Source organism: Crocodylus siamensis, chromosome 7 (assembly GCF_052110815.1).
Source record: "Crocodylus siamensis isolate JL-2025a chromosome 7, ASM5211081v1, whole genome shotgun sequence".
Taxonomy (NCBI): Eukaryota; Metazoa; Chordata; order Crocodylia; family Crocodylidae; genus Crocodylus; species Crocodylus siamensis.
In genome coordinates this window covers 66,600,913-66,673,001 of record NC_143401.1, presented here as the reverse complement: position 1 = coordinate 66,673,001, position 72,089 = coordinate 66,600,913, and the positions used below count along the sequence as shown (strand labels likewise).

At 41.1% G+C, this 72,089-nt stretch overlaps 1 protein-coding gene across 2 annotated transcripts; it reads right to left on the bottom strand.

The window, feature by feature from the left end:
* Positions 1–12,196: 12,196 nt before the first annotated feature.
* TNKS2 (tankyrase 2) lies at positions 12,197–68,562 on the bottom strand. 2 transcript variants are annotated; one of them, XM_090056636.1, is made up of 27 exons: positions 68,246–68,562; positions 61,967–62,191; positions 61,045–61,140; positions 60,595–60,631; positions 58,100–58,175; positions 56,682–56,776; positions 52,507–52,573; positions 50,288–50,474; positions 48,498–48,619; positions 45,862–45,953; positions 45,701–45,779; positions 42,690–42,861; positions 41,849–41,928; positions 41,162–41,307; positions 38,923–39,088; positions 38,316–38,535; positions 35,724–35,833; positions 34,790–34,978; positions 33,839–34,091; positions 33,028–33,110; positions 29,617–29,737; positions 26,062–26,159; positions 22,501–22,575; positions 20,699–20,804; positions 17,823–18,009; positions 14,691–14,847; positions 12,197–14,375 (listed from the first exon to the last, which is right to left on the bottom strand). In XM_090056636.1, the coding sequence occupies exons 1-27, from the start codon at positions 68,439–68,441 to the stop codon at positions 14,313–14,315; spliced, it is 3,498 nt and encodes a 1,165-aa protein (XP_089912762.1). In that variant the 5' UTR covers positions 68,442–68,562; the 3' UTR covers positions 12,197–14,312. The 2 variants fall into 2 exon arrangements, with proteins under 2 accessions (XP_089912762.1, XP_089912764.1); XM_090056638.1 differs by lacking the exon at positions 34,790–34,978.
* Positions 68,563–72,089: the final 3,527 nt, after the last annotated feature.

Here is a 72,089-nt window from a genome sequence, read left to right as displayed (position 1 = left end):
GGAAGAGTTCAGCTCTATCACCTGTCTGAGCAGCTTGCAGTTATCTGGCTGAGCTGGTGGCCTGTGTCCTCTTGGTGCGTGCAGAAATTGACCATCACACTACAGTTTGGAAAGTGTGACCGCATGCAAGATAGTGAGAGTCAAAGGGAAACTTGATGAACTGAAGTTAAATGGCAAGATTCTGAAACACAGACACAAGCTGTGATCTGAATGGTTTTTCTGTAGCCCTGGGAGAAGATGAGAGCAGGCTGTGAATGTCTGTCTTATTACCTTTACAAATTCCTTTGCACACATAATACCTTTGACATGTGAAAGCCAAAGTCTTATTACATTGTCTCTATTCAGATACCTCCTTGCTGTACAGTAGCACATGTGCAAGTATTTCAAATTAACATTATCTACATGGGTTCCAAAGCCAGCTGTTTTAGTAAATATCTTTATATAGAAAGTCAAAATTCTGGAAAACTGTGTTGTGGATGAGAAAGTAGAATTTGGCTATTGATAAAGATAAGCCAAGGGCACAGGACAACAAAATTCAAACAGAAGCCAGTTGGATAAGGGAACTTTAAGCCCTTAAAAATTCCTCACTAAGCCTCCAGGGATATATTATTGCTTTATCATGTACTGTGAGGCCTATACTGAAACGCCCTAAAAAGTACAAAGGACATTTCAGTGGCATGCTTTTCAATTTCTCATAAAATCTCAACCAAGTTACTTCTAATAATTTGGATATTTAAAGTTTTTTGCTTATAATTACATTCAAGAGGCTTTTAAACAGAAAGTATTAAAGACTTCTGGTTAATTCCTACAGTGTTTCATTAATGGAGGGGATCTATCAAGTACAATCTTGTATAAAATATTATACAGCTTTAGAAATAATTCAGAGTCTTATGGCTTAACATTGCTTGGTATGTGCCTTGCTTTGTTAGGTGGGTACAGTCTACGTAACCCACAGGGCAAGGAAAATATGCTGTTTTATTTATTTCAAGCATTCAGAAGGTTAATGATGCATGTGTCTTTGAGAGGGAGAAAGGGCATGAGAGGGGAGGCTGCACCATCCTTAACTCAGCCCACATTTTGGCTTTCTGAATAGAGGAAATGGCCTGACTGCTGTGGTGTGATTTTACTCATCAAAATCCAGCCTTCCCACACAACAAGTCCCTCCTCCTTCTCCTGGAGCACACCATGTGCGTCCCCGTCACATTACATTCCACTCCACTCACACAGACTTGAATGATTACAAAGAGCAATGCAAGCATTCTCATGGCCCTGGTGTATTAAGGAAATGCACAAATCCTCGGTCAACAGCAAAAATAACCTCAGCTTCATAAACACATCCTTGTTGTTATCTCTGATAAACTGGGAGCTTTCCTTATTCATGCTCCAATCTGAACAGTGTGTGTCATTCTGATACTAGCCTGTGTAGTATGAAGGGGACTCTAAAAACTGTTGTTTGCTGTGTTGATCTTACATCCATAGAAACACAGTTACTAGCTTAATATTAGCATATGTATATTTCAGTTGACTTGTGAAATATGTGATATGTAACACTGTAAAACTATTACATTTATATAACTGGACTTGTTTTTGGCATGTACATTATTCACATATGAACCATGATGAGTATTTATTTAAAATTTACTTCCAGTCACAGAATTCTGTTGGTTCACTTAGATAAATTCCTTGATCAAATCTCTTTTATAAAACTATTCAGGAGTAAAACTGATCTGAATATCAGATTCCTATATGGCTATATTTTCTATTTGAACTTTCACAAATAAGAAAACACTTAATGAAAGAATCATTACAAACACAAAATTAAATGACTTATTCAAAGTCAGTGCATACATAAAATATGCATTTAAGAAACAAAGTAAAACACAAATTAGGTCCATAAAAGAGATTAAAATCTTAAACTGCAAAGAAATACTTAACATCGACTCAGAAACTTTTCATAGTCTGATTCTGCAAATTGTATCTGTAATCCATATTCTACATAAGGAGTCCTACTGAACTTAATGGATTTACTTACATGAGTCAAGATTTCAGGATCTGGCCCCCCCATCTGCAGAATCAGTTCTGAATCTGAACTATTCTTTCATAGCCCTGCAAACCTGAGCTTAAGAGTACCACTTATTACTGCATGCAGACACCAGCCTTGGAACTATCAACATACCCAATTCACTAAAAAATAAAACAAATCTTCAGCTAATCTAGAGAAATTGGACTTTTCCAAAGATTAAAAAATATATGAATGCTAATAACATTTGCACAGGTTTCACTCAGTGTATGCACATGTTTTGTTTGCTCTTTTAAGAGAAAAATTTAAAAAATATGAATACATTTATCATTAGTATTCTGTTGACAGGAAACGCCAAAAAGAAGGCCACACAGTAGAATATCAATTCACATTAGCAGAGACAAGACACTAAGGATTTAGAAGTAATCTTTTGTTTCTTTTATGGGACAAACAGTATAAAATTTATATGCATGCTTTTCTCTTGACAGCAAAGGACTTCCACACAACTTTTATTGAGGGTTAATAGCTCTTTGAGATTCCACTCTCTAATGTACCTTGGCATGAAATGGTCTCTTGAGATTCATCTCCCCTTTTAATAGTAGCTCCAAGACTGCAAGTACTTTTTTTTAAGTTCTTTTATCCCCAGCTGCAGCAGTCTGCATTTTCATTGGATCTGAGACCACATAGTGTGAACATTTTTTTTCTTTTTGGTTCTATTCTCTCGCAGCCCTCAGCAGACATTTAGACAAACTGAAGAACCTATTGAACATAGGGCATGATGTCATGCCACCCAGAGAGGGACCAATGAGGACTCTCCTTTGGACCACCACAAGGAGAAATGTACATATTGACTCTATTTTCACAGCTTCTAGGAGTGTGGTAAACTTCTGCTACTTCACTCTAAATAGCTGAAGAAACTTAGGGGCTTATTCTATTTGGCTGTTTTCCTTATTTACCTTTTCAAAGGCAGGTTCAGGATGCAGTAGTCCTACCATAAAGTTAAATATTAGGAAACAAACCACTTTTGCTTTAAAAAAATAAGTACACTCCTAGAAATATAACGACAATAAAGGTACCAATTCTAGCCTCAGACTAAGGAATGGTCAGTACAACTCAGAAAGGGCCAGATGTGAAAATAGCTCTAAAGGCCAGGTCATCTGTGTGGCAAGATGAGAACAGACCAACGTACACCTGACTTATACTGGCCACCAAAAACTATCGGGGCACAAAGAAACTCTGGTTATACCTGAATGTAGGGAGGTAGAGACTGCTAACTGAGGCTATGACAAGAAGTTAGCTGTAGCTGGTGGATTGGTCTGGTAGTTACAGCATTATCACAGTTTTGTTGCATATAGTGCCATCACTTATGAAGGTCTGAATCTAGAAGCCAAATTCTGAAGTCCTTGTCCTTCTATCTGACTTGAATGGAAGCACTGTTGCCAAACTCTTAGGCTTTGATTCCAAGTCTCACTATATTAAGTGTTTTTATTAAAGCTCTAAATCTGGGAATGAGTGATTTTGGGGGAAAAATATAAATTTTAATTAAAAAAAAGTATCTAGCCCTCATGACTGGAGAAAAGTTGCAAACATGAACCCCAAAGGAAGCAAATAAGAAAGCAGTGTAGTTTCTTTCTAAATGTTTTATATTTTAAAGCTAGTTCAGTGCAGCGGTGACATGTAGGGGTGCACAGGGGTGGATGTACACCCCCTGAGAGCGCTAGTGCACCCTCTGAGAGGTTGCGCTCCCCATTTAGGTGACAGACAGGTGGGGCAGGTTGGTGCCCCCTCTGAGAGTGCTGGCTGGGGAATGGGAACTCTGGATGAAGTGCCACAGCCACTTCTGGGAGTGCTGCGGCCACTTCCCAATCAGCTGCAGAGGGACCCCTGCCCGCCTGGTCAGCAAGATTGGCTGTGGGGGGGACTCCCCCAGTTGCTGACTCGTCATGGTGGGGGCATGTGCCCTCCCAACTAAGGTGGCACCAATTGCCCATGATTCAGAGCTTCTGGGGGGGCGCAAATCAGGACTTCTGAAAGCTGGGCACATAATGATAATTCTGCTTGAGCAAAAACTTCAGTTTTTAGTTGTACAAGCAAAATCATGCAGAAATGTAGCCATGTAGCTACAGAATAACATACAGCTTCTGTGCAACACTTAGAAGTCACATTTATTTGGAGGCAAGTCTACTGTAGACAAGAAATGAACCAACTTTTGAGGCAGATCTCAATTCCCCACTCATTATCCTTTCCTTTAAAACCTTGTGTTGTAGGTAATTGTAGGAGAGGAGGACTAGATAGAGTTCTCCACAGAATCCGTCACCACCAACATGGGCAGATGGATTCTGTTCTTCCTTGCACATCAGTACCGTAGAGCCATCAACCATCTATTGATCAGTTACATTCATCTAACACAGGAGAGCTGAACCTTTTAGAACAATGGGTTTGGTACCTGTCACCCATGTATCACCATGGGCCACGACTTCCCTCCAATAAGCGGGGAGGGGGCTGCCAATGTCAAAGGGAGGGGAGGAAAAGAAGACGGGAGGGCAAGAGGAAGACATCTTACCTTGGTAAACAGTGCCTGCCATAAAGAAGAAAGGAAGAAGAAAAGGAGGGAGAGTGCTTGCTGTAGGGGAAAAGAAAGGGAGATAGCAGGAAGGACTGCAGAGAGCATCAGTGGCACAGCACATGGCAGGGAAGGGGATACACTGGGTTGAGCTGTTTGCTGCTGATTCCCCCAATCACTGGGCAGATCCAGTTACTTTGGTGGCCAGATCCAACCTGTGGGCCACAGGTTGAACACCACTGGTATTACACATTCCTTCTCTGATTGTGACTTTTCCCTACAAGCCAAAGAACAAGTGGAGATCATAGCACTCCTGAATTGTAAGGAGATTAAAAACCTCTCCTTTCAGTCTCAGTAGGGTTGGAGTGTTGTGGCTGTGATGGTACAAGACGTGTATGGGGGGGTGGGGATAGATCTTTTCTTGGACCATCTGTAAAGTTGAGAGAGAAGTTTGACATAAATGATCTGGATTCAAGTGTCAGAAGCAGACTAAGTTCACAGATGACACTAAATTATGGGAAAGTGCAGTCACTCTAGAGGATAGGCTGGCAATTCAGGCTGACCTGGACAGGCTCGCAAGGTGGGCAGATCAAAACCTGATGACATTCAACACAGAGAAGTGCAAGGTGCTCCACTGCAGGAGAAAAACCACACATCATACTTAGAGGCAGTGCTGCACTCACTAGCACTACAACCAAAAGAGACTTGCAGGTCACGATTCACCAAAAGATGAACATGAGTTATCAATTCAATGCCGCAGCTGGCAAAGCAAATAAAACTCTGGCTTGCATCTGCTGACGCATCTCAAACAAGACTGTAGAAGTCATCCTCCCACTTTACTCGGTCTCGATGAGGCAACGGCTGGAGTACTGCATGCCTGAACTTTAGAAAGGGAGAAGCTTGAGACAGTCCAGAGGAGAGCCATGCACATGAGTAGAGGTCAAGAGAAGAGGCCTTATGAGGAGAGGCTGAGGGACATGGGACTCTTCAGCTTGAAGACGCAAAGGCTCAGAGGTGACTTGGTGGCAGCCTGTAAGTATATAAGGGGTTTGCATCAGGATCTGGCGGAACGTCTGTTCACCAGGGTTCCCCTAGGGAAGACAAAGTCTAATGGTCTCAAACTGCTGGAAGACTGTTTTAGACTGGACATAAGGAAAAACTTCTTTACCATCCGAGTCTCCAGAGCCTGGAATAGACTCCCCCCAGAAGTGGTGCAAGCACCTACTCTGGATACGTTCAAGTTGCATTTGGATGCCTATCTTGCTGGAGTGATCTGACCCCCGCTGACTTCCTGCCCCTTGGGCAGGGGGCTGGACCCAATGATCTCACAAGGTATCTTCCAGCCCTAATGTCTGTAAGTTTTTTGATCCATACTGTCCGTGGTGTCTTCAGGAAGGACAGTGCGTGCTCAAAAGCTTGTCAAACTTCTTTCCCAACTATATAGTTGGTCCAAGAAAGAGATCACAACTCGCCATAAAAACAAAACCTTGCCTTTAGTTTTAGATATCTCTATCCTCAGCCATAGCAGTTAATTTCTGAAAGCAGAGTCCAAACTTAGACATGAATTACTAGGTACAGCTTCTCTGTATAATGACCATCTCAAATACATATAAAAACTTCAAAGCTATAAAGTCCCAAAGGGTGGTGCAACTATTTTAAAGCATTCACAAACAATAACTTAAAAAATGCATGTGTACTGTTGCTCTTCCTACTAAAGTAACAAGCTGTACTTTCTCCCTTGAATTTCATCAGCAGATGCATAAATTGAACCCCCACTCCCCCCTGCAACTGTACACCGCTGGTGATACTTCCTTTTCACCTTACAAATTTGTGGTTGCTCATAAATGATTTGGAGGAATGTGAAGTCTGACAGCACCTGCCATGTGACCAACAGTTTCTTGGCACAACTCTGTCACCTGCTTATTAGGAGAGAAGCCTCCTACTGGCAGTGCATAGACTTTGCACAGCAGGCCTGGCTGGAACACACGGTCACGCAACACACCTAATTTATTCTGGGCTGTTTGGGAAACTGCTGCTACCTTTTCAGCTGCATAAAACGTGTGTAGCTCACAGCTCTCTAGAAGTCACCTGCCGTAAAACATTTCTCGATCAGCTGCTCTTAAACTTCACTGCAGTGTCCTACTTGCCTTAGGACATCACCAGAGCCTTCTTGTATTCCCTAATGAGCGTCACAGAATACTAGTTAAGAGTAAGCCACTTAATCTCCCTCTTCTCACTTCAACCACAGATAGGAGTCAAAAGTATTCCCTCAAGTCTCAATTCAACAAGCAACAGTGGTGCTGGGCTGGAATTTCTGCCCACAATAATGGAATAGGTGTGCTGCTTCCCTAAGGAATCAACCACTTGACTCAGCAGTGAGTGGTACAGCAAAGGAAGAGCAGCACTGTTAGGCTTTGAAGAGACAGCCGATTCTTTTCCAAAGTAAGGTCTGCAAAATGCCAGTCCTGGAAGGAGGGCACGCTTGAGTTCAGAATCAGGAGCATGTAATGCAGTTTAGAACAATGATGATCAACCTTTTGGCCCCATTGGCCAGGTGAGTGGTGCAGGCTCAGCCCATGGGCCAGACTGGATCCTGTGCACCAGGATCAATGCCACACGTCCTGGGCTAGCTTGTGCCACCTCCACCTGGCTCCACATGCCAGGATCAGGACCCTGTGCCAACCTGTGTGTCCCTGAAGCAGGCCCAGAGCCAGAGAGAGGGTAAGCAGCAAGGGCATGGGGAAGAGAGGGGCAAATGGTGGAGGTGGCAGAGGCAGCAGAGGGGTGGAAGGAGTGGGTGCAGGGCAGAGGTAGTGGCTGCCTGACCCCCTCACCTCATACTCAGATCCAAGATGAGGGTTCCCCCCATGTTAAATGGGGGTGTGTAGGTAGACAGACCTTGTATATGCCATCACCTTAGACCTCTCTTGGATTTTCCCACCTGTGGTCTCAGAACAGTCCTAAACCGCTTACAGTGAGAATTGGCACCAACCTAGACCAGGGATCAGGAAACTTCTTAAGAATGCCAGACTGACACTTGTAGCTTGGCCACTCTTGCAGGCTGCCGCTCTCTGGTGCTCCACAGCCCTCCGTGCTCTGTGCCAACACCTGATCTCACATCCCCCTACTGCAGCCTCTGCTTACCCTCGCTACCTAGAGCTGCTGACTCCCATTAGCAATAGCAATGGAGAACACCAAGTCTGGCAGTGACGGTAAACAGAAAATGGTGGCAGGGTGAGAGCAGGCCTCAACATGAAGGAGGAAGGACTAGGGTAGTACTAGGCGGCTTGGGTGCTGCAGCAGAGGAATGCACAGCTCAGGCGAAGAGAAGGTGCACCCACCACTGTGTGGTACTGCTTCTTCCTGCTGCAGGCCAGATCCAGTCTTTTCTGCCAGTGGGAAATGGGTTGCCAACACCTGCTCCAGGATATTTGTTCTTTAGTATCTAAGTGGGAGCACCATTCTCCTCCTGGTATGCCCAGTCTCCACTCTCCTAAGGGCCCTGACAAACTCTCTTTTCTTATTTTTGATGCATACTACTGTGTTGCATCTCTCGCTAAAGGGTTGAAACGCAATTTTGAAAGCTGAATTTAAGGGGAAGTTCTGCTCTGGATGTAAGATTTCTATAATAATCCCCTTCTACTTTTGAAATGAACATAACCAGAACTTCTGTTGTACAATTACCAACCATTTTAAAAGGTGTACGCAAAAACCACTTAAAGAAATGCTACTAAGGTTGTAATGTCAAATACTCAAAAGGTAGGAAATGCTGCATAAGGGTGCCTGTGCAGCCTTCGTTCTCTTCTCTGTATATACACCATGGTAAAGTCATATACTATTTCTTCCATAGGATGGATTGCACTAATTAATGAACAGCTATTGAGTATTTTGTTTTCTCTGTTCAACCAGTGATTCTTAACCAGAGTGCTGCAGTACCCTGGGGTGCCATGAGCTCCTTTCAAGGGTGCCCCAGGGTCCTGCACAATGTGACTGCTCACAGCATATACTAACTTCAGCACTGCCTGACATGCCTTAGATTTAGCACATGCTAAAGGGGGTGTAACTACACCCTCAGTCTTCTGGTCTTTTTTGACTTCCACCCTTCGCTCCAAATGAGGGAAAGATGGGAGTTGCAGGACAGAAATGTAATGCCAGAGAATAAAATCACAAGAACTCATTTAACCAAGCTGTGAATACAATGATTTTCACAGCACTATATGACCACTTGTGCATCTTTTTGCATTGTTGTAATTGGGAGAGGGATATTTCTAAGATGTGTTTATTATTACTTAAAACATCTTTTAATCAGAGTTAGATCTTTTGCATTTTATCTTATTCCCTCTACCGTCCTTGGGAGAAAAAATATAGCCAATTGTAACTGCTAGCCACTATCTGTTGCAACTCTAATAAAAACTGCATTATCCATGCTTATACTAAACCTTTCTGGAGCTTGGAGCTATTGAAGTGCATCCATCCCTGAATGACCAGATAGTTCACATCTAATACTTTCAGTTAACATTAATAGTCTAACTAGAAAATGTCAGGACCAAAAGCCTTATTTCTTCTTAGAATATTAAGTGTATATTTCTGCATCACTGCTGGCAGTGACTGAAAATAGTAGGAGGAAGACAGGGAAAGACTAACAGAAATTATGTATTAAAATGAGCCATGAAGACACAATACTGATGTAGTGAGTCAGGGCAATATGCAAATATCTGCATGTCCTAGAAAGTCTAATCCTATCAAGAATGTGTTAGATGTTAATTTGACCATCTTTCACAGCTCATAAATCTATCTGCTGCAAAGCCAGGCTGCCAGATGCCGTCAAGTAGCACTTCTTTCAGGTTGGCAGCTTCAGCATAGATGCCTAGATCATGCCTCAGTAAAGACTAATGAAGAGCTTTGTATGCGTGGACTTGAGAGCAGCTTCTCACATTTTGTTACAATAGAGCAAAACAGTGGGAAATGTGAATGACTGATTGTCAGAACTGGTGGTCTCTCGTGCTGCTTTTGACACTGCGCTATAGATTTCACATTCATTTTAAATTGTTAGTATGCAGATAAAGCTATCTGGTTTCTTAACAGTTAAGAGCAGACTACTACAAGATTAGTGTATTTAATCCTCAACTATAAATACAAGTTGATCATAGGTCTTCTCATGTGTGAAACAGATACTTCTTTTAAAATGCTCAACTGTTCTTTACTCTTGTTGTAGTTTTACTCTTCCCCTCCCCCATTCCCGGATTACACAGGAAGTAACCTCTTTTAGGGCAAAGAAGAACATATGCTGTTCTCTACCATATGTAAACATTTCTACCATTTTTCAGATGTTTAAAAGTGCCATTAGTATTTTAGGCATTGGTAGTCTCACCTTTCTTCACATGACCCTGCGTTGCTTTACCCTTACCATGTTGGACATTAGTCCAACCTCCAGGAGAAAGGACAATCCTCCAGAAGGGGGAGATAGGCCATCCATTTCTTGTAAGATTCCCCAGCAGAAGACAAAAGTTGGTGTCTTGCCCACACATTAACAGTATTTTTGAGATATAAAAACTGGCCACCTGGCCTGTAGCTCCACTGCTCTTTAAAAATCACCCAGTGGGAAGATGAGCCATATGACCTTCGCTTAGCTTTTTGGTGAGAGAACGTGTTTTTTGTTCCTCAAATATCCGTGAGTTTAGGAAGGGAAGGTGGCAGGAATACTTGAAACCACTGTTCTTAGCTGTGCATCAAGTGTTGAGGCAGAAGGACCTCTCTCATTTACCTCTGACACCACCAAAGGTGTGTGTATGGCCCTCCATCTTCTGTTATCTTTTATCATATTCTTCCATGTCCTGTTTTTCTGTGCTCCTCTAATTCTTAAACTGCATACCTAAGTGTAACTTAAGGATTTGCTATGACTGTTGCTGGTAATCAGGGAAGTCAGGAGTTGGGTCTGCTTCCTACTCCAGCCATAGGACCACACCAGGCTGCACCACTGACTGCACAATACCCTGCTTCGGTGACAAGCAAACTAGAGGAACTGCATTAGTAACTGTCAAGTCCTCTCTTTGGACATGAGCACAGGCGGCTACAGGTGCTAAATTAGAGACCTGTTTACCCTCCCTCTCACTCCCTGCCATTGTGTAAGTCAGGATACTGGGCTAGATGGACCTATGGCCTGACCCAGCAAATGGCATTTGTTATGTCTTTATGACATCACATCAGTGGCTCTGTATCTCTAGAAGTCTATTCCTTGACAACTTCCATTCGCATTAGACCCAATGGTCTCAGTAAAACCTTACCCTAGAACAGAGATGCTGAACCAGTATGCTCCCACAGATATAATTTGAATCTTTCGCTATAAATTTATATACATTTGTGCCTTGAAATAAAACATGACATACTATGTTAGCTGAGCTGGTAATCTCAGGGACACTTGATACCTTGACAACCCTGGGCAGCAACTTGAGGTGACGAACTAGAAACAGCAAAGTGGCCTCAGTCTCAAAGTGACCACAAAAGGTACTGAACCAGTCATATCAGGAAGAACTTGGCCTTTTATTAAATCAGCCAGCAACATGAAGCTGTTGAGGCAGTAACTACGGAGGCCTGTGACGCAACATCAGTACAACAACTTTTAGTTGCTGAGCTAGGATTTAACCAGGGGGAATTACATGGGAGTTCCCTCTACTTAGTTAAACCACTTTTCTCCTCTTTTTGCTTCTCCTCACTACTGGGAGAGGCAGAATATGGTAATTCCAGGCTCCAGTCCTTCCTGATAGAAATTACAGGAGCCTCCTTCCTGTACAGGTTACTTTTAACCTCCTTTTTCATATTCATAAACAGATAACACTACTACACTCATCAGAAATTATAGCCAATGCATCACTATTTCCTCAAAGCTCTGCAGAGGTGCTTGCAAAAGGAACTGCACATTTTAATTAAGAATTAAACCTCAGGGTACTTGTAATATTTTCAGAAGAAAGCTGATAGTTATGGTTTTACTCCATTAGTACTGGGTAGGTTGCTATATAAGTGGTTGTGTGTATTTTTAAAATTCCAAATGTAAAAAGTGTGGCAAAGTACAGAGGTTTGAAAAGTTTTGCTATGCTATACAGGATTTTCAAAAGAAAAAAATTCCTTGGGAACAAAAATCCCATTGATCTTAATTGGAACTTGGACCCCTGAATCACTTACCCTTTTGAGATGCCACCTGCTTCAGCCATTGTAAATACTTACTCTTCTGCCCTCTAGTGGCCATATTTATGATAAAACACCTCATAAGAATAAGCATGTGTATTGCATAACAGGTGCTACTGGAATGCATCATGTACATTATTGCTGCAATTAACTGTCACTTTTCCCACCTTGCCTACTTTTTGGAGTTTTGCAATGGGGTCTTAATTTTAGAGATCTAAGAGTAAAGCCTCATAATTTAATAGAAAGCTTTAAGATTAACCTCTGGCAGCAAAATCTATTGATTGAAATTAATCCATGTTAAAAAGTGTTCCCCACATTCAAAACCATATTAAATTCCCTTATAATTAAATAAATTTGCTGCAGTAGTCATATGTCTTCCTTGAAAATGTTGGTCCATATACAAGAAGCTATTAATCCCATGCTACCAGAAAACCAGTGAATTTAAATTTATTGTTAATTGGGTATGGAATGTTGTACAGTACACATAAGATACTTCAAGATGGAGTTAAAAGTTTCACCTGAAAAAGTCAAAACCATCAAACCATTACAGTTTCCACCTTCAGAATGTAAGGTATGTCATGCAAAAACTAAAACAGACAAAACGAACATTGTGGTACCACTTAATGCTATCATACCACAATATTTTACAAGACATTACGTAATCATTCATACAGAATGAAATATTTTAGCAACGTAACTAAAATATCAATGTTTAAACATTTAACAGATTTCGCATGAACACCAATTCCTGCATTACAATGTTCTAAGGAATGGGCAACATGCTAGGAGAAAAGTACCTCAAAGTTCCTTTATTCACTGTCAGTATTGCTTTCTGCAACTGTTAAATTGTATGATCTTGTTCAGCACTCAGATTTCCTGCATGACTTCATATGGTTTAGTACACTTCTCAAACAGAGCACAATTACATAATTACCAAACCAGAAAAAGAGTCATTTTGACCAATTATTACATTAAAACCCTAGCATGATCTCATGTCCCATAGACATATTATCCAATGCGACAGAGTCCTAGGTGTAGAAATATAACCAATTAAAATATGCTCTTATTCCATGTAAAATTAAGCCCAACTGTATTATGCCCAATACCAACTGTAATTTGTTTGCATTTTATTTATACATTTCAAAAAAGTGATGGAATTAAAAACTGCAGATAAACAGATATACAGTATGCAGATGAATTAAGATGGAGTGTAAGAACTGGCAGTGCCTTCAGTTATCTGATGTGCCTTGGAAGAGGTGGTCTACCTCCATTTCATTCCTTTCCCCAAAAAAGATTTTCAAGGGACAAGTGTAGCCAGTAAGTTGGGAGAGTTGCTTTCTCTGCTTATGAGAAAATGCTTAAGACAGCTAGCTCCATGCAAAAACATTAGGATCCTGCCCTCAGTTTCACTCAGGAAAAAGTATTGCAGAAAACATACTTCTACACTGACAGAAACTCCTACCTTTATTGTAGCTACAGCATGAACATAAACAGAGAAAGAGACAGGGCTGGTTTGAATATTTCTACCCCATGTAGAACCACAAGTTAATGGGCTTACTTCAATGCATCATACAAACATTAAATTTATTCACCCTCATCTGGTATTATGTATTCCGCTTTCTTGGCTTAAATGTAAATAAGGAACTATCTCCTTGAAGTTAGCTTTCTAGCTACATTCAGAGAAAATAATTTACTAGCTATCAATGGCAGGATCTACCAGCCTTGAACCATGGCCACTCATTTACTACACCTATACTTAAAATACAAACTCCAGGAGACAATTTAATGAAGTGTGAAACTCTGCCACGTAGGTGGGAAATCATCTTAGTAGCCCCACTGGAGTGTCTTAGTTTCATAGATCATCATCTCTCAGGAATGCATATTCCATAAATAAAGTTAAAGAACAAGCATTTGAGTAATTGTTTCAATATTGGATAATTCTTGACTTTAATTAAAATCAAACATATTCTTCTCTCTCTCAGATGACAAACCCTGGGATCAAACAGGCTTTGCCAATCTACTATGCATGAAAAAACAAGCAATGCAATGTTTGGGAAAACACTTTGTACAAGACTGCAGTTCTAAAACACTTATATTACAAAGCAATGTAAATAAATACCAGGCTAGTACAAAAGCTCTTATTTACAGTTTTACAAATGAATTGTATTCAGTGTAAATGTAGTGTTTTAAAGAACACAGTATTAGTAAAACAAGTTTGTGTATAAAGCATAACAATTTCTGTTTGATATCAATGTAGTATTGTATAAAAATGATAGTTCAAGTTATCCTTTGTGTATAATTTAGTACAGGCAAACCCAGATTACCTGGAATGGCATCTGTTAAAGTGCTGAAAAAGAGGAAGTTTTTGAAATTTTAGAAAACGTACTGTACATTATTAAAGCTTTATCAAGTCAAAATGCTATCTTTTGTTCACATTTTCACCGCATCACTTGTGGGTAAAAGATTTTCAACAATTCAGTATCATTTAGAAAGTGTAGGTTGTTGGTATCTTCATCCTCAGGTCTGACGATTTCCAAAAGCAATTTCTCAAGCTTCTAAAGTGACTTCTGGTTTCATAATTTGGTAAGTAATCAAATATTCTGGATAAGCCTGAAAAGAGAAATTAGTTAGGCAAATGATTCAGTAAGACCAATGTTTTCAGCAAATTCATAGCACTTCTTACGGGATTATTTTCAACCTGATTTAAAATGAAATACTTATGTCAGATGAGAATTGGCAATCATCTCAGAAGTTCTGTGTAAACAAGGACCTCTGGTTCTCTTTAAAACGTTGGGCTCTATCTATATAAATTGAAAAGCAAGCCCTGAAATCCTAAAATAGCGTCCTATATGTTACTGAGGGAAAATAATGGGTGCTTATTAAAATTTTTTTTTTTTTTAAAAAGTAAACCAAAAAACCCACTACCTGTTCTCCTCTGTAAATGACATACTCTGCTAAAGCTAGTCCATTTACACTTGGTCGACCAGTAACTGAATGATGTCCTGGAGGAGAATGAGCCATTTTCATTGCACTGAACTGCAGGAAAGATTTGCCCAACGTTACGCGGCAAAACAGCAACTGCCTGTATTAAAGAAAAAAGCCTTTACAAATAAAAATGTTTGGAAAAGAAGAAAAACATTTTTTAGTAATTCAAACGTTTTATTCAGTGGGAGAACCATGTAACTCAACTATAACAGCAATTTTTCATATTCAACAAATTCTGAAGTCTTATTCACAGTGTTAGGAATGTAAAGTGTTCTTTACTCCCTGGCTCCTTTTCCTAACCTAAAGAGATTTTTCTATCCAAGCATATGCATATTATAGTAACAGCTACTGGAAACAGAATGATAATCTTTTGAGCTAATCGTTAACATCTCAAGTCCTTACTTTTTTTGGAAAAAACATTAAATCACTGATACTACATAAAACTATGCATTACTGTATTTCCTCAAATTTAAGATGACCTCTCCCCTTAACAATTAGATTCTCGAAATGGAAAATATGTAAATTTGTTATAAATTTTCAGGCTTAGAATCTAATTTTTGGAGGATCATCTTAAATTCATCACCCCCCGCTACCGCTGCAGTGGGGAAACCAGTGGCAGGGGGCAAAGTGGGTGGTTGGTGGGGTAGGTGGCAGGGAAGTCAAGTGGCCTGACACCTGCTGCATATTTCCCACCCACACTTGCCCTCCTGGCTGCCTGCCCCCTGTCCCCCCCCATCCCTGTACCCTCCCTGCTCCCTAACCTGCACTCTGCTCACCTCCCCCTCTACCACCGCTTACCTTCTCCTTGCACCTCTGGCTCCTGCCAGGGCCCTGCTTTAGCAGAGGATAGGGATCACACAGTACAGGGTGCCTCTGGTCCTAGCCCAGCCATGCAGAAGCTGTTGCAATGGGAAACAGCTTAAGTCCTGGCCTTGGAACCAGACCCAGAGCTGCACCTACCACTGGATGGCTAGGCTGGAGACAGGATGGGCTCCTAGGCCTGAACACAGCCCTGCTAGAGCTGCCAGAGTAAGTTAAGACATAGTAAGTTTAATAGATTCCAGAGAAATTAGGGCTGGAAGAAACCTCACGAGATCATTGAGTCCAGACCCCTACCCGAGCAGCAGGAAGTCACCTGGGGTGAGACTCCAGCAAGATAAGCATCCAAACACAACTTGGACATGTCCAGAGTAGGTGCTTGCACCACTTCTGGGGGGAGTCTATTCCAGATTCCAGAGACTCAGACAGTAAAGAAGTTTCTCCTTATGTCCAGTCTAGAACGGTTTTCCGGCAGTTTGTGACTGTTGGACCTCGTGTTTCCTGAGGGAGCCCGGAGAACAGATGTTCTCCTGGGTCCAGATGTACACCCGATGTACTTATGGGCTGCCACCAAGTCTCCTCTGAGGGAATTACAAAGGCAGAGGAAATTAGAAATTGCAGGGGGCAGGTGGCCGGGAGGCAGTGACTGAGGCAGCAACGCTGATCGCAGAGTGAAGCTGGGGAAGCCTCTTAAAAACGAAGAGGAACATAAGATTAGGAGGGGCAATGAGACAGATCTCCAACCACCATCCCATTCCTCTCAAACCTGAGAGACAATGGTATGTGTGGAGGATTTAATTTCCTCTCCTTTTCTGGTTGAAGTCATGGTCTAATGAACACTGCAGGGCAAGATAACACCGCCTCTGGGTTCAACTGATTTAGCAAAAAAGGTGCTCACTTTCTCAAACACGAGACTGAGGATTCAAGGGAAAGTTAGAAACATACCATATTTACCGGGATCCAAGACAACTTTGAATTTCACATGACCCCCATTTCCAATAACTAGATTCTACACATGGAAAATTTAAAATTTATCATCATTTTCCATGTACAGAATCTAATTATTGGAGGGATGTCTTAAATTCATGCCCCACAACTATGGTGGGGAAAGCACAGGGGGGAGGGCTAGGAGCCAGACCCCACCTCCTTGTCCCACCACATACCCACTGAACCTACATGCCTATATGCTTGCCCCCTTCTACCTATTCCCCCACTTGCCTGTGCCTGCTCCCCCAATGCCTTCTGGGCTGCTCTGGCTCCAGCTTTGGGAAAGTCAGCAGCAGTATCAGCCCTGGCCCATGCACAGCCAGGCAAACAGTGGCACAGCTCTGGGCTGGACCCGAAGGTAATGGAGCTGGGTGGGGGTGGGGGAGTGTGGAGGGGGAGAAACACTTCAGTTTTCTCCATGCTCCTCCCTGCTCTGCATGGTCTCTCCCCTGCACCCCTACTACTTCCAGTCTCCCCATAGCTACTCACCTCATGCTGTAAGCCCCCTCCCCCACTCCATGACCCTTGGTCTGCCCTAGGCTGGTACTCAAATCTAAGACGAGGCTTTTTTCCACACCTATGCTGTTTGGAGGGGGGCAATTAGTCTTGGATTTGAGTAAAAATAGTAATGGACATTTTACAGAATAAGGTCATACTCCAAAACCTAGAAACAAGCAGAATGGGAGGCTGCATAAGTCTGCCACACCACACCGCAAAGCACTAAAGATCAACATCCAAAAATGAAATGAGTGTCACCTAAGCCTTACTAAACTCAGCCCAAAAAAATGTCAAGATGGCCATACTTCTGGTTTATCTAGGTGAAATGTCTCACTCCCTGTATCAGGCACAGAAGGCATATAAAACCTGAACAGAATGCAGGTATACTGCCAGTCTAGAAAGTATCTGGGTTTGTATATTGTATGGCAGGAAAGAAGGGACTGATTACTTTTCACTTTACCTTTCATACATATGCATTTCGACATTCCCTTAGCTTTTTTTGATTTCCAGGCTAAATAAACCTAGTTCTTGGGGCCTGTAAGCAGACAAATTCAGGTAATGCCTTTAAACATCTTCAGCATTAAGTTTCTTAAAGCTTTGTGAAAGACTGGCAGCCAAAACTCATGTCAGCACTAGCTGCTTTAACTGTTAGTACATGCTGAGTAGGTACACCTACTGAGTTAGTATTTTGGCCTGCTACATTTGATTGTACCCCACAACATCCAACTGCTTTGCATGAACAGATTCAGCAACAGCTTTCCAACTCACCTGTGGCAGACATAACAAGAACGGTCTTTGTGAATTGGGCATCCAGTGCCGCCTCCAATTCCATACACATACTGATTACTTTTAGAAGAGTTTTCAGCGAAATATATCCCAGCTCCAAACATCCCACCGATGTAGGCATGTCTCTCATCAAAGCCTTTATGTATAATTGCATTCACAAATGGGGAGCCTAACGGAAAGTTAAAATGAAGTACAACAAGAGTGGTCAGAAAAGAATTCTGGCTTACACAAGTCTGTCATCAGTTTAGGTTTGCTGCAAGCTTCTTCAGCCTTGGGAGTTATTGCTATGGTAAATGTATTAACAATGGGAAAGAAACTGCCAGAAACATGATCCCTGACAACTGAATCTCAGAAAAGATACCATGTTTTACAAATCTTTACATAGTTATAGAAAATTAGTGTTGGAAGGGACCTCAGTAGGTCATCTAGACCAATCCCGTGTAAAAAAAAAAGAAGCAAAACCGATACATCTATATTATCCCAGCCAAGGTTTTGTCTAGCCGGGTCTTAAAAACCTCCAAGGATGGAGATCCACCACCTCTCTGGGTTACCTGTTCCAGTGCTTTATCATCCTCCCACTGGGAAAGTTTCCTTACTATCTAACCTATACCTCCCTTGCTGCAACTTGAGACCATTGCTCATTGATCTGTCATCTGCCACCACTGAGAACAGTCTTGCTCCATCCTCCTTGGAACCACCCTTCAGGTAATCCAAGGCTGCTATTGAATTCCCTCTCAGTCTTCTCTTCTTCAGACTAAATAAGCCCAGTTCCCTCATCTTCTCCTCAAGGTTAAGTATAGACAGTCAAAAACTCTGAGGCTAAACTGATTCAATCTTCGCAGGTTAGTCTAGATTGTGGAGATAGAACCAATAAGTAAGTGAACAGATATATAACCACATGCCTGCAATGGCCCAGGCCAGATGCTAGAGGGTGCTAGAGGACACTGCCCTGCTCAGCAGGAGCAGACAGCTTAGGCTAAGGCTAGCCAGTCCACCCTGTGTGTGTGTTGGGGGGAGGGGAGTTGCAGGGGAGGTGAAAAGTATCCTGGGATGCTGAGAATTGAACTTGAATCTGGAGGAGATCTGGGACAGAAGCTCAAAACTGATTTAGGTTAAATCAATTTAAAGTCTGATACAGCATCCATTCAGGTTTATCTTAAACCGGTTTTAGACATTTTGAAAGCACTTGATGTCCACTGAACTTTTGAAGTGGTTTCTGATCACTTGTACTGTATTTTTTTGTCCCTAGCCCCTAACCATTTTTGCTGTCCTCCACTGGACTCTCGCCAATTTGTCCACGTCCCTTCTCCAGTGGGGAGCCCAAAACTGGACACAGTACTCCAGCTGTGGCCTCACCAGTGCTGAATAGAGGGGAATAAACACTTCCCTTGATCTGCTGGCAATGCTTGTACTAATGCAGTCCAGTATACCGCTGGCTTTCTTTGCAAAAAGGCACACTGCTGGCACACATTCAGCTCATTGTCTACTGTAACCCCTAGGTCCTTTTCTCGGAGCTGCTGCTTAGCCAGTTGGTCCCCAACTTGTACTGGTGCATAGGATTGTTCTGTTGTAAGTGCAGGACTTGGCACGTGTCTTTACTGAACCTCATGAGATTTCTTCTGGCCCAATTCTCCACTTTTTCACGGTCTCTCTGAATCCTAGCCCTATCCTCCAGTGTATCTACTACTCCCCACAGCTTGGTGTCATCTGCAAAACTTGGTGAGGGTACACTCCATCCCACCTTTCAAGTCAGTGTTGAAGATACTGACCAAAACTGGCCTCATGACGGACTCCTAAGCAATCCACTTGATACCCGCTGCCAACTAGATATTGAAACATTGATTACTACCCTTTAAGTCCTACAATCCACCCAGTTTTCTATGCACTTTACCAGTCCATTCATCCAAATGATATTTCCTTAGCCTGCTTGCAAGAACGTTGTGGAAGACTGCGTCAAAAGCCATGCTAAAGTCATCATTTTGGATCATCGTAAAAATAGCTAGCCTTAAAAGAAGTGTGTGTGTGTACACACACACACACACACACACACACACACACACACACAGAGAAAATACTAAAATTAGAGAAGTTTATGATCAAGTAACTGTCTTGATGTATATGCATGATGCAGAACTAAGGTTAGGCATACAGTCTTAACTCACATTTTGAATTTTGGTTAGTCCAAGAGACTCTCCTAACCTATTTTTTTTAATTAACAAATTCCATGTTAAAATAGCACTGAACTATCTTACTTCAAGTAACTTACAAGCTCTGTGGCAAGGAGGTGTTCAGTTTTTACTTTCGTGAATGCAAGTAAGTTTTTCATGACACAGCTAACATAGCCACTTAGTGAAGCAGAATAAACTGTCCTTTTCCCATGTCTAGGAGATTATTTTCAATAGATTAAAACTATCAACAAAAAACCAAATCTTTACTGAAATTCAAGAAAGTACTTCTGGAAAAAAAGCTGGCTTGCCAAAAGTAAGTGTACTCTGTGCCTCCAATAATCTGGCTATCTGACCAATAATAGCAAGAATTTAACCAGTTACAGAAGTATTATTTTCTCCTCTTCCCATCCACTTTAAACTCTGAACTGCTTTTGCTGCAACTTTAAAGTCATATCTGGATACACACAAAGCTACATGCTGAAGGGATCCAAAATGTACAGAAGATACTGAAAAAAGTAGTTTAAGTTACAGTGATGAATTCAAAACTGGTAACAAAGTTGCAACACATTTAGGAACAAACTAGCTTTAATTTATTTTATTATTGATGATTGAAAGACGAGAAAGAAAACCATTCTCCTCAAGCATAACAGAACTGAAAATGGAAGAAAATTTGAAAATCAAAGACCTTACCATGAAACAACATCCTTTCATTAGCATGGTTATGGTTTTCTTCAGAAACTTCTTTTCTCCTATGAGTATATCTTTCCCATAGTTTTTTGTTGCACACTTTTTGAATCTGAAACAAATCTGAATCTAAATTCCATTTTTTCAGACAACATCTATTATTTGCTTTTTTACTTGACTGACATTTGGATATACAGTAGTTTTACCAGAACAGAACCATCCCAAATGGTCACTTACACATGGGATGTTTAAGTTTTAAGAAAAGAAAGAGAATGAGGAGGATCTAGTTCTTCTAGTTTGACAGAATAAATTTAACTTCCACCATATAAAGCTAGGGTTGAAACCCATTATATTCTAAATCTCTGACAATCTTTTACCTTCTTTTGAATTTAATCGGTCCTAGTCACAGTTTATGATTTTTACTGGAAAGTTAAAAGAGTGCAATCCCTTTATTCCTGTTCACTTAAGTTTGCTAAAATAATATTTTTCATCCAAAGAAAGTTTATTCCCCTGCTTCAAATCTTTAATAGACTCTCTTATGCCTTCCATATTACACTTGGGCTGCCTCATGTTCTTTTCCAAGACCATGCACAAATCCACCTCTCCCAATCCAAGTTTCCTGGCAGGAAGCGGTATGATTTTTTCAAAAAAGTCTGGGCTTTTTCATTTATGTTAAAAAGTATAAAGGAAAACTATGATTAAAATAGTAATTTAAATGTTAAATTAAATTCGAAATCATGATAATCTGTATGGTAGGGCTTAATTTACTATAACCTTTAGTATTTAAATTAGACAAATAGTTGTTATATGAATTAGCTCTCTTTGCATTTTAGCAAATTGAAGAGTGCTTCTTCTTAAATTATATAGTGAATCAAGAGGAAAAATATGTAACTTTCAATGTCAATTCATATTTTATAAATAGGTGGCAATATTACATACGTCATTAATTATCTACATTATTTTTAGTTTTTAATGTGGGGAAAATGTAAATACTAACATTTACTCAAATATATACATGCAGAAAAGCTTTTGCCCCATTTTCAGTTTAGCTAGTCCATCATCTTCATCAGGAGTACTTCATTTAAAATTGAGAAGCCAATGGAATCAAAAGAGTACAAATGGGAAATTTCTTGCCTGATAATATTCTTATCATTAACAGTATCTCCCGTAAGTGAGAAATACAAGCTATAAGCCATCTTGTCTACAGTTTCTGGGGCTATTCAGTGATGTAACAGTCCCCACTGCTTACATCTCCTTATTAGGCTTGTTGTCAGATTAATTCAAAGGTTAGGTAGAAACTGTAGAAACATAGTAACAAAAACTTCAAAGCCAATGAATAATCTATACACCCAAGCTTACTAGCCTATATGATAAATATATAAAAGTTAAAATTTTTCCCTTTGGCTAAAATCCTTTCTAGAGTGGGTAGAATTACAGAAGATACTGCTAGCAGGAATGAAATTATCTAATGCTAAATTTTCTATTCAACAATCCAACACTCTCACAATTTTGATACATATGACAAATAGCAAGTAGTAAACAAAGTGGAAAGGGACAAATATGTAAGGAGCACCTCCCCTGAAATAGGGAGCATCTTCCCCAAACAGGCAAGCTGTTTTTGGATCACTGAATACAAGAAGAATAACTGCTGCAAGGAGACCCCTTATAATTTTAAGTAAGGTGTTGCTGTAGTGAAGATCTCCTTAGGGCCTGCCAAGGCTATTTTTACCTGTATAAATCAGAGTTATTCTCAGCCAAAAGTTCCAGAGCACATTCATCATTAAGAAGTTCAGAGATCTGAATGGTACCTTTAGAATGTTGTATCTGTTGAAGACTCCACCAGCATGCCCACCATCTCTGTGCTCTCGGACTGTGCTCTGCATCTGAAGATTGAGACATTTAAGGCTATAAATGCTGAACAAACAAATACTCCAATATCAGCCTGTGGCATGAGTGTCACAAATGGCATAAGCAACTTCTGGGTGTGTGTGGCATGCAATAGATCAGGGAAAGGATAAACAGAACAGCAGCAGATAGGCCAGGAAGCAGAAAGCAAAGCAGCAGATCAGGCAGGGAGCATAGGGATGGGAACAGAAAACAAGGCAACAAATTGGGAATGGGAAGGGTATCAGAGTGGCACCTGGGGAGGGTGAGAGGCTAATGTGGCACCAAAAGCAGTGGGGCCAACCTGCCAAAAAAGGTTGGCTCCACTGCTTTAAACCATTCTAAAAGTTAGCACTGAATCCATGAAGAACAGATTTTGTGATATTTCTACAGAAGCTCAATAGAACTCACATACTTTGCTTGAAAATAATATGACCCTGAATACAAGACAACCCCCTAATAATCAGATTCTGTATATGGAATACTTGTTACAATTTTCCAGGAATAGAATATTGAAGGTTTGACTTGAATTTATTCTTCTCCCACTGCTACAGCAGGGAAAATACATCTGGCAGGGAGTCAGGTAGCCCCTATGTTCTCTGCCTTTCCCCAGCAGCTTCTCCCCCGCCCCTATTGTTAGACCCTACTCTCCCTGAGCACATGGAAGTGAGAAGCAAATTTGAAAACACTGACATTAAAACAAACATAGCTGTAGTAATTTGCACAGAGTACCCATAGACTTTCATAGTTGTTAGGGTTGGAAGGGACCTCAATAGATCATTCCCCATTCCCACCCTGGTCAGGAAAGAGCGCTGGTTCACTTATGAATCAATTCTGGATGAACTGTTACCTTCTTTGAAACTGCTGCAAGGTTTGGCACAGCTACTCCCGTAAATACATTTTTAAGCAGCACTTTGTACCAACTATGCATGATAAATCCAAAAGGCTCATGATTTACTATATAGTTCATGGGTTGGGCCCTGAGTCAACAGCATTTTAAGACATTATGATCCCATAGCTCAGCACTACTTAGTATGTGTGTGTACTCCATATACCCCCAACGCAGAATCCATGTGCTAACTAGCCCCCAGCTCATGACTGGAACTGTGTATTCTAGTCATGAATCCTGAAATCCTCTAAAAATTTGTATGCATATGAGATGCAGGGCAACCTGATCTGGCTCCACCTCATAAAGGATGGGGCTATGCCAATCATGTGAGCCAGGCTGAGAGATGGGGTGACGGAAGGATTCTGGGTGAACTGTTTGGAGTCCCGTTTGGTGATGTTGCCCCAGACATTTAAGGCTGGGGAAGAAACAGGAATAATTGGAAATGGGAAAGAAAGGCATGGCTCAGCTGTGGAAGTAAAGAAGAAATAGAAATTTATGTAATGTAGTGGCTCACTATGACTTGAAAAAGCATCAGTGCTGAGGGGAATTGCACTCAGATGGACTGCCTCCTGTGAGAGTCTCCAAATGCAAGACTCTCAGCTATACAATTTATGGTGACAAGGGATTGGTCTTGGGCAGGGTTGAGCAATTATTTTTGTTTGAGGGCTGCTTAATGAGCTTTGGTGAGCTATCAAGAGCCAAAAAAAGGTGGCCCCACTCCTTGGCAAGTGCTCTGCTCCCTGGCTGCCATCTTGGGACTGGAAGTCTCATCCCCTAAACACTTACCTTTGCTGCCAGAAGTCCTGCCCCTTGCCCCCAGAAGTACTGCTTTTTGGTAATGGCATTTGCCATCTTGGAACAGGAAAAACCCCCCAAATTATATAGTATAATTCAAACATTAGCACATGGACCAGGCAACCCAGGGGCAGTGGTGACAGCAGCAGAGCTGCAGCGAAGCCCAGCGCAGCACAGATGGCTACACTAAGAATTGCCCAGCAGCTGCAAGGGGGAGAGGCCACATTTCCCTTGCACTAAACAAGTTTCTGCCCAGCAGCCACTGCTGCACCTGAACAGGTGAGCTCGGAGGTGGTGTTGGGTGTGCCAGGTGCGGGCTGCATATGTGGGTCCCCACCAGTACGACGGGGCTGTGACCAGCAGTGGGCAGCAGCAGCCCTGAAGGAGCCACTGCTGCCTGGGCTGCCTAGGAAGGCAGTCCAGCCACAGAGCTGCCCCAGTCCCACTGCATGCCCAGAGGGCAGCAGGATGCACCACAGCCAGGTGGGACCAAGGGACCCACTGCAGGCCAGACAAAGCACCTTCATGGGCTGAATCCAGCCTGTAGGCCATATTTTGCCCACACCTTCTCTTGGATGTTCCCTCTAGCTTGCTCCTTTGGCCTTTTGGCCAGGGCCAAGTGAGACAAGGGGGCATCTGAACTCCAAGGCCTCTGGGCTTAGGGCTTGCACGTAGGATGCCTAACATGGATTTGCAAATATCTGAAGCCTCAGGCTGAAGAGTCTGGGAGGTAAGATACTTATTGGTAGTAGTGCCACAGACTTGAATAACTGAGCTCTGCTTCATGAACAGAATTCGGAACAGATTGGGCCGATTTTGCCTGAGACACAAATGCTGCTTAGACATGGAACTGCCCCCACAAAACCCCCCTCAAATAAACCAGTGCTTTACTTTAAGCTTGGTGTGCCCCCACGTCAAGCACAGTGCATGCCCAGAAGAGGCACTGTCTTAGTCTGACCTGGCTCACCCAACGTCTGTATCGATTGCACACTTCAGTGGGCCTTTTTGGTGCTTTTACTTAACAGCTCTTTGAATAAGCTTTAGATAAAAGCACTAAAAGCCCTGCTGAAGCGCCCGATCTATACAGACGCTAGGTTTTTTCATGTCTGTCAGCAGCCAAAATTTAAAAAAAAAAGTGTAGTTTCCCCATCAGCATGTCTGCGCAATACAGGGCATGCATTTTATAGTTATGCTTAGGGTTGGCAGCATTTAATCAACTGCATACATGGTTCCCCTTACTGAGCACATACTGCTTTTTGCAGCATTTTAGCAATTGACAAATGTATCTAATGAGGTTTCCTTGTATGCAAAAGTAAGACAAGGGGCTTTCCCCTCTCCATGCTGATTTGGGAGAAAAAAACCTTGTCTTGTAATTGATTAAATATGGTATTTCTCAATTTACATTAGTTTGCCACTCTTCAACTGATTGTGTTTACTTAAGAATTCTGTACTGTGAAATACTTCAACTCCTGAGGAGAGAATACAGAGGAAGTAATAAATGATTAGAATCTAGCTCTGGAATACAAGAAAATGGCTACATTTCTCTGTTGAAGAAATAACCTCTCCAGTTGAAGACAAGCTAAGTTAACAAGTGGTGACATATGTTGGAAAGGCAAATGAGTTCCAACAATGGACAGTGGAACAGCACAGATAAGAAGGAAAATGGAAGTGTCTTGATGCAAGTTCTAAATTATTATGCTTGGCAACTTATTAGCGTATTACTACATAGTTCAGGAACAATCTGTCTATCCCATTCTTTTGTCACTGGCACTTCATGGAGAGACTAGGGAGCAGCACATACCTCCTCCTCCACTGATTGAAATTCCTTATCTTCAGGAGAGAGATCTATGAGAATTGTTCCACTCCCAGAAGTATTCAAAGTGAGATATGGGTTAAGACCTATGAATACCATGAACATAAGTTTCAGATACAGATTTAAGAGAACAAAATTAAAAACACAAACAGCTCAATACTGAGACACCATTTAGAGATAGAGGCAAGGGGGAAAAAACCTCTATTTGTGGTTTAAAACTTTTCAATTTAAAATTAAGATGAGACTTAAGTCCCATTTCTGCTGCTCTTCTAGCATCTTAAGTGCCTTATATTTTAGTGTTTTTAAAAAAAAAAAAATCAAGTTTGCAAGATATCTTTAGAAGAGCAGAATTACAAGAGGCTCAGCCCTTCGTATAAAGCTCCCTAGCTGAAGACAGGCAGGACTTCCACTTTCTAAATGCACTGGTCCCCAAGGCATCCGGAGATGGCCAACTGCATAAGCCAACTTCTCTCACCAACCCAAGGGCTTATGCATCTCCCTGGACCTCCAAGTCCTTTAGTCAATTTAGCGATGATCAGAATGCAGATTTACTAAGCCTGAGAGCAATATGCTCAAAATATACTGCACTGCTTCATGCACATTACTACTCCAAACTGGAAACAGGGTAGCACATGCCCAAACCTGAATGGACACTGTTGGCACAGGGTCCAGTTGGGAGTAGAATGCACAGACTCAAAGTAGCACCTCAAGTTTTCCCGTTTCCTTCACTTTGTCTGAACTCTTGCTAGCAGAAAAAACTAGTATACATACACATTTGAGCATCTCTACAGTAAAAAAGACATGTCTTGCTAAATATGGCTCATTCTGCATGACATGAGTAATTTTTCTTGCTCAGACCATGACTTTTCCTGTATCAGATGGGCAGGAGTATGCAAAAGTGCCTAGAACATGCTGATTCAATCATCTCATGCCAAACTGCATATGTCCAACTTGTGTATGTTGTAGAAACTACACACACAAAGTCCTGGGCATGATAGCATCTTCTGCCCACAGGCATATCGTTGTGCACTGCTGAAACATCCTAAGGCAGAAAGACTATGGATGATGTATTCCTGATAGGGCTGCCACACTGTTCTTGGCAGATACCTGGACTATTTGAGACAGTACTACTGAAATCCAGTCACTGTGATAACCATTGCAACCAGATCCTCTGTGTAAAAGGTACCACAAACCTCTGGTATTAAAGCTGAAGGAAACATACACAGGATAAATTGACACTTGAATTGCAAGCTCTGACCTCTGCACAGGAACATGCCTGCCACACTGAAATAATTGGGTTATGCATCTCATCCACCACTTTGGTAGGCGAGTATTTCTGCCTCAAAACTTGGAGCAGAATAGGAAGCTGGCACTGACAAAAATGTAAAAGTGGTCCTCAACTCCAAGACGACAGAGCCTGATGCTAATTCTCCAAAGACAATTTTTTGTAGGCAAGCTCTGAATTTGCAAATAAAGACAGTGGGATTTAATGCAGAGGCTGTTGCCAGTTCTTTATCAGGAATTACATGCAAGTTGGAATGGGGTTGTAAAAATAGAGCCTGATGTGCTCTAGGCGGTTTTGTAAAATGGCCTGCCCAGGATACACTAGCAGGTGGCTACAGATGGATACTGAGGTTCTTGGTAGCAAGTTGCAGCTCAACACACGGTATTCCACCAGCGTTTTCTGCCACAAACCTGTATGTTTTAAAGGAGTCAGTTAATACTTTTCAAAGTACCTGCACTCTGCTGAAAGCTCTGCACTCACTGGTCTGAGGTTAGAACCCAACAAGTTATGTAAAGGGTGTAGAAACAAGAAGCTTTGCCTTAAGGAAAGCTTCAAAATAAAACTCCAAAAGAAAGTGCATGAAACAGTGGCTATATTGTATCTAAGAAAGGGTGCCAGAATACTAGTATGAATGCATGGAAGCACCAGAACCCTAGGAACTAGAAACCAGAGCTTAATCACTAAAATAAACAAGGCTTTGAAGCACAGCACTGAAATGCTGAGGTAAGGTAGTACGCAATTATAGATGGAAATAAAGGCCTTTTAAGGCAAGAGAGTAAGGGCATTTTTACATGCCTTTCTGACATGCGAGCAACGCTAATTAAAAGCACCTGGCACATCAGGAACACATGCAGAGGCGCGGTGCGCCTCCATGCTGAGAAAATGGCAGCGGTGTACTCTGAACTCAAGCGCATCAAATGTGTTTTAGCTCAAAGTGCAACACCTCCATTTTCTCAGTGCAGAGGTGCGCTAATATACGTATGAGATGTGTGAGGCTGCCAGAGTGCATCAATTTATGTTCTCCAGCAGACTCGATTAATTGAGTCTGGTCCGAAATGCTGGATTTCCAGTCCGTCAGAGCAGGCTCTCCGCATGTGTGCAAGTGCTCTAAAAGTCCTCAAAATCTTCAGAGCTAGGGAAACTATCAGAACTAGGCTTCCAAAGGGCCATTGATACTGGGCTGGACTGGCAAATGAAGAGTTACAGCTCCTGCCTAGGATGCTGAATGCAATTTTTAAAAAATGAGTTATTAAAGGTCCAGGTAAATAGTCATTACTACTGTAGCTCTTAAAGGCAAGAAGTCATTTAGGGCTTGAGAAATTGCACCTCTCTCATTGCTAGGGAGCCCAGACTTCAGAGTGAAAATTCACAGATGGTGTCTTTAGAGAAATAAATCCTAGCAATTCTAACTAATTTATTCTATTGCTATGAAACCCAGCAAGACAATAGCAGCCAGTGTTTCTGCAAGACAGGAAAAAAAAATAGCATGCTCTTTTTTGTTTTCTCTGCAGTCATAGTTAAATGAAGCATGCTATTCCCAGGATTGTGCTGGCATCAATGTGGCACAAATAAAAGATTTTAGCATAAAACTCAGTACAAGCTGAAGCCACTAACAAAGCAGCTATGTTAATTTCAGCTCCACTGGAAACATGGACTGTACTTTTTAAGAAAAAAATTAAAACTCCCGTCATTCTTCTGAGAAAATGAACACAGTGCCTCCAACAAAGTGTGAGAGCATGAACAGTAATTGTATTGAGACCCCTGGAATCTTTTATCACAAGATGCTACATCACCTATCTTAGGCACTGTACACTGTTTGTACAGCACACCGTAATACAGCAGGGGCCTTCATCCAGGCATACAGTTTAAGTGTTGTGATAATTCAAAAAAATAAAATAAATATGGTCCCAATTCCAAAACGCTTATAAGTCACCTGCTGCAAAAAACAGAAGTCAATACAGACTATGCTCATGACAATGTATTAAAAAAGGTACTAGGTACTAAATACAAAATATTAAAAAAATTGTTTTGAATTCAGTACCTTTTTATCACCAAAAAATGCTCTCATGTGAACTTCAGCTGAATGAGACTTTGGTCATATATGGCCAGTGAGCACCATTTTATATCTGATTGGTATACATTCCACATTTGTTTTATAGTTGTACTACCAACTTTTTTAACATGATAAAACCAAGGGTTTATAAGGAATTGCCTCTGTTAAAGGAGTTGCATTTCATCTTGAATCAGTGAAAACATACCTTGCTGTCCAGAAATCAATCTTTCAACGCCTTTGATTATTTTATGTCTATGACCATAAGCATTGATTCCAATTTCCTTTAATTCTTTGTGTCCCATTTCAACCAATACATCCAATGTTATCTAGAGCAAAGAACAATATAATTAGTTTAGACTGCTGCATACATTTTAATGAACACTTAATAGTAGTGTTCAACTAAATGCAAATAATTCAAAAGAGAATTAACAGCATAAAAGTATCCAAGTGGCATAATGTTAAATCTAAAACACAAATGTGCAGATACATTAGCAAGCCGATTAGAAAAACAAAAACATAAGGAGTTTCAACATAAATGTATTAAATTAAAATCAGAAGTCACAGAAACGTAGAGCTGGATGCGACCTTGGCAGGCTGTCTAGTCCTTCCCTTGCTCTGAGGCAGGACCAATTGTACCTAAAACTATTTGTGACAAGATCTTTGTCTCATCCATTATTGGAATAGAATGGATATCACACAACTTCCCCAGGTAAGTTTTAGTGTGCAATTATTCTTATATTTACTAATTCAACTTTCTTTTGTTGTAAATTAAAGCAATTATTTGTCTATCATCAGGAGAACTATTCACTATCCCCTTTATAATGAACTGTAACGTATTTTATTAACTGTTTTCCCCTTCCTAAACTAAACCAACCTAATTCATTCAACTTCTCACAGTTCATATTTTTTAAACTCTTATGACTTTTGTTTGGTCCCTCTAGACTTTCTTCATTTTGCCCAATTTTTTTCCCAGAGCATGGTGTTCAAAACAAGACAGTGTGCTCCAGCTAGGGCCTCACATGGCTGAGCAGGGAAGCATTACTGAGGACAATCTTGTTAAAACAGAATGACTTTGCCTTTTTGGCAACAAGCAACACTGGTTGGACTCTGAATGTTTTAATGACACTTCTCCCTGACTTTGCTTCTCTGATTTTCCTTAAAAAGCTATTTATCCTATTTGAAAGCAAAAAAACAACAGGGATGAATATAACCAATACAGTGCTAGGAATCATTAGGAAAGGAACTGAAAACTAAACAGGAATCATCACCATGATGTCATTTATATAAAAGTTGTTGTGCATTCACATCTTAAGTACTGTAATTACTCAATTCCAAGATGAGGTGTGCCCCTTTTCCATGTCCTTTTACATGGGGGGAGGAACCACTGTCCTGAATTTGAGGGCCTCCTGCTCTCCTGCCACCTCTCCCTGCCCCACCGCTTACCCTCAATTGTAAGGAATAACGGCCACAAGTTGTTGGAGAGTAGGTTTAGATTAGACATCCGTAAGAACTACTTCACAGTTAGGGTGGCTAGGATCTGGAACCAACTTCGAAGGGAAGTGGTGCTGGCTCCTACCCCGGGGGTCTTTAAGAGGAGGCTTGATGCCTACCTAGCTGGGATCATTTGAGCCCAGTTTTTTTTTTTTCTCCTGCCCTGGCAGGGGGTCGGACTTGAACATCTATAAAGGTCCCTTCTGACCCTACTTCTATGATTTTATGACTTCGGCTCAGGGCACAGAGCACACGGTAACTCTGGTACTGGCCAAGCCATGCAGTAGTGACAATGGCAGGCAGCTCTGGCAACCCAGGGCCAGAGCTCCTGCTGCTACAAACTCTAGTGTATGGCGTGGCTGGAGCCTGAGCTACCACATGGTCTGCATCCCAGATTAGAATGGGACCAGAACTATGATGGATGGTAAGTGGCTGTGGGGGGGGGGTGAGGCTGCAAAGGATGAGGGGCACAGGACCAGGAGCTGCAGGGCAGGCAGGCAACAGGGGGTGCAGATAGTGGGGTGGGTGGGTGGAGGCACAGGATAGGATTCAGGCAAATGCCCTCATTCCTGCAAGCTACTGCTTTCCCTGTTGTAGCAGTGGAGGGGATGGGGGAAAAAATTAAAATGACCCCCACCCCCCAAATAGTTAAGATTCTATTCATGGAAAATAACCACAAATTTATAAACTGTCCGTGTGTAGAATCTAATTATTTGGGGGCTGTCTTAACTTCGAAGTTGTCTTGGATTCAGGTAAATGTGGTTCTGATAGCTCCATTTCAAAAAGATATAGATCTATATCAGAAAGACCAGAAACAAGGTGTTTTTTGGTGGCACATTTTACTGAACCAGCTATCCAGCTGGAAAACATGTAAGACAAATTTTTGAGTACCAAAAAACAAAACAAAAAACCTTGCTTCTCACATATTTCATGGGCTATCACAGTTACAGCAGCACTCCAATCCTACTACAGAGTAATGTAACAAAGATAACTGTATGAAATGGCTTCCATGCAAGAAGACAATGAAAGGACTATGACGTTTTAGCTTGGAATAAAGACTGAGGCAGGATATAGTAGAGGTTTACAGAAATTACAAATGATGCAGAAAAATTGAATAGAAAACAAGTGCTAAGTCTCATAAAACAGAAACTAGAGGGAGCTTGGTGAAATTATCAGAGAGGAGGTGTCAAACAAACAAGAGGAAGTACTTTTTTTACTCATGTATAAAAAAGCAAATCTGTAATTAACTTGTGGAACTCACTGTCACAGGCAACTGAGGAGGCTGAGGCCAATAGCCTAACTGGATTCAAAAAGAGATTAGACAAATTTATGAAGGATAGGTCCATCAGGGACTAATTAAAAAAAAGTCAGGCTTAGGACACTCCTAAACCTCTGACTGATGGTAACTTGGAAGGGTAAGAAAGGGAATGGATTGCTTTGTGTGTTATGTTCTTATATTCGTCCTCTAAAGTAGGGTGGCCAATCTGCAGCACATGTGCCACAAGTGGATGGACAGCTTGTGTGTGGGGCACATGGCAGATCAGGGAAAAGCTGAATGCAGAGCAGCAGATTAGGCAAGGAGCTGGAAGCAGTGTGATGGATCAGGCAGGGCAAGGGGATCAGAGTGGTACTTGGTGAGGGCACAGGGCCTAATTTGTGACACCTGCCAAAAGGCTGGCCCCACTGCTGTAAAGCAGTGATTCTAAGCCAGGGTGATGGGGCACTCTGGGGTGTTGCAAGATCTTCTGAAGGCTGCCCCAAGGTGTGAGGAAACAAATCAGAGGCAAAAAAAAAGTGGAGGTTCAGGCTTGTCCCTGCCTGGCCAATTCCCTGTCCCCCAATGACCAGCCCCTCTGCAAGGAGGTAAGCACTGTAATATATACATTAGTTTTTTTTAACTGGGTGCCGCCCAATACACAAAAGCCATGGAGGGGCTGTCTTGAATTGAAAATGGTTGAGAACCACTGCACTAAGGCATTTGATCACTGTCAGTGACAGGAGACAGGGCTAGATGAATTTTTGGCCTGACCCAGTAAGTACGACAGCCTTAATGCTATAATCCCTAGCAGAGTCCTGTCATTCCTCCTTTTTAGGCTGCAAAGTGGTGCACAGAAATACTACTTACCTGCTCTCTTTCAAATATGTCAATCAGATGTTCGAGTCCAAGATTCCTCACAAATTGATTTATACTAAAATCTACACCTGGAACTGAACATAACAGCTTATAAATTACATGCATAACTGTACTTTCTACAATGCTACACATTATACTGTTGCAATAAGGGGAAATACAAGAATTCTTAAAAAGTGAACAAGCAAACAAACTTGCAAACATTAAAAATAAATAGTCAAATTCCTAATGTGACAATTATCGTTTCTCGTGAAACCCAACTAGAATGTGCTAGGCTCTTTAAAAAAAATAAAATAAAAAGGCAACTCTTCAGCAACCAATACTGTATTTCTATATAGTGAACAAAAGCTACATAAGCAACCTTCTCAAGATGGCTAATTTAAAAGCAATTGTTTAGAATCCAGAAATTAATTGTTTATAAAAAGTCTGTACCAATAGAAGTATTGATAAACTTGATTTCTAGCAAAAAAAAAAAAAAAAATTCTTATTTACCAGTAAAAAGGTTGCAAGGGGGGGGAGGGGTGTGCGCTTGTAGAATTGAAGACATTTTAAAGGTCTCCAAAAATATGGAACTTTTAGACCTCACTCATCACGTTAAGCTTGGAAAAAAAAAAACACAGAACGAATGGGGATATAAAACAGAACTAGAAATTCTGTTGACAATTAAGGAATACTTAGAAAACCCACCCAAATTATGTAAAAACAGTGAAAATCTTCTCAATGAATGATGAATGAATGAAGCCCATAGCCACTGAATACCTTAAACAATTTAAGAGGCAATAATTCACATCTTAGAAAACCTCACCTTCTTTTTTTTCTAACACTGTAGCCCCTTCTGCACCATTTGTAGCAACAACAGATGGGAGTTCAGAAAAGCTACCAGACAAGTTGTCAAGGCTACTAGCAGCTGACAAGTTGGATGGGCTGGATGGAACGGAAGACAAGGGTTCAGCCGTGGGTCCCGTAGTTTGAGATACATTTATAACCTGAGGTTTGTAACAAGATGGCAATGCAGAAAGAGGCATGGCTGCTGTCAACAGTGCGCTAACATCGTCTGCCTAAATATCAAAAGACAGTTCATTAAAGTGAAGAAAAACTTTCTATTCAAAGATTTTCCTAGAAAAAAAGCTAATGCTAAGTATCACATTTCAAATAATCTGCAAGTGAGTTTTTATAGAAATATTTTTCTATTTTGAAAAGCTCTAAACAAAAAGTCTACCATGCACCAAGATTTAATCCTTTTTTGTTATTTCTAAAAACTTGCATAGGGTTACACACAAAAGAGACAACAAAACTTATTACTCATTTACTTAAGGTGCAGCATTTGATTGCATTATAATAACATCTTAAACAGCCACGCTAAGTATTATAAAATGGGAAGGATATTATAATTTATAAAATTTATTTACATTTTGCTGCTAAAGCAATTTTCGTGGTCTAGTGTCAGGCAAAATAACTATTATAAGCAAGATGTAGAAGTACTAAGCGTAAATTCTGGAACAAAATTAACCATTGATTTTCTTTCTTCATTATGCAATTACAAGAGTTTTATAGCAGTCTTAAGCTACAGAACAGAAAAAGTAGATAAATGAAAGTGTATTAGGCCTTTGGAACCAAGCCTGTATAAACACTAGAGAATCCAAAGTGTTCACAATTTGCACAGAAGCTCACTGTTTAAAATTTGGTGCCAGGAAAAAAGCTGAGCAGCCATTAACAGCAGCTAACCACAGATCTCCCCAAAGATCCCATCACTTACAGTGACCAGGTCTAAAGGTGTTTGTCCTTCTTGGTTTTTCAGAGTAGGATCAGCCCCATGTGCCAATAACAAGGCACAAAGTTGTGTCCTTCCTTTCTGGGCTGCTTCATGCAAAGGTGTGAAAGCCCATTTGTCTGTAGCATTCACACAGGCATTATACTTTATAAGTAAAGCTGCTACATCTACGTGCTGGAAAATAAAATATCCTGTTACGTTCTGGAATGCTAATTTAATATCTTGTATCCCTCAGAATTATTATATACACTTTTGTGTAACTTTTCATCTGATTTTCCTAGAACTGATCTGAATTGTAATATGAAAAAGTAAACTCTCACAAAACAGAAGAGCTTAGTCCTAATGTACCAATGTACAATTAAGGCATTTTCTTCTGTAAACACAGAGATGGGACCAAATCATAACTCCAAATCTCAACTCTTTGAGGTGGGGGTACTTTAATTCAGATCCCTGGCTCTAAATGGATTTAAACTATTTATATTCCAGGCTGGTTCCAAATACAGAAGGGTACCATTTTATGTTTTGGGTTCACATATGGCTGAAATCTTACAAAGATCAGTCACAGAAGTTAAAAACCTCACCGGTGAAATTCTAGCAGCATGCATACAGGAAAAACAAATTTACAAGATGTCTCCAGAACTGCTTGATTTTATAAGTTTCTGAATGACCCTTTCAAGCACAATACATTCCAATGATGTTTTCACAAATTTAAAGTCCCCACATTTGCAGTCGGCTAAGTGTGTGATCAAGTTATAAGTTTTAATTACAAATGAGATTAAAAAAAAAACAACAACTTACGTTTTTATATAAACAGATAATCAAACAAACCACAGCATTCACATAAATAAAAGCAGCATCTCATTTCTGTTTTTAAAACTTCAATTTTTTTCTAAGAAGGTAAAAGGATAAAGGCACTTACCCCATAAGATGCTGCATTATGTAAAGGTATCAGACCTCCTTTATCCTGTGCATTCACATCAGCTCCATGCTGTAACAGGTACTCTGCAACCTCCAAATTGTTGTAACCAGCTAACAGGTAGTAAAGGAAGAGAGAATATAGAAGTCCTCAGAGAAACCAGTGTCATTGTTATAACAAGTTCACTTGGCTGTTTTTAATCATATTGGGGTGGCAAGCTCACCAAAAAAATGGCCAAATCCACTTTGTTCACAGAATTCTTGGACTATTCTCAGTGCTAGTTGAAGACATTTAGTTATGGGTTAAATGAGCATTATGCCAATCTATCACATGATTTTAATATATGAATAACTAAAACACAAGGAAAAAACCAACGTCTTTGAAAATCATGGTGTGAACAGCCTGCACTTAATAGACTTCTGATTCTGAGTATAAAGCTTTTCCATGGCTAGGGCTCAAACTGCTAATATTGCTGCTGCTGTTTGGCCAGTGCAGGTCAAGATGACCCATGGGAACACGGAGGAGAGAACACAGAGGAGATCATGTGGTACAGGGGAGGGACAGGGTGTCTAGGGAAAACCACAGAGTAGTAGGGAATCGCTGACTCTAGCTCAGGCTCCAGTTTGGAACTGGAAACTCCAGTTTAGACCCAGCCAGGGGCGGGAGCTGCCCCCACTACCTGGCTGGGGCTGGGGCAAGAGCTGCAGCAGGGAGAACAAATGGCTAGGTTCATGGTGCAGGCAGGGGGGCCCAGGGGATGCCTGTCAAGCTGCCTGTTCCCTCACTGAAATGGGGGAGAGGGAGGTGGGGGAGACAGACGGACACGAACATAATCTTCCACATATAAAATCTAATTATGGGGGAGCACGGGCATCTTAAATTCAAACTCATCTTTGATTCAGTTGTGATGGTCAGAACCAAAGGTGTTAATGAGCAACTTATAGCAAAAAAAAAGATTTGCTTCTTGAAAGCATCTGGTAATGGCATATAGTTAACATTAGCTAAGGCACAGCTTGCAAGATTATTTCCCGCAGACGTATCCTCTCAGTCAGAAGCATAACTGTAATGTTAAAATTAACTGTCTGTACCAATTGTAAGACTAACATGGGCCCCAAGAAGCAGAACTAGAAAACAAAACTGCAAACTTTAGCTGATCTAACAATTTTTGCTTAAAGGTCACTAAACTGACAAACCTGACCACAAGGTATAATTAACACATTTCAAAAAATTCCGAGTGGGTTGCACTTAGGTAGGGAAAAATGCTAATCTCAGACCCCAAAGTGATGTGGTGTGATTTGCTTATTGGGTAAACCCAAGTTTAGGCAGTAATCTATTATAATAATTTCTAACACCTTTTAACCCCATAGGGTAAACAGCTGTAGGGCAAGATTGTGAGTGGCTCTAAAGCCAACAGATTAGCACAGGACAGGATATAAAGGAACATGCACATCAGGTGACCAGCAGGAAGGACGGAACAGAATGGTCATTACTGTTACAAGGCTGGACTCCAGACTCCCAGTGTGAGCAAGGACCAGATCCTGACTGAAGGACCTTCCCCAGTGCTCCCTCCAACAGTGTCCGACTTCACTGGATCAGCTTGACGTGTACCTGGTGCTAAGGGACTATCGATAAATTGCTAACCAAATGTGAACTCTTCGTCAATTTGTCTGTCTGTTTTTATTATTAGTGCCAATTTAACTTTTATTGCTATATTGTCTGTTTACTAGTTAACCTTTTTATTAACTGTTATACGTGTAAATCATATTTTGCTGTTTAAACATTTTTGTTGCTATTTTGCTGCTATAAGTAAAATTTGTCTTTACTATTGTAAGTGAAACTTGTCTTTGCTTCACTCCCAGCTCCGCCTCCTCAATCCCAAACCAAACAGCCCAGTAACTGATACAGTTGCAGCACCCAGCCAGCCTGCAACCAAATTGATACACTCACAGTGCCCTGCTGTCCTGTGACATTCAGTAAATATGGTAATTTAATGGGCAAAGCAAAGATTGTCTATTAACTTCTTACTAGGCTTTTTAATTGCCTTAAAAAATATTTAAGCATTAGATGTCTCAACCACATGCAAATTCACCTCACCTAAGTCCTTTTCTCTTCATTCCTTAAATCCTCTGGATGGCAACCTGTGGCAGGTTTTGGGCAGTCAGAAAGTTAGAAATTGTGACTGTCAGTGGGATTTACCTGTCTGTCCCCTCTCCCATGTAAAATCTAGGGTCTGGAACACCAAAAAGATAACAGCAGTTCCTGTGTCTGAGCATAAGGATGGGCAACAGAAGCTCTTCTCTGCCTCCTAAGATCACAGAAGCTGTCTTCACTAAGGGAAAATTGGGCTTTACGCATTTGACTAACAAAAGTGCTGGCACCCTTTGGAAAGAACAGCCTAAATATGCTCCTTATCATAATGTAGAGAAATAGTGACTGATTTAAGTGATGGGAGCACAGAATCTCAGTTCCACTAACAACAATGCATGATGGTGCTCATTCTAGTAAGACTCACCAGTCAACACAGTTACAATACAACATTTCTTTTCAATGAACCTAATAAAATCAGCTGCATATTTGGAAGTTAAAAGCTCTAACCTGCCAAATGTAGTGGTGTTGAGTGCCGTCCTTGGGTATCACGACAATTCACGTTGCCAGGTGAACACAACTTTTTTACTCGGGCCAAACACCCCTTCTTGGCAGCATCTAGCAAAGCTGCATCTCCTCTAAGCAGGTCCTGAATATCTGTATCACCATCTTTAACAAGATCCAAAGGAGTATTTCCATCTCGGTTTTTCTTCGTTGGGTCAGCCCCATGCTGTGAACATAAAAAAAATAAATAAATCTGGAGGGTGCTGTGTATTCATCTCATTTTTCACAACTTTTTCATAGCATATATAAGCAAAGTAAGACTTCCGTGTTCTTACACATCTCACTCAATTTATTTCAATTCATGTTCAATCTGTGTATAGAAAAGCTATAATATATCCAAGAGTCCAAAAGACTCAACACAGTGTTCTAACGAAGGACAGTGTTCCTTTTAGCTGTATTTCATTTTTAAAATTTACCTGTTTGATAATGATCAGTTGGAGCCCTCAAAATAAAATGCAGGTTTTTAAAGGAGCCCTGCCGAAATTATTAAAATGAAATGTTTAAATAATGTAAATTCCATTGTTAACCTCCTTCTCCTTAACATGCAAAGTACCTGTAATAGAAGTTTGCAGATCTCATATTTCCCTTTTGCTGCAGCTTCATGTAAGGGAGTGAACTTCCACAAATCAGCTACGTTTACAACTGCACCATGTTTAACAAGGAGTTCTGCTACTTCATAGTGACCATAGGAGCAAGCATTGTGCAATGGGACAAGTCCACTAAAAAACATGATTTAAGCAAACATTTCTTAATACATATTACATTTAGGTTTTACATTTTGTATCAAAAGAAACTCTAATTTGCATTTTCAATATTCGATATAAAACAAACCTCATTCTTAGGAATAACACATACTACCATAAATATTCTACTCTATTGTTGAACATAATTACAGATCTCCTGAACTTCTGAAAAGAAACAAATAAAAATGAAAAGCAGCTATCTATATAGCTAGTGCTACTGTAAGATTAAGGTATTTATTGCATTTCACACACATCTTCCTCAGGAAAAAATACTTATTTTTAAACCTTTAGGAAAAGCTGCTCGCTATTTCTCGTGTCAATTAAACTGACAGCATTAACAAGAACAATAATGTACTAATCCCAACAGCTAACATACATACTCTTTAGATGTGAAAAGTGTGAGAAATGAGAAAAATGTTTTTTTGACTTGCCAGAATTACATAATTCACTTCTTACAAACTATATGCTAGTTATATTTTCAGGTCCTAAAAATACTACAAAATGATATTTTCCTTTGGTATTACACAGGTATTCCAAAGAAATAGGAAATGTCTGAAGATTAGACAGTCTGGTGGGTGGCAAATTGGCTTGGGGGGTCACATCCAGAGAGTGGTGGTGGATGGGTTGATATTGACCTGGAAGGATGTGGGCAGTGGGGTCCTTCAGGGCTCAGTCCTTGGACCTGTACTCTTCAATGTCTTTATCAGTGACTTGGATGTGGGCATGAAGTGTACTTGGTCCAAGTTTGCAGATGATACTAAAATGTGGGGAGAAGTGAACACACCGGAGGGCAGGGAATTGCAGGCGGACCTGGACAGGTTGGAAAAGTGGGCAGAACACAACAGGATGCAGTTCAACAAGGACAAATGCAGAATACTGCGTCTAGGGCATAAAAATATCCAGCATACCTACTGGCTGGGAAGTGAGCCTCTCCGCAGCACAGAAGTGGAAAGGAATCTTGGAGTAACAGAGGACTCCAAGATGAACATGAGTCATCAGTGTGATGAAATCATCAGCAAAAGCTAACCACACTTCATCATGCATTAGCAGATGCATGACAAATACTGCCAAGGAGATGATACATCCCCTCTATGCAGTATTGGTCAGACTGCAGTTGCAGTATTGCATCCAGTTTTGGGCACTGCACTTTAAGAAGGATGTGGATATCCTCGAGAAGGGTCACTTGTATCATTAAGGGTTTTCAGGTCAAGCTCTATGAGGAGAAATTAAGGGACCTGGATCTCCTCAGCCTCCGCAAAAAGAACGCTGAGAGGTGATCTTGTGGCTGCCTACAAATTCATTGGGGTGGGGGGGGGGGTGCAGCAAGGAACCGGAGATCCTCTGTTCACCAGGGTGCCTCTTGCAGTAACAATGAAGAATGGTCACAAACTGACAGAGAAAAGATTTAGGCTGGACATTAGAAAGAACTTGTTCACGATTAGGATGGCCAGAATTTGGAACGGGCTTCTAAGGGAGGTGGTGCTCTCCCCTACCTTGGAGGTCTTTAAGAGGCTGGATAGGCATTTGTCTGGAGTCATCTGACCCCAGCACTCTTTCCTGCCCAGGTCAGGGGATCGGACTCGATGATCTGTTGAGGTCCCTTCCAACCCTAGCATCTATGAATGTAAGTACAGTAGACGCTCTGTTATCTGGCATCCCTTGGGAATGGGGCACGCCGGTTAATCAAATATTCCGGGTAATCAAATGTGCACCATCTGGTGCACTCCCCGGTGTCAGTGTGCCCGGGGACCGGGAGCGGGGCTCCGTGCAGGCTGCTTTTTCCTGCACAGGCTGCTTTGCCGTGGGCTGCTGTGGGCCAAAAAAGTGGCAAAAAAAACCTCAGCTCACGGCGGCAAAAAGGAAAGTCCCCTGGAAGTGGTATTTATGGTTTCACTTGTGCCGTGTCACTTGGATGCCGGTTAATAAACTGCCAGTTAACACAGCTTTTACTGTATACAGAATATGAACCACCTAGCAGAACTCAAAGGCTTACAACTAACACAAAAACACCAACCACATCTGCCAAATAAACATAAAATGAGTACTCACCCTTTATCTTTTGCATGAACATCAGCTCCATGCTGAAGAAGATACTCAACTACAGACACCCTATTATATCCTGCTGCAAAGTGCAGCGGTGTGGACTGACGTCCCTCAATGTCCCTGCAGTTCACACTCTGAACCGTACATAACTTCTGTGGAGGCCAAGAACCAAAACATATATCACTATACATATAGCTGACATTCAAACATGCAAATACTAGTTATTGTGCGTATTCTTTAAAACAAACAAACAAACAAACAAAAACACTTCCCCCCACCCCCAAAAACAGAAAATTTAACATCCCTAAATAACACATAGATAAAAATTAATTTCCCCTGACATTCAGGATAAAGTCAAGATTAATTGCCATAACTTTCATTAGGGGGGTTCTGCAACTCCAAGAGCAAAGAATTAAAACAATTCCTTTCCTCTCTTTTAATCCACACCTATGGACAATACTAAGTTCTTTCCAATTAAGAACTGAAGACTTCAGAATTGGCCCACATCAAATTGTTTTTTTGTTTTTTTTTTTTTTATCAGATGAAGCTTTTGCGCACCATGAGGGAATCGGGTAAAAACTATGGTTCTATGGTACTTAGACAGGAAAGCTTTTTTCTGTTTTAGAAAATATTGTCATGGTTTGACAAGATATGCCCTTGTGTAGATAGCACAAAATACAGTTGTAACCTTACTTTTACAGTGTCTACATCTCCAGCCTTTGCAGCTTCTAGTAATTGTCGATCTGCATCCGAATTACCTAATGGGATGCCTTCTATAAAATAAATGAAGATTACTTGTCTCTAATTTAAAAACTTCTTCAGCAAGAATAAGCACTTAAAATCAGACCAAATAGCATTTCAGGAACTGCCCTTTAACACATCTCAAAATATACCAGTCAATTTACCTCACATATACCTTGAACTGTAGCTGGTAGTTGTAACCTGGTACTTACAGGTTTCCAGAGCAATATTACATTTGCTTTCAGCATTGTTATTTCCGCTATTATGAAATACTGTAGACCCAGTTAATGACATGTTCAGTTTGAGAATTTTAGTGATCCAGATGCTTATTTATTGAGCTTATTACTATTCAGGTTTTTATTCAGTGAAAAATCTGAGAACTGTGTATACCCTCTTACCTGTGGTCACAAAAGTAAAGCAAAAGTGGCCACTATTTACCTTCACTTTACAATAGGTTTCTCCTCAGCGTTTCTTCAACTTGACTCTAGGTGGCAGACACCACTATGTTAGAATAAACTGCCAATTACTGTAATACAATCCTGGAAACAGACCACTGTGGGATAATACAAGGGCCAGCATCAACCACAGCAAACGGCAGCAGCAGCACATTACATGCAACTCTGGCTGTAAGAACGAACTCTACTAAACTTACATAAAATTTTGCCATTTTCCTTTTGCAGGTGAGCCAAGCATACAAACTGCCTCTATAATTCATCTCAGTGCCATCCCTTACTGCCTACTGATGCAAGTGAAACAAAACATTACACTATTTTAAACAAAAGTACAGTAGTACCTTGTAGTAGTTGCTGCACACTCTCATTCCCCATTTGTAAAGCTGTGAAACCCTGCAGCGACACAATGGATGGATCACATCCAGAGCTCAACAACAATCTGCATGTCTGAAGATGGCCATAATGGGCAGCTCGATGTAGAGAAGTCTGACCAAGATTATCCAATGCATTAACCTAAAGAGAACAGAGAACCTTAAGAATGTCTTTTGACAGGAATTAAGTCCACCAAAAAGGCCTTATATTCACAAATGATCACATGGAATTTTAGACCAAACATGCTGTCAACAGAGCTGACCTCCAGGCCCTTAAAGAGTATCTTGGTTTTTATTAAAAAAGCAAATTTGATCCCTGTTTCCATGCAAAAATACTCTGTAAAGCATGAAAATATAATTTAGCCACTAATGGTAAAAGTGATACAGTTGGGCCTCTACCTCTGCTGTAACAACAGCTAGTAACAACTGGTATATGTTGATAGGTGAAGGGTTGGGAATCATTCCATAAAATGAAATCTGTCAAGTTGATATGGTGCAGAGAATGATTTTTCTAAACATTTCCCAATATATTTAGTTTGGACCTATAGATAGTGGTGAGAAAATAGTGGAAAGGAATCAATGGCAGTAATCAATCCTGACAAAATTTATTCCAACTCTCCAAATTACCAACTTTACTTAGTTTTAGTTCTCACTGAGTTTGGGACACAGCTAGCTGCTATGCTGTAGCTGTGCCAGTCACTGTCACAGCACTATTGCAGGAAGAACACTGATGACAATCTTCCCATCCCTTCTACAACTCCAGAAGCATAAAAGGATGAGAAGTATGATTAAGGTGCTGAGTGAAGTGAAGGATTTTAGGTACTATCAACTGCCTGGTGATTCATTTGTTTCATAAGCTTCTGATGGGAAGCAGCCCAGGCCTCTACTTCCACTCACATTATGCAATGGAAGCCTGTTTTCTGTTCACTTCATAAATCAGCCAAAGTAGACCTGCCAGCTTAAAGAGCCAAAAGGGACAAAGCCCCTGAATGACTATGCAGTCCACCATGAGACAGAGTGCCCACTCACTACTTGATCAGCCCACTGCCTGATGTCCCTACTATCATCACTGTTGCTAGATAGAACAGCATAGTCTATATAAGGTGCTAGGGAAGAATAAGTGTGGGGAGTTGAGTGATGAGGATAAGGGTAACTTACGGAAGCTTAGGATAACTTCCCCCGCAGTACAAGACCAGTGGCTCTTTTTAATGAAAAAGTTATGTTCAGAATTAAAAAAGCAGCTCTCTCCTCAAGACAGAATTTAGACTAGAAGAATATGCAGAATCTCTCTTTGACATTCAACCTTAAGCTACTGATAGCTCTTGAAAAGTACCTGCAGCTTCAGAAGAAAAAATGATTACTAAAAATCCAGTGATGTTAGAGGGATGTTGGACTACTGAAATGTAACTTAGAAAGTATAAAAAGGAAGTTGTTAAAATTCTCTACTGATATAAAGAGATGTTCCAAATATTTTTCTTAACCTTACAAGGAGGTTACTGAATTTCAGTAACATACTGGATCTACCCAAAGGCTTCAACTTAAAGGTAGCCCCCACAATAATTAGATTCTACACATGGAAAATTATAAATCTGTTATTATTGAAGGTCATATTAAAGTTAATCTTCCTGACAGCTGTGGTGGTAAGGGAAAGCAGTGGCAGGGAGCTAGCAGCAGGTGGAGGAGAGATGGGAAAGGCCAGGTGACCTGCCACCCTGCTCCTTGTCCCCGCTTCCCCTGGCTCCTGTGCCCTACTTCCCACCACTTACCCTATGCAGTAGCTCTGGCTTTGTCTCCAGCCCAGGGCAGGCAACAGCTGTGGTTCCAGATCCAGCCCTGGAGCAGCAGCTGCCCCAGGTTGGTACTCAAATCCAAGATGACATTCCCCAGCAATCCGCTGGGTCAGGGGAAGGGAGGGGCCGTACACGAACAGGGGGGACACCTGATCCTGAATTTGAGTTTATACAGTATTTGACACTTGAAAGAAATGGAGGAAATTTTGAAAGACTGCTCAGAAATTGCTTTTTTTCTGAAAACTGCTTACACTGAGCAACCAGAATTCCGTTTCATAGCTATCTATGAATAAACAGTAAATTAAGAATGATTGGTTAAGTCCCACAAGCTGTAAATTTACCTGGCTCACAAGCAAGAGCCCCAACTCTTACTTCGGCCACCTCCTGTGACTGAAGTATGATACAATGGACCTATTTCCATTCTTCTCCTATGCAAAAAAACCCCAAACCTGACCAAATTACATGTTACAGCAGGTTTGGCAGGCTGCTGCTTGTGACCTAGTACCTGCCATGGGCTGCTAATCTCCATATTCTTCTGTAGAGAGAATAGATGGGAAAAGGTGTGCAGCAGGACCCTGCGCCTTCCTTGCTGCAGCAGAGTGAATAAACCAAATTAGGCAAGCAGCAGTACCCTGGTGATGTCTCTTCTGTTGCCCTGGCTGCAACTCACTGCCCATTCTCCAAGCTGCAGGGGAGGGGTGTGGGGTGGAGGAGGGCAGCTCTGATCTGTGGACCATAATTTGACAACCCTGTTATATAATTTTTGCAGTATATTGACTTCATCTTAATTTTTGCAAAAGCATTTCCAGCTCTCTCCATTTTCTCTCTTCATTTAAGATCCAGACCCCTTGCATGTTATTTTCACTCACTATCTCCTCCTCTCCAGTCCATTCTTCTAGAACAGATTCAATACTACTACTGCATAATAAAGAACTAAATACTTTTTTCGTGCACTGTTAATGACAGTATCAGTATTGAGTATAAACTACCCTGTATTCCATATAATGGAATGCAAAATCATGAAACCTATACAGATAATGCTGTATAAGTGTCTGTTTTATATCTATAAACATGTATATTTTAAGAAGTAACTGTATAAAACTCACAGGCTTCAGTCAAGTTCAACATTACCTATAAAATGTGTTTTAGCATAATCTTAGCAAACAAAGAAAAATAATTAGTAACTCATACCTTCGCTTCATGCTTTACAACCACTTCTACTACATCATTATGAGCCTTTTCTGATGCCACATGGAGAGGTGTCAAGAAGCTTTTAAAACAAATTTTTGCAATTAAGTTGTATTCTACAAAATTCCTTCTAATCACTTAAAAGCATTCATAAGAACACTCACTCTTTTGTCTTTTCATTGACGTTGGCTCCTTTTCTCAGCAGTAATTCACATACTTGCTTTCTCTTGGGGTATGGAGATGCAGCTGCACAGTGCTAAATATTATAGAACTGTTGCATTAATAGCGTTCATTAAATATATTTTCTTACTTGTTCATTAAGTGCAAATTAAAGCTAGATTGTACATTGGGATCTTTATTGTGTGTCAGGATCTATTATAAGACTGACAGAGGCCTATTTGTTGAATGAAACTGCTATATAGGCTCAGGAATTTGTACTATTACTCCCCAATCCAGCACTGAGGCCTCAATTTCTAACTCTTAGAGGTGAAACTACTGAATTGAGAACTAAGTAACTCAGGAAATGAATAAATAACGGTAGGTAAAGAAGCTAGGTAACAAAAGGAATCACTTTTAAAAGAGACAATAGGATAGAAAGGTATAAGCCCTTTTTTAGCCAACATTGGTTTTTAGATATCTTTAAGGAGATCTACTGCTGCCAGTTTGTGAAAACTATTTTTAAAGCAGCAGACACCATGCTGCCATGATTTATATTGTACTAAATAACTTATATGGGCTTTTGTTGTCTTATGAACACTGAAAATATCAAAAGGCAAACATATACTCTTTGTTAGTCACATCTATTAAATCAATCTTTTTGTATCCCAACTAGGCTGATCTGTTCAGTGGTAGAACTATGTAATCACAAAAGCAAGTGTTACTACTTTTACACTTGTGTTATACCTTACTCCCAGAGGACTGGTAATTCTTAACATACAAAACTAACTATGATTTTACTAAAGGGAATATAAAAAATAATGAAAGACAAATATGGGCATGTATATAATAAGGTGACACACTATGGAAATCTCTCACAGAAACTGATCTCAAAGCATTTTAATACAAATAATTTAGCCTCAGTACTCATGGGCAAGTGACCACCTTCATTTTAAAGACAAGAGAAATAGGCAGAGATTAATTGACTTGCTCCACATTACAGTGAATAAGGAAAAAGGACAAACATCTCCATGTTCTTCATCTTATCTTAACTTCCAAACAACCATTACTGTAGATCAATAATTAACCACAAGTGTTTATCTCCACCTTGTTAACAGTTCCAGAATAAAAAAAAATTACAACTGTAAGCAGGGGCAGAGGCAATCAGTAGATAGAGAGATACTGTATATTTAATAAGCTACAAAAAAGGATGCCATGGTTGATACCAAGTCACCCTGCCCCTCCTGCTTGCCCCACCAGGAAGCAGTCTAATTTTAGAGCATAGGGGAGATTCTCATTACTTTGCTACGTCATGAAGTTTGGTATGAGTGCACCGAGGACTTTAGGATCTTGCAGTTTATGTTCATTACACAGATGGAACAATTATTTGCATATCCTGAATGAGATCCTCAGTGCAAAAAAAAAAATATCAAAAGGACTATTGCCAGTGAACTGAATGGAACCAACATTTATATACTATATTTTAACTGGGTATCAGACCACAAAAGGTTTTAAGCATGAGGGCTGAATTCTTATACAACTTTTAAATAACTACCTACACTTTTTTAGCTAATTTCTTACAAAAATATATAGGGAAAATAATCTAAATCCAGGCCATTAACACTTGACTAGACTTAACAGGCAAAATTAATTTCTGGTATTCAAAAAGACACTGGAAGAAACAGGAGTTGGTCCTATATATACCATGGCTGAATGTGAATACTGTTTTCAAACAACTATAAATGCTATGATGGGCTTATGAAATTTTACATAATATTATGTCTTCTGTGCTAACCTTTTTTTTCTTTTACTTACTTGCCATTTCCTCTCCTGTATCCCCAATATTTATCAGCATGCAAATGCAAGCAAGATAAGTTGTGAAAATCAAAGTCAGATTGGTAATGATCAACCCAAAATTCTATAATTAAAATAATTACTAAAATTAGCAGATGAAAGGGTTTCTGAATATGTTTATATTTTACACCTAGATCAAGAACTGGCTGGGTTCTAAATAAAAAAAAGTCAGGATGATTGCCCGTGTCAGGAATGAAATGAGGAATAGGGAATGTCTACTGTTATACTGCAGCAACTTCTATTGGAAATGGGTTTATCATTATTACCTTAATTCAGCAATTACACTTGAAGAGTATATGAAATAAAAATGTGATGCAAACTTCTAAAGTGACAGAACTACTAAAGCCACCTGAAAGGATTAGAAAGAGAGGCAAAAAGTGAAGAAAAGTTTAACTTTAAAAACATGCACACTTATACCTGACCTTAGCTAAAAGACTGGTAAGTGATACAAAAACAAGAGACTGAAATGTTAAGTATTTCATGGAAGGAAATGAGAAGATGACCAGTGAAGGAGGAAACCTTGAAAAAAGAAGCAGACTAGTTTCAAATTCACTGATATCATGAGAATGAGTTATTCTGTAAAAATTGACAGGAATAAACATGTTAAAACAAGAACACATTTACTGTCCTGATTATTTATTTTATACTAGATTCCCCAGTCTCTTTTACCTGAAGGGGTCAAAAAAAAAATAATCAGGGATCAACAGTTTTAAAGTATCCCTTACTTTTTCAGTCACCCACAAAATATCTTAAATCAATGAAAAAAAAAAAATCACATCTGAAATATTACCAATGCTGTCTCATGCGTTTGAGGATGCTTGAAGTTCACTGTCTCCAAAGACAGATGCTTTTTGATACGAGCTACATCTGATTCTCGTGCAGCCTGTAGTAGTGAGTGACCTTTGAATTCATCTAGAAAAGAAGGTTTATTTTTAAATATCTGTGTGAAAGGAATCACGAGGACTGGCAGCTTCCAGAATGGGAAATACTTGTTTCAGGGATTGGGAGAGAACTTAGAAGTACTTTTCTAAGTTAACTGAACAACTATGTCCATTAAATGGATACAGCACAGCAATTTTAAGTTTTGAGAAAAATCACTGTTTGTTCACTCAGGCCTTTGACAGATGTTACACTTAAGACATGACTGACTAGTAAATTACGTGTTGATAGCCCAGCCACATTCATGTACAAGAAATTAATGGTATGATAAAACAGGAAATAAGCCACAAAGTTATTTCACAAAATGTATAACAACTAGGCTGGTTCTCATCAAGCCTTATATTGAACATGTGGCTACTCCCAAACTTAGGAGTGCACTGAAGCCCTTCAAGACTCTGGTGTGCTACTGCAGCTGGGAGCAACAAACAGCTCACTGACACTCCAAGCCACAGAAGTACCAGTCCCCAGCTTGGTACTTGCAAGTGCAGGAAGAGCCCAAGGTTAGGGAGCACTTGGTATCTGAGCCCCAACTGTGCTTCCTGCCATTCATCTGTGCTGTGATAGGAGGTATAACTGTTGGGATCGCAGATCAGATCTTTTATACTGAATGTCTGCCAGGGGTCTCACAGGACATAAGTACAATTCCTTAATTATCCCTGAAAGAATCCTTGCTTCAATTTACCACTTTAGAACTCAATAAAAACAACCAACAGTAGCACTTAACATCTTCAGCATAAATTTATTTGAAGTGAGGGATAGGCAACCCTTGGCATGTGTGTCTTGGGGCAGATTGCAGAGGAGCTTCAAGGGGCCTGGTTTTTGTTGTGGCAATAGCAGCTCCTGTCTCTTTCCTGTCATCCACTTCCAGGGGTGCGTGGACCTACATACCAGCTACAAGCCAGGCCAGGGCACCATAGACCCCAGTACAGCTGCTTGCAGCCTCCTTGCTGCCTGGTATGAGCAGCCTGGGCTAGCTGTGGCAAGCACCTGGGAAGCTGCAAGCAGCTGCACTGGGGTGGCCCAGCATGTTGCTGGCAGCGGGTGCACACAAGCCTTGGAGCAAATGGTGGAAAAGGGGCCGAGGCTGCACTGCCCCAAGGATCAGGCCCCTCACAGCTCCCCTACCATCCTACCCAGCACACCAATACCTTACAAGTTGAAGTTGCAGGTGTTTTTAGCGCACTGCCCAAAAACATTGCTGACCCCTGCAATAAGTAATTCAACTTTTTCTTTTGTTCAAATCCAGCTTGCCGAAACAATTCAGGAGAAATCATGAATTGATCTTAAGGAGAACAGGTTTTGGAGAGATCATAGAGAGAGTTTGCAGGGAAAAACCAGTTTCAGGGAAGAAAATCCACGCTTCGTTTTAGCAAAAGGACTGTAAAACTGAACGAAAATACGTTTAAGGCTGGAGGAACTGCTCTGTTTTCACTTGAAACTATTATTCTTTTTTAAACTAAATGGAAACAAGTCTCCCGGCAAACATTAGACAGTTACTTGCAAAATGTGAACATTTTCTTTCAGACCTAATACTGGTGTGATACATTTGTGAAATAAAATATGCAATGCAAAGAAACAAACGGAACACGAGCTATGATATGTAATTCATTCTATTCAGTTTCAGGTTCACTTTATACTCACATGCCAATCGTTCTTTTAACTGGGGTGTCGGGGCCAAATCAATGGTGCTTTTGTTGTGACAGTTCAATAGTGTTGGATCAGCACCATAACTTAACAGAAGAGAACATACTTCCACCCTATTCTTAGAAGCTGCTTCATGCAGAGGAGTGAACTGCCACAGATCCATTGCATTCACACATGCTCCATGCTGGGGCGGGGCGGACAGACACAAAAGTAAAGGCAGACCATTAAAGAAAAACTGTAGTCATTAACTGTAATATAGCAGATAGTTAAGTGACTGTTATATACATATATGCACAGATAGTTTCCAAGATCTTTTTTCAGAAATATAGATTTCAGTACTTACAGGGTCTCCACTGCTGGAGCATTTAAGTGCAAAACAAACTGCGCATAACAACCTTTAATGAACACAAATTTAATTTCAGGCTCATAACCAAACTTCCGAGAGATTATTTTCCAACTTCAGAGACAATCATAAAAAGCCCAACCCGTTTACACAAAATCAGACACTTCAGCAACTGAATTAACAAAGGAATTTCATTCATTAGTAAAAACGTATATGACACAGAAAACACAGCCTTTAAGCCCCAAGCCTGTAACCTTTTGCAGACAGCTGTACCAACACAAAGATTTCAGAGGTACGTAGTTGTCTCTTTCTGCATTCAAGCTGTGACATCAGAAAGCACTGAATGATAAGCCATCAAGGATGACAAAAAAGGAAGCTTTGCCAGAAATGTTTATACATGAAAACTAAAAAACACTGTCTTGGCATTTCTACAATATTTTTAACCCTGCTCAACTAAGAACTCTTCTTAAAAGCACTTGTGACACATCTCTAAGTCTGAAAGCAAAACCAAATGTTTTCTTCCGCCACATTCACAACCTTAAGATAAACACTGCTCAAGTTTTAAAGTGACAGTCCATTCTTATATATGGCTCCTTGCAGATGTTACGTTCATGACCACCTAATACTAACTATTACAGATCAGTTAATTAGGTCGTTACTAGTAATTCAGCCTGTGACAGCTGAAAATTATGTCTGTGATAAAGGTGCTTGCTGAAGGCTATGTGAAGATTAGACCAAGTGTTTTGCTGTCATTTGTTCAGATATTAAGCATACATTGTTGTTAAAAACCTAATTAAAATCAAAGATGTAGTATGGCCTAGTAAATTTAGCAAGGCCTTGTAGAAGTAGTGGTAAGCTTTGTGGCATAGTTAAAATTAACCTTATCAGAAGAATGCAAGGCTTGTCCTGTTATTGGTCAGTCCTAAGAATAATTATAATGGGAGAATATGGATGGCTGTAAGTTATCAGCATAGCTCAAAAGTTATAAATTAGCTGGCACATCCGGAAATCTTTTAGAAGGAAGATGCAGCTCTGTAAAAGAAGCTCCTGATTTAAGATTAGTTGCTGGCCTGGATTTGGTTGGCCCATGGATCTCAAGCAGCCCAAAGACTGAGTACCAGGGTCCTTCCCAGTACGCCTCAGATAGCGCTGATCAGAGCCGCCTGACTTCGCTGAGCTTTGCAGAAGCGAAACTTGCCTTACATCAGGCATCAGAGGGGACTGCTGATAAGTTGCCAACGTGAATTATTATTGTCTGCCCTTGTTTTGTTATTTACGTGTAGTTGTGTGCTTGTTAAGTCAATAAACCTTGCTTACCTTTCTACCCCCGACCACACTCTCAATCCCGAACCCTCCGCAGGTGGCTGGGACACAGCCATACATTCATGCCATTAACAGCACAATAAAACAGAAAATAAGCTACAAAAATTACTACACAAAATACTGTAAATATTTTTTGAAGTAACTTTGTGACTGGTTCTCATTCTGCTTTAAACTGAAATGTGCATCCGACACCGATCAGTGCTTGCAGTTTCAGGAGCACGCTGGAGCCCTTCAAGACTCCCATGCACTCCTGAGGCTGGGAATGCCAGTCAACTGGCACTTCGAGCCATGGGGACACACTGAAGTGTAGGGCTCCCAACGCACCCTGTGCCTGGGAGTGATGATCTGCTGTCTGGCACTCCCAGTTGTGGGGGCACACTAGTGACCTAACTGGCAAACTTAAATTTATGCTGAAAAGGAGGATAGAGTTAGCACACCTAATATTAAACTGAACCGCCAAAACCTAATGTTAAGTACAAAATAAAATAGGAATGATTTATGACAGAAGAATCTTACCTAATTTGAAAAAGGAATTAAAATAAAGACCAACCTTTACCAGAAGTTCTGTTACTTCATAATGACCATAGGAACAGGCGTTGTGAAGTGGCACCAAGTCCCTTGGCAGTGAGGAGGGAAAACAAACAAACAAATTAAGATTACTACATATATCTTGCCCCAGCATATGCCAATTTAGTACACGGCAAATTTCACAACTATGCTGCCTCTTAATCTCTCAAAGTTAAAGACTCACATGTCTAACAAAGGGGTGGGGAAAAAAAGAGACAGAAGAAAAGAAACAGTTCCAAAAATATTCAAACCAATCTCTTTTTAAAAGGATCAAAGAAAGAAGAATGGAAGTTGTACTGTTTGTATAAGAAACTTGGTTCCTTATCGATTTAAAGGATAAACTGAAAACAACGTATCAACACAAGTTATTTCAAAAGATGACAAGTTTGCAAAACTTACGTAAGTAAAAGCTGCCTTAACCAGCACCTTACAAGCTGGCGTGCTTTATTAATCGGCATGCCGGCTTGTAAGGTAAAAGTGAAACCTGAAGTGCCCACTGTGGCACCTCTTGTTTTCACCAAAGCTGTACGGGCTGGGGCAAAACAGCCTGCGCTGCTGAGTCTCCACGGCCCGAGGCACAGCAGCCAGTGTGGGGCCTGCCTCTCTGTCCCTCGGGGCCTGCAGAAGGGGCAGTGATGTGGCGGAAGGGGCGGCGACTCTCCGGACTCAGCAGGAGAGGTAGCGGCCCGAACAGGCAAAGACACCTGTTCGGGCCTCAGTTAACCAGCATATTTTGTTATCTTGCACCCTCCATTCCCCATGGCTGCCAGATAACAAAGCTTCTGCTGTAATTGTGGTGCTTAACCCTGGCCCACTATCTGGATCCAGCCTGCAGGACTCCCTAAAGGTTGAGATACTTGGCAGCAGAGGAACAGTAGCAGCATTAATTGCTCTCAGAACTATGGAAATTAACACTTAGAGGGCAGCCTAGGTGACAGTGACCATGAAATCATTACATTCATGGTTCATCACAAGTTTGACAAAATAGATACTAAGCTCAAAGTCTTAGACTTCAAAAAACACAAATTTTAATAAGCTCAGGTCACTACTAGAGAATGTCTTGAGAGACCAAGGACTACAAGGAAAGGGAGCATGAGAAACATGGTCATTCCTTAAGGATACAATCCTTAAGGCTCAGAGAAAAGCCATTCCCTTACAAAGAAAAAGACAGCAGAAGGGTCAAAATACCCTCTTGGCTCAGCAGGGACTTTGCAGCCCTCCTATAGAAAAAGAAAGAGGTGTACAAACAACGGAAGTTTGCAACAGCCTCTAAGGAAGACTACTCGACAATGGTCCGCACTTGTAGAAACCAGATTAAGCAAGCTAAGGTAGAAACTGAACTAAAGCTAGCTACAAGAATCAAGGGCAACAAGAAGTCCTTCTTTAGCTATATAGGTAGTAAAAGGAAAACTAATGGGAATGTGGGGCTGCTATTCAATGCCTCAGGAAAAAAACAGAACTCCTAAATGACTGCTTTGCCTCGGTCTTTCACATGACCAAGGGAAACAGTGTGCCAGGTAGGGCACAGAACAAGCAGGGCAGGACTGACATCATTCTCACCATTGCCATAGAACTGGTGTATGATCAATTAAAGAAATTAGATCTATATAAATCAGAAGCAGATTAACTCTGCCCAAGAGTGCTGCAAGAGTTGGATGAAGTAATTGCAGAGCCTCTGGCAAAAGTTTTTCAAAACTCATGGGCTTCTGGAGAAATCGCAGAGGACTGGAAGAGGGCCAATGTTGTGCCCATCTTCAAGAAGGTGAAGTGTGAAAACCTGGGAAACTACATGCCAATTAGCTTAACTGTATTCCAGGGAAAATCCTAGAAACATTCATTGAAGAGGCTATATGAGACAAACTTGCAGAAGGCCTGATACTGAATGACAGCCAGCATGGCTTCATCGTGGGCAGGTCTTGTCTGACTAACTTCATTTCTTTCTATGATCAGGTGACTCATCACCTGGATGAGAGAAAAGCAGTCGACATCATGTACCTCGACTTCCAGAAAGCCTTTGACCTGGTATCCCATGAGGTACTGATCAGAAAACTGGAACATATTGGGCTCTACTGAGGGACCATCAAGTGGGGGTGAAACTGGTTGCAGGGTAGGATGCAAAGAGTCCAAATGAATGGATTGGTGTCGTCCTGGCGAGACGCGGGCAGCGGCGTACCCCAGGGGTCGGTACTTGGCCCAGTGCTGTTCATTATCTTCATCAATGACCTGGATGAGGGGGTGAAAAGCCCACTGGCCAAGTTCGCAGACGACACCAAGATATGGGGTTGTGTGGACACACCTGCAGATAGGCTGCAGACACAAGCAGACCTAGACAGGCTGGCATGTTGGGCACAACGGAACCAGATGATGTTCAACATAGAGAAATGCAAAGTGCTGCATCTGGGAAAGAAGAACCCCCAGCACACCTACAGGCTGGGCCATCATTAACCTGCTACAAATGAAAGGGATCTGGGGGTAACAACAGACCCCAGCATGAATATGAGCTGGCAATGTGACGCTGTACCCGCTAAGGCCAATAAAACTCTGGCATGCATCAATCAATGCATCTCCAGTAAATCCAAAGACGCGATTCTCCCACTTTACTCAACATCGGTGAGGCCACAGCTGGAGTATTGCGTCCAGTTCTGGGCACCGCACTTCAACAAGGATGTGCTAAAGCTCGAAAGGGTCCAGAGAAGGGCCACCCACATGATCAGGGACTCGCACGGCAAACCATATGAGGAAAGGCTGATAGATCTCAGACTCTTCAGCCTACAGAAAAGAAGGCTGAGAGAAGACCTGATTGCAGCTTACTGCTATATCAGAGGCCTACATCAGGGGCTTGGTGAACAACTGTTCACCAGGACACCCTGGGGGAAAACTAGAAACAATGGCCACAAACTCCTGGAAGATAGTTTCAGGCTGAACATTAGGAAAACTTCTTTATAACTAGGGTGTCCAGACTATGGAACAAGCTCCCACCAAGAGGTGTTGCAATCATTTACCCTAGAGGTCTTTAAGAGAAGACCAGACGGTCACCTGGCTACGGTCATCTGACCCTAGATGTCTTTCCTACTCATGCAGGGGGCTAAACCTGTTGATCCTTCAGGGTCCCTTCCAGCTCCGTGATTGTACCTTCATTGCTCCCCTGCCACAAAATATCCAAACCCATGGGGAGCCAGAACAGTGTGTTCCAGATGACATGGCCCACACACACTGGACTGGCTGGATCTGGTGTGTAGGGCCAGACTGGCACACAGAATTTAGCTTGCAAGGCCAGTGATGTTGAGTACCACTGATCTAACTGGTTGGTTCTAAAGTCATTGGGCATGACTGTATGCTGTGTATTTAAGAGGCCCAAAGACCTTGCAATCCAGAGAAAATAGAATGGAAGATGGTTGGGAAAAAAGTTTTCTATACTCCCAAGCTGGAGGTGGGGTGCGCACAGACACTGTCAGGAAAACTTAAGAGAAAATCAGAGAGATGCATTGTCAGGGAGGCCTGACTGAAAAAGGTTTCACCTTGGGCCTTTCATTATATGGATATTGTAGACACCTTTATAGTAGTGTTTTGGAAAGAGTTAATAAAAATTCAGTTTTCCAAAATCTTGGCTTATTTCAGTATTTCAGTCAGATTTCTTGCAATTATTTTCTGTAGACCATACATGTACTTACATAGTTTCTAGAATTAGAAAAAATCCTTATATAATAAGAGAACTCCTAGAAATACACAATCTAAAATCAAATAAATGGGAAACAAAGTTGTTCTATTATTTTATTACATTTTTTTTTCGGAACAAAAATAATGACAACAAAGGGAAGTGAAGCGAAGACTTGATCAACTGAAGAGGCATGTCCTGAATTTTAACAGCAATGGTATAAAAGCATTTCTAGTTATCGGAAAATCACTTCACATCTTTTGAACATTCAGAAGTTGTCTGTTTATAACTTAGAATGCAGCATAGTTATGGCCAATTTAGCACAAAAGGTTATTCCTAAAATTGGGAGCAAAACTTATGAATTTACAATACATGTTAAAAATAGCATATCAACCTCAAAATTTCTGATGTGCCATGGTTCAATTTTTTTTTAAATAAGCGTTTTCTATTGCATAACAAAGTCTGATACTGATGCATAACAAACAAGTGAATTACAAGCTTACCCTTTATCTTTAGCATGCACATCAGCTCCATGTTGTAGTAACAACTGCACAATCTTAACTCGGTTATATCCAGCTGCTAAGTGCAATGGAGTTGACTGAAAAGACATAGTTTTAGATAAATCAAAATCATAAATCCAACTAACAGTAAATATAATGAAATATGTAAAAATAATGTCCTTAAAATACTGAATCAGTAAAGAGTGTTTGAACCAAGTGTCTGGCAACTATTTCCACTAAACACTGAAACTGCAAGGTTTTTTCAATAATACATTTAAATGATAGCTACCATGAAAGATTTTTGAGCCCGTCAGCCAGCTATGACTACTTCCCAGTTCAGTTCTTTCATAAATGTAAATATTCTACCAGTACAGATTGCCAGATTATGAATAGGTCTCCTCACCTAATGGACAGTTAAATTTTGATGTAATCTATGGGTATTATTAACTAAACTTGGAAAAAAAAAAAAGAGTACGTTTAAAGTAAGGAGGGGGTTGGAGAAGAAAAAAAAAAAAAAAATCACCTTATCCTTCACTTGCACTCCCAAGGCAGATGATTGATTTATGTTCTGTCTAACCAAACCAGATGGGGAAATTTAACAGTGCCCAGTACACAACAACAAGAAGCAACAGACTTTGCACAAAGACCTTATCCTTTTCATTCAGGAAGACCATCAGCACCAGGGAATTTTAGTTTTTGGAGACTACACATGTTTTAAAGTAAAACAGCAGCACCTATATTTTGGAGGCGCCTTAGCAAAGGGCCTACCCAGCCCAGTGGGAAAGTTAGAAACCAAAAAGAATGAGCTTACTCAAATATCTAACGGGGCCAAAAGATGGAAACTTGAACCTTCAAAAAGAAGTAGGTTCAGGCTAAATGGATTTCTGGATTTCCTGGACAGATTCTGGCATCTGTAGCTTAAATGTGCTTATTTAGCCACCAATATATAAACAGTATCCAGTTCCTATAAATGACAGCATTACCTTAATTTTATGAAGAAGTAATGTCAGAGCAACTGATATACCTTAGGGTACATGACTACAGTAGTGCAAAAGAACAGCCTAGGACTAAACGATCAAGTCATCTGATAAATATTAGCATAAAAAATGAGAGGTCTTTTCCATGACTTTGACATTGGTGTAGCTGGCGAAAAGGTAAGGCAGAAGTTGTTAGAGAAAAGGTGTTTTATCTGACCCAGGTATGTGAATGGCTGCTTAGAAAACAAAACAAAACAAAAAATCTTCTGACAACTCCCAGCATGTATGTTCCTTATCTTCACAAATATTTAAGTAATTTGAACTGACACCTAATAACCAATAATTCTTAAATTCTGATCAAATGCTAGTTTTAAATATAAAGTAATACGCTGAACAAAATTTGAAAATAAGATTTAGTTAAATGCAACATTTTAACTAAAATACCTTTCTGCCATCACTTGCATGGCAGTTGACATTTAATGGTGTAAGAAGAGACATCATCTTTTCTTCATTTCCACTCCTACAAAACAAGGTTTTAAAAACACGTGAGAGTTTTGACTGTCAACAGTTAAGGAAGTCCCATATTTCCTTGAATACAAGATTCCCCACCACCCCCGACAAGCAGCATGGGAAAAAGAGCCCCTCATCTTATATTTGCATACAAGAACACTTCATTAAATATACTGTCTATAATTAAACTGCTGCCAAAAGCAGCATGTACCCACAGCAATGGAAACCAACTATGAAGCTGATTAAATGCAGCCAACACTAAACGTAACTATACAACACATGGCCTACATTGGGCAAACAAACTGATGGAAACCTACCACAAGAACAGATTAGTGAAGGGGTGGGCGATTATTTTAGCTGGAGGGCTACTTAATGAGTTTTGGTGAGGTGTCGAGAGCTCCACACAGTCTTTCAGAAGATATCATTTTAATAAATTATAGATTAAAAAAATCCTTTGAAAAAGAAAAAATTAAAATGTTACAGTACATGTTATTTCAAATAATATTTTTTGTCCTGATGCTTGTGTTTTTGAGTAGTGTACATAGAGGTGATAGCATTAATAGCTCAAAATAAAGTCTTATTTTTGTGTAGTGAGAGAGGGAGCCCACATGTGCAAAAGAGTGTGGGGGGGACTGCCCATGCACTAGCTCCTGAGAGCTGGTTAGCTCTGGGGGAAGGGAGTGAAGGAAGGAGGGAGCAAGGGGTACGAACAGCAGAGCTAATACAGGTGGTGCAGGTGGAGTGTCCTCCCTACCTGCCCCCTTCCCACAGCCCCCCTGGGGCACTCCATATGGGGCCGAGATGCACCCACTCCCACCCATGCCACGCTCCCACCTGGAGAAGGCTGAGAGGGGATCTGATAGCCATCTATAAACTGGCCAAGGGGGACCAGTAGGCAATGGGAGAGTCCCTGTTCTCCTGAGTCCTGGGAGTAACAAGGAATAATGGCCATAAGTTGATGGAGAGTAGATTCAAGCTAGACATCAGGAGGCACTACTTCACAGTCAGGGTGGCTAGGAGCTAGAACCAACTTCCAAGGGAAGTGGTGCTCGCTCCTACCCTGGGGACCTTTAAAAGAAGGCTGGATGAACACCTTGCTGGGGTCATTTGACCCCAGTACTCTTTCCTGCCAAGGCAGGGGGTTGGACTTGGTGATCTGCTCAAGACCGTTCCGACTCTACCAACTATGAAACTATGCTCCTGCCTGCACCTGCCCAACTTCCCAGCAGTGCTGTCTTCCACCCACTTGGCTGCTTGCAGGTGGCTGCTCATTGCATTGGGCAGGCAGAGTGGGTGGAAGGCGGCTGGGAGCAGAGGGTGGTATGAATTAATGGTTTCTCAGGCTTAATCAGGGTAATTAAGCTGCAGTTTCAGGCCATCCCCAAGTGGGAAGGGTACACAAGCAGCTCCTGCAGGATCCTGTGCTGGCTGTGGCACTGGAGTCTGCAGAACCCTGGCCTGGCTCATGGCTGGCAGTGGGTGCACACACAGTGAGTGGGGTCAGGGCTCCACAGACCCCAGTGTAGCCTCCTAGCTGCCTGCCACAGCTGGCCTGGGACCCTGCTGCAGCCATTTGTGCAGCCTGCCTGCCTCCTGCTATGGTTTTGGACCATCTGGCAATCTGCAGGGAATGGTGGGACTGCTGGGGCTACTCAGCCAGTGAAAATGGCAGCAGGCCCCAGGATCTGGCCACAAAAATCAGCCAGCCACCTCATAGATTTCGGTAGACCTCTAATCTTAAGCTTTTTGGCTTTGGACTATTATTATGCACAGTTTGTATTACGTGTAAATAAGTACACAACAATGCTGCTTAAAAATGTATTTTTGGAGTACCCGTGTTAAACTTGCAGCCGTTTCAAAAAAAAGCAAGGTACATCAGTTCTGAATTAACTAAATCTATGGGTACCTGTAGTAATTTGCTGGTATCTGGGGGGCTAAGTTGCCCTTTGCCCTCCCTAGTGTGTGGAAGAAGCTGGGGAGGGGAAAGGGCAACCTAATCCCCCAGTTCTATTTTTCCTGCTGCAGTTATGAGAGGATAAAAAATTGGCTCCAATAATTACATTCCACAGGTGGAAAATTATAAATTTATGAATTTCCCATATACAGAATCTAATTATTGGGGGTTGTCTTATATTCTGGGTCACCTTATACTTGAGTAAATATGATAAGTATGATTCTTGTTTAAAGCTTTATGAAGGAAAAACTTCTAAGCAAATTTATATTTACTTCTGTTTTGCTGACTGACACCAACTCTTCCCTCTCAAAAGATAAAAAAAAAAGGGATGTCTCATAACTGTTTATCAGTTTCACCCACAAGGGACAGCCCTGGCCTGGTTCCAGCCAGCTCAAAGTTAATTTACATACATTATATGAAACATGGACAATTCTCACAACACTGCCATATTCATATTTTCCACAGAAATACATACCTGGCACTTTCTAAGAGCTCATCTTTCTTGTATTCACCTGAAAATTAACAGAAAATGGATTTTGTTTATTCTTAGACGCACACAGTTGGTTACCAATTTAGACAAAGAACCTGTCATTTACATTTGAGGTAGCCACATAAAAAAGCTACTTTTATACACAATGTTAACAGCCTGCACAATCCTCAGAGAAGAATGCTCAAAGTGCTGGTATGAATGCAAACCATTAAATTAGCACAATAAATAGCTTTCCAGAACACATCATGTCACATGCCTGCATTTTGAGAACATTCAGCCCACAAAATGATTCTCTATTTGGAGCTGTAAAAGATATATTATAATTAAGCTAATATTAAGAAATGAGAAACCCACACAGGTGAGAATATTTTTCGTAAGAATTATGACAACTATAAGACAATGTGTACCATTTGAAAATGAATGTGCATCACTTACCAGTCAGCACTGACTTTGCTGATGGATCTGCCAAGTCCAAAGCTGTCCTTCCATCTGTATTACGGATGGTTGGCTCAGCACCATGTTGTAACAGAACTACAATAGCAAAATCCTTTATGTGAAAAGAATTCTGAAAAACCAGCCTTATGCTATGGCTTATCATTCAATTGGGACCCAATAGAGGAACAGTTGGGTAGAGGATCTCAGTTTCTCAATGCAAACCCTTTGTGTCAAGATCCCTTACTGCTGTTCTGTAAATTTAACTTTCTCAAAATAATGTGCCTAATGCGATGATAAACTATTATGTCAGAGTAAAGGTTCAGAATAATATCTGCAGAACTGCATGTCTGAAGCTAAGGGCTCAAACAAATTTCACTTCTTGACTCCGTTTTGCCTTCATCGTGCTCATAAACGTTTAGTCAGAACACAAGTTCAATTTAGTCTCTTCCTCCTAATAAAGCCTTTGACTAGCTGAGCAAGAGTAGTGGCACAAAAAAACAGAATCAATCCATTATTAGTAATAGCTTCCACTCTTAAAAGCATTGTCTCAGGATTGGGAAGGAGCAGGTAAGAAAGCAAGTCTGGGGGCAAAACAGATCAATTTTCAAAATGAATCCATCTTACATCCCACTGGATCCCCTTACCACATCAACATCAAGGCGGTACTTGAGGTTACAGGCATTTCTTTTTGTACTCGAGTAACCAACAGGAAAAGTCAAAAGACGTTTTTTAAATTTGCAGCTATTTTATTTCTGAAGTGCAAGTTCCAGTTTAAAATAGATTTTTTGTTTTAGCAAGTGTAAAACATTCTAAAATGTATTGGTAAGCACAGCTTGATAAAGAAAAATAGGGGCTCTGAAAGGTTTTAGTGCGTCATATGGATATCAGCCAGCAGCAGGGGAAATTTAAGAAAATTACCTACCTATACAGACATCAATCTTTCCCTTAATGGCAGCTTCGTGAAGGGGAGTATAGTTCCAATTATCCCGAGCATTAGGATCTGCACCATGATGCAAGAGAAGATTGACAACTTCAGCATGACCAAAAGAGCAGGCATTATGAAGAGGAATGAGGCCTCCATCATCGCGTGCATGGACATTGGCACCACTCTGAAGCAAATATTCAACTACATCCTTCCGACCAAAGCCTGAAACAAAGAGAGAATTTTGTATAGCACACCAGGGACAAAAGGTATAAATAAAGAAAAAACCAAAAGTAAAAATAGGAAATCAAAACACTTGAAGGGGGCCACTACTGAATTCAAAACCAGGACTTCAGTTGTATGCTACAAATTGTGACTTGCCCTTGCCCTATACACTAATTTAGAGGTGGCTCATTTCACAGCATTTTTACAAAACCCATTGCCTTCCTTTGAGTAAGACAATTTCCTCCTATAAATTGTAGGGTACATTAAACAGGTCAGTGTCAACTAACTTACAGATTTTCAGTAACATACTGAGAAAATATGGTGGTTGTTTAGCTTTTTCTAGAATAAACTGCGTTTCAACCACTTCCTGCAGCAATTACATCCTTTTTAAAACTATATCTGTTACCTTGCACAATCCACAGGTCTCTTTACTAGTCCTCATTTTGGATTCCGTTTTGCTAAGCCATACAAAAACCACCCCCTTTTAAATTTCCAACTATTTAATACATCTTTAACTCTTGCAACGTATCTAGACAGAAACAAACAAGGCACCATTCATGTACTAAATAACCTCTTAATAGGTAATATCAGCTCGGCTCAGGCTAATATGACAGGATAAATAAGGAAAATCCAGATGAAAAGTAATTTTTTTAATTTAGTTGTCTTTACTAAACCACATGTATCCTGCAAATCATTCACTAGAGACAACAGGAAGTTGAAAAAAAATCTGTCTTCAAACCTGTCAACTATAACAATTTTTTTCTATGAAACTAATTATAGTCAATCTGTCATCAACAAGAAAAAAAATTACAGAAAATTAAATAGCAATCTAAATTCTAGATCTAAAATCTAAACATAATATCTGGTTAGAACAATCTAAGAGAAATGAAATGTTTGAGATTTAAAGCAAATAAGAATCTTGAAGTTCTCTGTTAATAGTAATCAGTTTTCATTTTAGGAGACAGGAAACAATTTTGCCACAAATTCCAATATACAGGGTTCCTTTCAAAGCAAGGACTGAGGCAAGAACCACCTTTTTGTTCTGTGGCTATACTGAACCTAGATTAAGGCTCCTAAATACTACAATAATGCAAAGAAATAGTAAAATAATGAGAGACCTGAGCTTAAAATTCTAAATTAAATGGAAAATTGCTGCTCATATTTAAATTCCAGCACACAATCCTCTCTCAACTCACAAATGGTTCTATGTCAGAGTCAGTACAAGATGTTTAATCATGCAAGCTTTTTATGAAATAAGACTTTTACTCATGAAAAGCTATTTTACTTAATCATAAGGCCTATCATTTTTTTAAAAAAAATCAACTGCTCTCAGATAAAAAAAAAAAAATCTAGCAGAGCTGGCATCATGCACTTAACACGGCATACTCAATCTTTTCTTCCTTGGAATCATCACTTAAACCCTTGGAAGAAACATATCCAAAAGGCAAGTAGCCTCTGAAGTAATTTATTAGGAGTCTGCAGGGCTGTAATTTAAGGATGTTCAGAACACCTATTTTCAGTGATTCTTAATGTAAGTATAAAGATCCGATTAAGGATAAGAAAAAAATTGATTTTTAAATAAACTCTTAGGTGAGGCTTTATATAATCCTTAAATTAGTGGAAAGCAAAAAATACGCTTTAGATTTTAATTAAACCTAGCTTGCAAGTAATACTGGCTGAGGGAGTACATTTTTTCCATTGTCAGGGCGATTTAATGTTATCTTGCAGGAACACAAGCTTTAAGTTGGTTCTACAATTCATTACCCTAATTTAGCTATGCCAGGGGCAGCAAACATTTTTTGTCTGTGGGCTGGGATAACCCATACCGGGTCAGAGGCAGGCAGACAGGTGGGCGCAAGGACCTGCCTGCTGCCAGCATTTGTCTACATGGCAGCACAGAGAAAGCAACCTGCTGAAGCCCCACATCCATGGGTAGGATCTAGCCCATAAGGCCATAGATTACCAATGCCTGAGCTATACCACTAAACATTTTTTCATTTTCCATATACCAACATTGCTAAACATGTCTATCCCTATGTATTACGTTTTTCTAGTTCTGTCTTTTCAAGAAGCTAGGATGACTTCAAGCACTCGCTGAACTTTATTCTGCCTACAGAACTAAACCTTATAGGATGTAACAGATGATAACGATAAAGGCCCTTGGGGTGTTTCAGCATCTCTCCAACACAATGAGGAAAAAGCTTCACTCCTAAAAATATCCGAAGGATCAAGCATGAAATCCCTCTCCTGGAGCTGCTAGTCCCCAGCCAGATCTTCACATGATCAACACAAGTAGACAAAATTTGGACATTCAAATCACAGGACAGATCATTTCTGGATAGCTATCGTGCAGCTGGGAAACTCAAGATCAGCTAGCACCCAGACTGATGTCAAAGCCCTGTGATTACTACTTGCCATGAGTTTTCAGAATCCATTGAAACTAGAGTCACACAGTATGAATGCTAACAAAATAGCTACAGCCCTAAACTTCCACTGCACAGCCTTTATTAGAACCTGCTGAATCAAGTAAATCTTTTCTGTGAGATTGGCTACAACTAGGATTGCAGCCTGAGGCAAGAACGTCTTTTGGCTCAGGGTAGGCATTATTTAAGTTTCAAAAACAAATTAGATGCTTCACCAGTCATTCCTGGAACTTCTGTATGGATGTAGCAGAGATTCCTCACTTCCTTGGGGAAGTGTGTATGGGAGAAGGAGCCAATGTGAGTATAGCAGTGCCTCTGATTAACTCTCCCCTTTCAGCAAGGCACTGAGAAGACAGAAATGTTGGTGGATCAGTACTGCTTCTTTATTTTTCAATGGACAGCTTGGTGAAGGGAGCCAATTACCATACATAGCAGTGCCTCTTGCTTTAATTAAGAATAAAAAGAGAAGACTGCCTTTGTGGACAAAGAGGGAGCCACTACCTATGCAATACCTCCTCTTTGGCATTACCCTACTGCTACAGGAGGGACTCATCATTTTTCTTTAGACACTGTTTTGCGTAGATATATTCAGCCTCGTATCGGATCAGCACCAATATAGGGAAAAATTGATAGCATCAGAAATCTGCATTTTTGCCTGATGTAGCTGATAAATGCCCCGTGCATATGCACAGCTGCAGCATACATGCAGCCAGGAGTGCAGCCCAATGGCTTGGAGAGCAGGATCTGGCTGCTAAGTCTGGTGCAAGAGAAGGGAAGGAGTGTGGGGAGAGGCAGATTGAGGCCTCTGCAGTGAGGGCGTGACTGGGGCAGGCACTGCACAGCCAGTGGGGAGCGTGGGACAAGTCATGAGCGGCTTGTCCAGGGGGCGAGAATCCTGGGAGGACATGGGGGGCATGTGCCCCTGGATCTGCATGTGGGGCGAGGGTGGGCTGCTGCTGTGGGCTGGGGCTGTGCTGGGCTATCCCTGGCAGGGCTAGGCTCGAGGCAGGCAGCAGCAGTGCTGGGAGGGGGGCTATGGCAAATTCTGGCCTTCCTTCTGTAGCCCCCTCCCAATGCCACTGCCACCTGTCCCAAGTGCAGCCTGGCTCTGCTCCCCTCCCAGGAAGAGCCTGGCACCACCCTGGTCCCAGCCTGCAGCAGCAGCTTGCCCTCGTCCTGCATGCAAATCCAGGGTCTCATATCCTCCACAGATGGGTGCAGAGCGGGAGCTGCCTCCCCCTCCCCCTGCTGAGCAGTGCCTGTCCTTGCCCCACTTCCTCCCTCACCATGGGGGACTCAATCTACCCCTCCCTGTGCCTCTTCCCTCCCCGCGCACTAGATGTACCAGCCTGATGCTGGTGTCCAAGCTGCCTGGCTGCATATCAGAATTAGATCAGTGTTGGCTGATACGGCTCCTTAAAAGATTAAATTTGGCCATCAGTATTGGCCGAAAAAATTTCTATCGGTGCACCCATAGTTTTGTGGTACTCATTCTTGACTCTGGAGCCTCTCACAAAAGACCAACTGTTGGAGTTCACATCCAGAGTCAGAGACAGGCCTTCTTTTCTTTCGTATCCTCTCCATCATCGTGAGAAACATTCCACTTCAGAACAGCCAAGAGATGCCTTTACCACCCTTTTTATTCCAGCTACGACAACTAAGCTTATTGTGTAGACTCCTGTGACTTAACTCCTAGATCTTCCTTAGGATTTGAAATAGGTTTCTCTAGCTTCTTTCTGCACTGAGTTAATAGCTGTTCTACTTATGTTTCTAAGTAGTGTGTTCTTCTGTGTAGTTACTGTAGATAAATGTAGTTTCTGTAAATGAATTTTATTCATAGGAAGAGCATCTAGTTACCATAAACCCCACCAACTCTCCATTGTACTTTTTGGTTGACATACTCCTTATCTGCCTATGAGTGACATGAAATCTGTTTTTGACAGCTAGATACCACTACCTTTCTGCACAGGAACCGACTAACAGTCTGTTGAACTTCAATACAACTTAACAGCCAGAGGTGCACTTCTGCTGCATACTACAGACTCCAGATTAATCTTCAACCAGATCCTGCTGTCACTGTCTTTCTATCATTATTACGTGCGTTTTAAAATCCACTTTGCAAAGTGTCTCTTGTATCAGGAAAAAGACTAGAAATTGCTTTTATTTAAGGACTGCTAGAGAATTCAACAATGTCTGCCCAAAAAAGTTAAAAAACCAAACCAAACCAAACCAACAAAGACACCTAAGTTGCAATGCAAGGAAACAAAGCAATTCAAACAGTTTCTTGTGGCTTCACTTCTGCTTCAAAGCAATAGTCTATAAAGGCAAGCAGATTTCTCTAGAAGAGAATTAAACCAATAAAAGTTTCCTAGCACATGCTCTAGAAATGAAAGTACACACCCAAGCTTATTAATACTGGTTTTGCTGTGCATAAGACAGCAGAGCCTTTGTTACCACTTCCTGGAAGTTTTCTCTACCTTCTATAACCTAGTAATCCCTCCAGAGACAGAAAACTGAAGGAGCAGTACTTAATAATATTCAAACTTTAAGCAAGGGAACAAAACACAAATTAAAACTAGCGTTCTCTATCATATTACAGTCTTGATTTTATTATAGTTCAGGTCACTGTAGAAAAGGCCTAACTCCAGCAGTAGAAGTCAATGTTAACAAGAGACTGGCAGCTCTGTCTATCAGCTCTTATTTTATCAAAGTCTAGTAGGCTGAGCTGTCCTAGGAGGGAAATCATCAGTAACCTCCTTGTATTGCGACCGTACCCAGTAATGAAAGGGATGAGTATATGGTCAATGAAGTGACTGCTCAGTATCTTTACTGCCTAGTGGTACACATCCCCGTGCCCCTCTGTGTTTAAAAGCTAAACTAACGCAACAAGTGTTTTATTTTTCAGATGTAAAATGGAAATTGAAAACTCTTAACAACCCCAAGCAGGATGATTCTTCTGCTCATGCAGGAATTTAAATGGTACTGTCTTACATGACTGCCTCCTCAGAGCTTCGATTTTTCTGTTATCACCTCCATAATGTGCAACAGATTAATAAAGATTTTTTATTAACAATGAAAAACCTTGATGATTGAAGAGACTTAAGAGATTGAAAGCAAACAAGTGGGTGCCCTGCTTAAACATTCTCAAAGAAGAATGATCTGAACCAGCTAGCAGGGCACCCTGCTCACGAACACATGGCTCCACTGACTTAAAGCTCCCGATTGATCACTTTGGGGGTCAGGGTGGAAACCACCCGTCCCAGAAGATGGCAGCAGCAGAGGCTTTTTGTGGGCTAATGCACCTAGGTGGAAACTTCTGAATAAAAGCACTTGGGCCAAGACATTGCTCAACCACTGCAGAGCCAGTATTTGTGGGGCATACAACACCTTGCTCCCAGGTCCTGCAGCACGAGGCTCTACCCAGCCATGACCTGCTTTCCCCCTTGGGCAGAGATGAGAAGTCACCCATGTCAAGCAGCTGGTGCCAGTTACATGGCTGCCAAAGACCACTCGAGTCCCAGCGCTCGGGGACACCCTGATGCCACCCGCCGGGGGCGGCGGCGAGGTCGCGGTGCAGTGCCGGCCCAGGGGCGAGGCGGGGCGGCAGATAGCGGGCCCGGCCCGGCCGTACCTGCGGCGAAGTGCAGCGGGCTGGACTTCCTGCCCGCCGTGTCGCGGCTGTTCACGTTGTCGGGCCGCACCAGGCGCTTGACGCGCTCCACATCTCCGTTGCGGCAGGCCTCGAACAGCTCCCGCGCCGGCTCCGCGCCCCCACAACCCGGCGCCTCCACCAGCGCCACGCCGCCCGCGCACCGCCGCCCCGCCATGCCCGGCCTGACCCGGCCCCGGGGCAGCGGCGCGGCAAGGCTCCGAGTGGGCGACCCGGCCTCCGCCTCACTGCGGCTCCCGCCGGGCGAGAAGGCCCGTCACGCAGGCGCACTAACAGCGCCGCGGAAGTAGGGGAGAACGAGCGCGAGACTAACGTGCGTGCAGCGCATGCGCGGTCCTGCTGGGCTCCGGTCGGGGGCTTTGGCCTCTGCCTTGCGGGGCTGTGGGCGCACTCTGTGGGATCAGAAGCCATGGTAGACAATAGGTCTGAGATAGGTGGGTGAGTGAGAAATGTTAACAGATATACAGTGAACTTATACATCTGTTGGAACCTGGGAAAAAAGACGTTCTCCCAGGACAAATGCAATGTTTATTTGTAGTCAAGCAGTTCAAAAGTGTAACTGGAAAATCAAGTACTATTTTGAACCAGTTTACTGTGAACCAGTTCAGTTTTATGGGGAGCACTTTAGACAATGCTTAGCTGCTGGCCCAATGGCTAGAGTATTTTGCTGGGAAGTAGGAGACATGTACAAACCCCTTGGGCTAATATAACTCAAATCTGTTCCTTCACAAAGTGCCTAGGCTACTGGGCTAAAAGGAGAGAGGGCAGCCCCCCTTCTCAACACTTCCAGTAGGTACACATGCAGGGAAATCCTATTTTGCAGGGATGAAAACAGAATCCCAGAGTGTGCGTAAGGGGCAACAACTCCACCAACATGACTACTTATGTGCTACTTGGGCACACAAAAAGGAAATAAGACTTAACCTACAGATTTTACAACAAAAGGTGATTTTTGAGAAGAAAGTCTACCATAATCTTTACGACGTGGCAGCTATGAATGCTCTCTTATTTGGGGATCTAAATAAGTGGCTTCAAAAGTGTTGAGCCCTCAAAACCTTCCACTGAAGTCAATATGTATATTCCCTCACAAGGCTATATGATGGAATTTAATACCAGAGGCATTTCTCAGTAACACAGTCTATATGACACTGTATTTTATTTGGGGGGGGTATGCTTTTCTGAAAGAGTAATGAAAAAGTTAAAAGTAAATTAAAAAACTAGCATTCTCTGAAAATATTATGACCTTTTAGATCTAAGATAAAAAGCATTTAAACTACATCATGAGCATGTCTACATGAGATGCTAACTGCGCAGTAGCCTAATAATACTGCACAGTAGGGCATCACAGCACAGACAATGCTAATATGTTAGTGTACAGTATTATTAAAAGACGTTTGCCGGTGCTACTGTGCAGTAACTCTAGTTACTATGTATTTATTCGGTACTTGCTTATACAAGTACTAAATAAATATTCAGTAACCACTTTGTAGTAGTGTCTCATGTAGATGGGCCCAGTTATACTAAAAAGCACTGCTTTTACAAGTTACTTGTGCTTCTACAAGGCTCTACAGCCTCTGGAATATGAAACTGCATCATGATTCGCTTGTCTCTGAGAACCTGCAGTAACTGGAACGAAGGGGAGAAAGTAAGTTTTAAATTCTTATGTAGTAGGAGCTTGATTCTTCCAGGTGTGGAATGTAATCAACTCTCACTGAGGCGAATGAGTCAAAACCTCAGCAACTTGAAGGAACAGTCCATTAATATCTCCTCATTCTGACTTTTTTCACTCTTATTGTAGAACAGCCCAAATCCATAAAAACAGCTAAAGTTTTAGCTTTCATTTATTAACCACATCTCAAATTATGAAATAGCAATTAAGACTGTAGCAGATTTAGTAACTGCAGTAAGCTTTCTCTAAGACATTGGATTCAATCATTTATTTGAAAACATACTTGACTAGACACTAGATGGCAGAAGAATACAAGAGAAAAGTCTCTGTGGGACATTTTTCTTGCCATTTTCCAGTTGGTCTAATAAAAGATATAATTTTGGAACCAAGAGTTCTAGTTTTGTGTATGTCTCTGTACACTCCTGCATGGCTTAATTATGGAAGGGGGAAAAATAATTTCCTTTTCCCTTGTGAAAAATAAAAGGAACTCATATTGAGGGGTATCTTCTTGCCAATCGGTATGCAAACCCATCTACTTTATGACTGGCAAATTTTTCCTTTTTATTTTTCCCATGGAATTTCCCAGATCTTTCCATTTGTTACCCACAACAACCTGTTTTGCTGTTAGAATCAATGATTACTGCAATATCACCAATAAAACTGTCACAATGTCAAACAGTATTTTTGGCTTTGAAAGAACTGCTGAAATGCATCTTGGTTAGGTTTTCCTGAGGTAAGATTCAGAAAAATAATGAATTCATAAGCAAAATACAGGAACTGTGAAACAGATGGATAAAGACAACAAAAGAACTTTGGAAGAGAAATTAGGGTTAGAGGGTTTGTTTGTTTTATTACTGATAAACAGCATTGTTTCTTATATAACTAGTAAGAGTGGATGATAAATATAAGAGAAAGGATATACAGCAGAGTCAAGGCAACACAGAGGTTGGGCACAGTAAGTGTATGTACCAAGTTTTATTTTTTGAGATACGTTTGGGTTTTTAGATCAGGTCTTCCCTCCTGGTCCATCAAACTCTTCAGCCAGTCATCTCAGACAAGCAGATAGTTGTTCCATTTCTTTTTTGACCAGCAGGTGGGGAAAAAGCAAAATAAATGAGAAAAAGAATAAAATGAGTTTGTAGCTGAGAAAGACCTGACAGAGCTGAGTCACTTCAGAGAGTGAGCCTATGGGAGCTGACACCAAAATGGTTGCTCCAGGAAAAAGGGAAATAGCTACGAGATGTAGACAAGCTGCAGCAACAGGACATTCAGTCATTACAAATATTAATAGCTATGTATGCAGTGACCATGAAAACCAGAGTCAGTGACCTGTCCATTAAATGTGCAGGCGGTAGATCATGTGATACAGCTACATACATTTTTAGGGGGCAGTCTGTGATCACAGTGCCAAAGACAGAGAATTGCAAGAGAGGTCATGGAAACTCAGTTCAGAGGACTAACATAATGGCCTCTGTGATAGCTCTCTCTCCAAAATGACTGTAGTTCCATGCCTAGGGATTGCTAGAGAGAAGGAGTTTCAGGCTTTCAAGACATGAGCGTAAAAAGAAAGAGTTTGAAATGTTTCAGTTTCCTTTAAAATATTTATGGGAATTTAAAGAATATGTGGGGGGGTTTATCAAAGATTGGCCCTGCTTTAAAATGGAATTGCATAGCCTGCTGACAGCTAGAATTAGCAAAGCTCTGGAGAATGATTCAAATTGTTAATAGAGTCAAGGGGGGCTGAGGAGCTTTTGGTCAGAAAATATTTCTGCTAAGGGTTGTTAGTGATGCAAATATTGTGATGAAATCCTATTCCAGCTTCCTCGCCCTGGGGCTAGTCTGTGTCCCCCTCACTCACTCTCAGGTGTCTAGCACTCCGGTTGCTAAGCAACCAGTTCTGCCTCCATGACTGGCTAGAGGGGAGAGCTCTCTATTGTCCCAAACAGTGACCTCATGGCTTGGGGGCAGGGGCAGGAGCCCCTGTCACTCCACCAGGTAACCAGTGATGCTTCTTAAATTGATTGGCTAGCATCCAACAACATCTGCCCTGATAGGACCTGGAAAAGTGATGTCAAAAGGCCTATCTAAGCTAGCAAAGAGCTGGGGATCTCTCTGGGAACTCTCTGACACACAATG

Coding starts and splice junctions, on each gene's coding strand:
- TNKS2 (XM_090056636.1), bottom strand. CDS start 68,441: ATGGCGGGGCGGCGGTGCGCGGGCGGCGTGGCGCTGGTGGAGGCGCCG. Junction 62,192..68,245: donor CCCGCTGCACTTCGCCGCAG/GTACGGCCGGGC, acceptor TCTTTGTTTCAG/GCTTTGGTCGGAAGGATGTA. Junction 61,141..61,966: donor AAAGATTGATGTCTGTATAG/GTAGGTAATTTT, acceptor TTGCTATTGTAG/TTCTGTTACAACATGGTGCT.